The sequence below is a fragment of the Semicossyphus pulcher genome, unplaced genomic scaffold (assembly GCF_022749685.1).
Source record: "Semicossyphus pulcher isolate SPU_LCO1_2020_fin unplaced genomic scaffold, fSemPul1.0.p SCAF_22, whole genome shotgun sequence".
Taxonomy (NCBI): Eukaryota; Metazoa; Chordata; class Actinopteri; order Labriformes; family Labridae; genus Semicossyphus; species Semicossyphus pulcher.
Window position 1 is genome coordinate 12,837,625 of NW_027211696.1, and position 71,672 is coordinate 12,909,296.

General features: G+C 41.6%; 3 protein-coding genes across 5 annotated transcripts; 1 reads left to right on the plus strand and 2 right to left on the minus strand.

Annotated features, from left to right (window-relative positions):
• The first annotated feature begins 8,391 nt into the window (after positions 1-8,391).
• Positions 8,392-11,935, plus strand: klf4 (Kruppel like factor 4). Of its 2 annotated transcripts, XM_069673687.1 has the most exons (5): positions 8,392-8,622; positions 8,735-8,846; positions 9,523-10,393; positions 11,016-11,186; positions 11,582-11,935. In XM_069673687.1, the coding sequence occupies exons 1-5, from the start codon at positions 8,618-8,620 to the stop codon at positions 11,755-11,757; spliced, it is 1,335 nt and encodes a 444-aa protein (XP_069529788.1). In that variant the 5' UTR covers positions 8,392-8,617; the 3' UTR covers positions 11,758-11,935. The 2 variants fall into 2 exon arrangements, with proteins under 2 accessions (XP_069529788.1, XP_069529787.1); XM_069673686.1 differs by having other exon boundaries at positions 8,392-8,846.
• A 3,441-nt stretch (positions 11,936-15,376) lies between these two features.
• rad23b (RAD23 homolog B, nucleotide excision repair protein) lies at positions 15,377-24,585 on the minus strand. Its single transcript, XM_069673200.1, has 10 exons — positions 24,409-24,585; positions 23,067-23,148; positions 20,723-20,802; positions 18,623-18,804; positions 18,471-18,526; positions 18,115-18,242; positions 16,927-17,062; positions 16,705-16,832; positions 15,973-16,170; positions 15,377-15,788 (listed from the first exon to the last, which is right to left on the minus strand). Exons 1-10 carry the CDS (start codon positions 24,472-24,474, stop codon positions 15,675-15,677), a joined length of 1,170 nt encoding a protein of 389 aa, XP_069529301.1. The 5' UTR covers positions 24,475-24,585; the 3' UTR covers positions 15,377-15,674.
• A 3,078-nt stretch (positions 24,586-27,663) lies between these two features.
• Positions 27,664-55,476, minus strand: LOC138602226 (lysosome membrane protein 2-like). Of its 2 annotated transcripts, XM_069673661.1 has the most exons (13): positions 55,019-55,476; positions 47,445-47,602; positions 46,400-46,547; positions 46,080-46,271; positions 44,379-44,470; positions 43,628-43,747; positions 37,139-37,317; positions 32,664-32,782; positions 32,400-32,473; positions 32,246-32,297; positions 31,985-32,137; positions 31,787-31,828; positions 27,664-30,562 (listed from the first exon to the last, which is right to left on the minus strand). In XM_069673661.1, the coding sequence occupies exons 1-13, from the start codon at positions 55,139-55,141 to the stop codon at positions 30,452-30,454; spliced, it is 1,563 nt and encodes a 520-aa protein (XP_069529762.1). In that variant the 5' UTR covers positions 55,142-55,476; the 3' UTR covers positions 27,664-30,451. The 2 variants fall into 2 exon arrangements, with proteins under 2 accessions (XP_069529762.1, XP_069529763.1); XM_069673662.1 differs by lacking the exon at positions 31,787-31,828.
• Positions 55,477-71,672: the final 16,196 nt, after the last annotated feature.

Below are 71,672 nucleotides of genomic sequence, written 5' to 3' on the forward strand. Positions count from 1 at the left end.
AGTACATAACCCTAAATAAAACAGTGTACAAGTTGTTTCTTGTACAGATTGAGCAAAACAAGAGAAGCTATCTAAGCTAAGCGGCTGCTAGCTCCAGCTACATACCTAGCATAAAGAGTGGTATCAACCTTCTCATCAAAATCTTGACATGAAAGCATAGAAGCATATTTTTCAAGATGTCAAACAGTTCATTCGAAGGGATTTATAAGACTACATAAAAAAAGACTTGATATAAAATCCATTGAGTCCACATTCAAAGATAAGGCTCTCACCACTTCGGTACTTCTCCTGCCAGCTTCAATTGTCTTTACGATAAATGGCCTGGTATCAGATTCTTACAATCAATATAAATTTGACCAAATGGGTCAGTTTTATGTCTTTTTATTTCATATAACATCGAGCCTAAATAACTCTAAGTGTAAGAGAAAAAGAGAGAGAGAGAGTAAGAAAGAGAGAGAGAGAGGGGGGCGGTTAGTTCATGAGCTGGTGGCCCATCTGGTTTGAGTTACTTAAACCCCCCTCCTCAATTAGACTCAGCATGATGTCAATAAAACGTCAGACTGGAGAAGCTATCACTTAAATTGGGCCTGTCAAGTATTGTTCTTTCCTCAGCATTCCAGCAGGGACGATCAGTTTGAGATGATTTGTAGTTTGATTAAGGTTACCACAATGTGCCATTTCACATTTCATTTGGGCACTCGGTTAAAAGTTGCTTGAGAAAAGGCACTTAGAAAGGAAAACAAATGGTACTCCGTAAGAATAAGAGCAAGCATAAGTTTTACTTTGACTTTTAATTGCTTTTCTGACTTTAATTTTCCATGTCTGTCCTCTTAGTCTTTCAAAACATCCCTTTTTTCCCAGACTCTTCCAAAGTATTGCCATCTAGATCCAGATTTATGCTTGAATATTAAAGTTCATACCATAGGGAGGTTTTGAGAGACTAGTGACATTTATGTTTCTCCTCTCTTATTGCACAGAAAATTTATTAGGAGTTCCCTGCTTTTTAGCTGCGGGAATTTCCCAACGAGACTGTCTCCCCTTTCCTCCAAACCATGGATCATCCTGCAGCGCCTACGTGCTGATGTTCAGGATTATTATTGTCATCTCTGGATGTTTGCACCAATCGCAGGCTCGTTTCCCGAGAGTCAATCCAGGGCCTGAAAAACGGTGATCCGCGGTAAAGGTCACACATTCCCAACCGCTCCCAGTGGGAAAACAGGAGAGTCCACACCTTCTCTGGAACGCAGAGGCCTACTACCCTGAAATCTGACAACAATTACCACATGAATTTCGGCATATTATAATGCCAAACGCTGCAGTCCTCCACTCAGCCTGTCTGGAGATCATCAGCAGATGATGTGTCGGCTATTTTGTATTTTCAACATTGAAAGCTTTTCATTTAAAGTATTTAGGCTTCAACTAAATCTGTTGGAACGCTCAAAATTTCAAGAGCAGTTATCACATTGCATCTCATATTCCAATGTGCCTCACGAAACATAAAGATCTAATCAAGAGCTGTGAAAATGTGACAGCCATGGTTTAACAGCACAGCATCAAGAGCGGAGACGACCTCTGAATCGACGCCAGAGCGCTCTTGACGGTTAAAGAATGCTGGTGATTGCCGTAATTGCTGTAAAGCAGAGGTCTGGTACAGAGAAATAAAAACTTTTATACATATGTTTCTATAGGAACCTCTCTTAACGTTGTAAAGATGCGGTCTTGGTTTATTGACAGCCTTTACGCGTAGCATTTATGCTACAAGGGTGACTGAAACAGTTAAATGAGATCGTATTAAACTATACATACGAGGCTGGACAAAATAGTGGAAACATTTTAAGATAATAGCATTTGTGCTAACATGGCTACAGATGTGGATTGCCGATTAGCTTAAGCGGTACAATGTACCGTGCATTTCCCACATACTGCTTCCCTGTTTCTCAGCTTAAGCTTGTAAATGTTATACCCGTTTATCAGTGCTGACCACATTTTATCATAATGTCTGAGATTGTTCCTATTACCTTTTTTTCTCCGCACCTGCACTCGAGGTACAGATGACTTGGCCTCCGTGGAGCTCATTTAATTTTCTCCTATTGTGCTGAATATCTTATCAAAGAGTGTCTCTTTTATAGCTGACAGATGCTGCTGACTGGCATTTGACCTTAGATGACCCAACTCTGAAGCAGCGTCTGTAATGTGATTAAAGCAACAAAGGAATTTTAAAGAAATAATTTCGAAGATTTTCATAAATAAATGTCTGTTAATTCACTATCTATCGCCGAAAGCCTTTGCATTTGCAGTATTACAGACTGGGTGTTTGTGGCGACCCAGTTAGTGACGCGTTTTCCATCAGCCAGCAGTGGCTGGTCTGCCAGAGAGGGTAGGCGGAGCTAAGCGGCTGCTTTTCCGGTCTCTGCAAGTGTTGCGAGTAAACAGTAATCTACTATGGCTGAACAAACAAAGAAAAGATGGATGACTACAGATACAACTTCAAAAATAAGTGAAAATCCAAAGAAAAAGAAACAAACTCGACGCTCAGATGAAGCAAACAGTCTGAAAAGGAAAGCGACCGTCAGCGAGGAAAATCAAGAGTTACAACCAGAGCCAACCGTGGACGTCACACATGCAACACTGTCTGGATATCTGGGAAGTGTGCTCCTGTAACTACCGTTTATCGCCATAGGTGCCGCCAAAGAGAACGAAACTGAGAACTTTGAGATTACAACTTTAAACTCCACATTGTAGATAGTTAGTGCAGGTAGTATTGATCATGCAGGTGACTTTACCATTTGAAACCATTGACAGCGTGCCGATTCAAATATAACAATAAGTATATAAATCAGGAGTGCAGGTTCAGCTCAGTTGGTAGAGCTGGCCTCCGGTCCTTAGCTCACCCACCACCCTCACACACACACACACACACTCTCCTCCCAGTATTTCCTGTCTCTCTTCAACTGTCCAACCAATTTGACGTTCAGATTTACTGCACAAAAACTATCTGAGTTGTGACACAACACTTGAATGAATCACACAGTCCAAAGACATGCTCGTTAGGTCCATTGGTGACTCTAAAATTGCCTGTTGGACTGAAGCGTGAAAGGTTGTATGTCTCTGTGTGTCAGCCCTGTGATTGACTGGTGATCAGTCCAGGGTTTCACCCCGCCTCTTGCCCAATGACAGCTGGGATAGGCTCCAGCTCCCTGCGACCCTGAACATGATAAGCGGTATAGATGATGGATGGATGGACTAGATTAGAGAAGTTCACTAGCATGCAATACATACTTTGACCCAGTGTTTAGACCCAGTTAGTTTTGATATGTTCCACATGCTCATTTTACCGACAGGTGTCCACTGAGGACATAAGCAGCAGAAATCAGTCAAACATGTCTCTGCTGTGCGGCTGGTACTCATTCAGCTGGTTGTGAGGTTAGCACAGATTGAGACTTGAAGCAGTCCAAGTTCTCTGTGTGTCAACAAGGTGAGCTCATGGGAAGTCCCTGATTCTCCCATGTCAGACAGACAGAGAAACACATTCTCTCCGGCTCTGGCAGCCCAGTCCCAGTCCTTTTCTTTTTAGAGGCTTCTAATCCTGGCGGGTCCTTGTCCCTGACGTCACGCGCCCCCCAACCCCCCCCACCCCTCTGTCTGCTGATGTGCTGTACCCGCACTCTCATTTCCTCCGCAGCTCACAAACGCCAATCTCTGGGCTGTGACGTCCGAGCATCTGATTAAAACAGACTGCCTCATCTGGCCAGCTGCGGGGGTTAAACTTTGGGAGAAAGGAGGTGCTGAGTGAATCTGTGGGCTGGCGCGGGTACGAGGCAGCCAACCGAGCTCCCTCTCCTCCCCTCACTCGCTCTTCCCAACTTCCCCTCTTATTCGGCCGCATCATGTGACCAGGAAGTGTGGCTCCCCTCCATTTCCCCTCCTGACAGAAAGGAAATATTGTAACAGAGGGGGCCGGCGCTGGGCTCTGTTACGTCGCCGGTTAAAAATAACTGGCATATTTAAGGCTGCTGAGGAATCCCAGGGCAGGCAGAGGCTGGACAGCCTGCCGCCCGGCAGGAGCTCTCTCTCTCCCTCTCCTCCCTCTCAGTCTGTTTCTCGCTGACTTCTCCCTCTTTCTGCTTCCTCTCCAAAACCCATTTCACTGCCCTAAAACACAACCACAACCCGGACCACCACCCCATACCTCCACCACATTTCCCATCCCCTATGGAAGCCCACCACTAAATTATGACTTGATGAAAGCTCAGTTTTAGTCGGTTGCATCCCAGCGCGGCCGCAGCTCCGTCCAGCTATACAGGCTTGGCGGGGATTGTCCAAACAAACAGCCCCCACTGACTCAATCCATACGCATACCATCACACAGCACAACTGTCAACCAGCCCTGCCTGTTAGCAGAGAAGCTCTTTGGTAAACAAATACAGAACTATTTTGTCATAAAAATCCACCACAGCTAATTTCTGTCACCGGGATGATTCATGTACGCGGCTCCGCTTGGGCCTGCTCCGTATGTGTGGACCACAGTAACAGGTGTGGTGGACTAAAAACTGCTGAGATGAACACCAGGCCTAACCGTGATCCATCAGGTGTTTTCAGGTGTCACAGAGTGCTCCTGCTCTGAAAGGTCCGACTTTGACGACTGTAAATCGGCGCTTTGGATCAGAAGATGACCCGAGTCGATCACTGTGAAACTTTTATCACAACAATGAAACTAACAGTGGAACGTCTGGTGACAAGAATAACATGATGCAGATATGTTTGTAGTGCATTGTGAGTAATGTAACTCAAGTCTACAGCATTTGTCAATGATTACTTAGTGAGCGGTGACGGGATAATTGCACACACTTCGTATGAGCATAAGAAAACAGCAGCCGCCATTGGGAAGTATATTTTTCACAGCCAGCGGAGTTTGTTTTGTTTATTTCACATTTTTTAACCGTCTCAGAAACATCAACGACATGAGTGAACATAACATGAACGGCGAAAACGGTTTCGTATCCTTAATTGTTCAGATGACGTCCATGGTGACTGGTTAGTTGTTGTCGTAGCGGCTAAGCTAGCACGCCGCGAGACTGTGTACACACAACGGCGATTAGATGCGCTGACAGTGATGTTTCCTTAGCTGATTACGGTGATTTTAACGAGTTTCACTACAAATCTAGTTCACAAAGTTTCGTTCTGTGTGGGAAAGATGAGGTGTGTCCCTGGGATGCATTTTAAATTTGTAAGCGCCAGAGACGCAGGACGCGTACCTGGCAACATCACTGCTAAGTGATGGTTTGATTGACAGAAGCATAATTAGCAACTATTTCGATACAATTTAGTCATTTTTTCAAGTAAAAAGGCCGACAATTACTGCTTCCAAATTGGATAAATTACTATATTTTTTAACAGTTTTACACCTGTTTACACTTTGTACTGACCTTTTGGGGTTTTCTGATAAAAACAAGAAATAGAATTAAACTTTATCTTATAATATAACGATTTAAACACCTTGTCATCCGTGTCCTGTTCATTATTTCTCGTTATCTTTATGGACGTGTCCTGCATGAATACTTTATGATATTTACACAGATGCTGGTGTCAATTAAAAAGGGTTATTAGGTGAATATTGCTTATAGTTTTGTCCCTGAGATGAGAACTTTTAACTAAACGTTGCTCTTTAAAAAATGAAACAAGCCTTCAGCGCCAGAGAAACAGACGATTACATTGGGCCTGTAGTCGGTGCCTTGTTCTTTGGCGTTTTCCCCGCTGACAAAACAGACAGAAAGTTCCAACATGTATAATTGTATTAGAGCTAATGCGAGATGGAGCAGCAATAAGACTCAAAAGAAAAGCTTGACTCAGCTTTAAGAAATTAGAGAAAGAATGAAAGCTATTTTTTAATTACTGAACAGCATCTGGAAGAGAGCGCTGAAAACCTCAATATCTGGAGTTATGATCCGCTGGTGCTCATATTCGCTTGGGCGCTTTCCAGGAGGGGGAACCTCACCGAGGGCCGCCGGTGGAAACCGTGTCAGTCACATGCACGGCAAAACACTCGAGTCGAGTTATATGACTATTTACACATTATTAGGGTAATATCAATGTTTAGAAGGGGATTAGCACCTGAGTTTGATGTGGATTTGATTATTAGCATAACCTATGAATATGTCAACTGCGCTCTGGCAGTTTTGGAAATGCAAAATGTCAAAGCAGTTGAATCTCTCGGCACTGCCAAGATCAGCACCTGAGCTCACCTCTGAAGCAGTTTTGAGGGGGCTTTTTTTTATGCGTCATTCGATCCACGATGATAAGAAAGCAGCGAAACGTAGTTCACAGGACACTGAGAGGAAAATGTGACACCTCGAAAGCATCGACTTAGTTCTCAGATGTTATCTCGGATGATACAATAACATTACATCAATATCTCCTCATCCGACTCCGTGTTTATGTCACCAGCGCCTTCAACATAAAGTCTATATCTGGAGCAGCGTGATGAATGATTGAATGATTCATCGTGGGCAGGGTAAAGCAGCTCGCTCTTTCACATCCTCAACTCACTACATTCACTTAATACAGTAAGTGTTGCATTAACATATTCCATACAAGAGTTTTGGTGTGAGTTACTAAATCACCATGACTTCATTGTGTCAGGAAAAGCGCACAGTGGTGTCATCTTCTCCCCCTTTATGCGCTTCCTCTATTCCTCCTCTCTCTGTCATTATCGCCATGTGAAGCACCTCAGTTGTCAAAGTCAACTCTTTGTTTTCAGGATCATTTTCAAAACCATTATCTCCCGTCATAAAGAGTATGGCTATAATGACATGGCTGCCATTGTGTTCCTACCTGCTGTAGGAAGCAGGTCTTTAAGAGCGAGAGATGTAGAGCAAACAGTAGGTTTAAAAGCCCTCGATTCTCATCACGCAATTAGAGATATGACTGTTTGCATTCAAGTTAGATTAACAGTCTTACTGTTAATAATCAAGCAATAAATTATGGCTTTATCAACAGCATAAACTTCTATCTGCAAAGTCCACATGCCATTGAAGTCTCTATTTTTCCCACCAGTCTTTGTTTGTCATCTAAAGCGATGTGCTTTAACGCAATTCAAACACTCTGAATGAAGACACCAGCACACACTGGCAGTAAATGTGTCCTGTTGCAGTGACGGCATGTTTGTTGACATGCCTAACGGACAAGATCCTGATGCAGCAGGATCAGCGGCAAGCGCTTTGTTTGCTCTCGCACTGAACTCTTGAGTAAATGTGTCTAATTATGTTGGACCGAGAGGTTTGTGTTAGCTCGCTAGCTCTGAGCAAACACTGCCTGAACCCAATTCAAACTCAACACTGAGGAGCTGTCAGTGTTTCAGTGTTCCCAGGTGAGTTTTTTCCCATACAGAATGTTCATAACCAGACTGTATGTTTAGTTTAGTAAGGCAAGAATATGATGTGCAAGGAATGAATATTGTTTAGTAAAAATAGGCATAATTAAGACGCAGAGGGTGAGTATTTTTATTCATATTAGATGTGTTTGTATTTCCATATAAACCACTGTAGTCTTACATTTGCTGCATGATAAAAAAGACGGACTATCTTTGAGAATTTTTGCTATGTATAATTTATATGAATGCTGTGTGTGTGCTTATAAGTGTGTTTACAAAAGTATGACGTAGAAATATGGGTCAGTTCGGCCTGTTAAATTAAGCCACTCATTCACTGAAAAAATAATAATATTCAAAGTTATAATATATTAAAATAGCACATTAAAAATGTTAATGTTGCTTTTTAGTGCGTTCATGTTTTGTTTGCGTTCTGGCTCCTTCTGCAATTCAGTGACTTAATATGTTGTACCCACAATGCTTTGCATAATTATAAGCCCTTTTACACTGTATCTGTTATCACTTGCCATAAAGTCTGTATATATTCAGGAGCAGGTGTGGAAATTATAGTGTTCGGCTATTGTTAGACGAGTATGACAAAATACAGGTTCATAACCCACCTAGCTTGCAGCTAATGTTAGCAATTGGTCACCCAGGTGATGCCCAGTCCAGGTGAACCTACAGACACAACCAAATAATACTCACTCACTCACTCACTCACGTTATTCCCACGTCAACCGGTCTGAAAGAAATGCGCTTCTTCACCCACATTTCACAGGGATACAAGCAGTAACGAAAGGTACCGTTGCTATGATAACAAACAAACCTCTCTCGCTCTGCCTCTCTCTCTCTCTCTCTCTCCCTTCCACGCTCGCCCCAGCCTTTCCCCCACGTGCTCCCTCCCTAGCGCTAAACTGTTTTTCTTTTTTTGGTTGCGGGGGCAACGAGGGGAGTGGCTCTGGCTCCAGTGATTTAAGGATACCTCTCACGCGGTTTTCTCAGTACAGACTGCCGGTCGCTGCATGGCAACAGGCGCGAGGGATTCCCCCGTACGTCGCCTCTGTGTCTTCCCGTTTAAAACTGCTTTAGCGTTAAAATCCCAGACAACCCGGCGCGCCCATTAGCGGCGGCATGTACTGGAATATAGAATAACGCGCGAGGCGGAGCAGAAACTTTAAACGCGGGGATATTTAACCAAAAGCCAGTGCAGTGTCACCGAAGAGCAGCCGAGAGGACTCCACATTTCCATTGATGAGGTGTGGAGAAACTTTCACAACAACATTTGAGACTGATGAACACCCACTCATGGACTATAACTGCTCCAGCATATTTCCAGAAGGATTTACCCTATTTTCTGTTCAATTTCAGGCAGCCTCCAAATGACGTCGAGATGGCTTTAGGTGGGACTCTTCTGCCATCGATATCCACGTTTGCCAGCGGCCCCACTGTCAAGAGTAAATCCATAGGAAGTGCCAATTTAGTGAGTAGCCTGTGGTCACTTCTTTTTGCATGCGCATGCCAAGTAGCCACTGGCATCCTCAAAAAATGTGAGGGGGGATTATGTAGCCTATGCAGTTTATTTACAGTGCTTTCCAATATGTGGCTCCCATGTTATTATGGGCTTGACATCACGCTCTACTGGGGCGTGCACCAGTTTACATAGGCTACTCCTGTAGGTTTTCAGTGAGCATGGAAGATGGGAAAGCGCACGTGATACTGCAGGAAATCTATGCCCACTTTTAATAGATTATTTTTTTATACATGATTTGAATTTTAATGGGCTACAAATTGATAGAAACAATCATTCGATGACAGTCTGAGTCTGATAATATGATCCAGAGCTACCTGCGTACGCCAACACTAATGCAATACCTTTGCGAAGGAGAATAATCTGTATTCTAGGAAGTGCTCTGTGCCAAGGACACTTGCTTCACCACACTAAGCTGTCATAATAATCGCTTTCTATTACTGATCCGGACACTTGACCTGTTTTTAAAGGCCCGAACTAGTCAAAAAAAAGAACACATTTCTCAGTAGAACAGGGCAAAGTCATGCGTGATTTTTTTTCTTTATTTCTAACACTATCATGACACAAACCAGCAGCTCATACGAGTGCAGTCATTAATTCCTCTCTCTAACCCTCACCTTTCCTCTAGAGATGGAAGGAGGAGTTGTCCCATCTTAAGAGACTCAGTGTGCCAAGCGGAAGCAGCTGCCCCGACCCGGACCATCCCACTGCCACCAGCACAACAAGCCCCAGCATGTCCAAAAAACACACGGAGCCTGACCTGGACTTGGACTACGATTTTATCCTGTCTAACTCCATTCTGCAACAGCAGCAACAGCAGCAGCAACAACAACAGCAGCAGCAGCAGCAGGAGGAAGCCATGGCATGCAGCTCTGCCCAGGCCCTGTCTCCTTCCTCGGGCTCTTTCTCCTCATCTTACCCCCTCCCCTCCCCCCAGGGTGGCGCAAGCGAGCTGCTCTACACTATCCCAGATATCAGTGACGTCTCGCCCTCTGGAGGCTTTGTGGCAGAGCTCATGAGACCCGAGTTGGACCCGGCTTACCTCCACCCCACCAGCCTCCACGGCAAGTTCGTGGTCAAGACAACAATGGACATGGGAGAGTACAGCCAAGGCGTGAACGTAAGCAAGGCCTGCGTTAACTCTCCGTCAGACCCGAGTCCTTCGCGTGCCTCGCCCCCCTTTACGTGCCACAGGATAAAGCAGGAGAACCCCAGTCACTGCACCATCTCTCAGCCCATTGACCTACACCTGGCTGGGGTAAACTCCCAGGGCCGTGGGAGTCAGGCGCAGCGCCCCAGCCACTTAGATCTACATGCTTTCCCCGGTGGGAGATCCATGACAGGCGGCAGGTTATCCTCATCCTCCTCCCTCTCCCCGGACCATCCTCTGAGCCGGGAGCACCCGGGCCTTGGGCTCACTCTACCTCCCCAGGGATACCACCATAGCTCCCCGCAGGGCTACACTCCCTACCCTCAGCGATCCCCAATGCAGTACCAAGGTAAGAGAACATTTCTCTTTCTCTGCTTCAGAGCCGCTTCTTTTTGTGGCTACTTGATCCTTTTACCTAAAAAAGCTTTCAAAGAAAATGCATACAGACATGTAATAAACAGAACAGGAATACAAAGTCCTTAGAGTCTATTTAAATACATCTCATACAACATTAAGGGCTTTAATTATACCCTAAAACCCACAGTTCAAACAGATTAAAGCCTACATCCCTCTGCCTTCGACAAAACAAACTCTCTTTTCATCATAAAGTTCTTCATCCAGCCAAAATAGATACAAGACGTTACCACATGTTGAAGAACGTATACAGTCATTCTGTTGCTTACATAGGACCATTGTTCTTTTACACTGTAGAAGGGTTGAGCTTTAGGAAAGCGGCTGCTTTGCTGTCTTTTTTAAGGCCGATGGTTTCTATTGTATCTGAACTTAAACAAAAAAAAGAGCCTTTCTAATTAATAATCAACATTTTGCAGCTCTTCCTGTTTAACCCTCTACATGTCTCAAGTTTATGAAGCACTCTTTCACCATCGTTCATGCAAACCTTTCACCTTAATACACTCTTATATATTTATATGTGATATGATAGTAACCACGCTCTTTTGGCCCCCACACAGATCCCCTCATGATCTCCAGCGGGGACTGCTTGCCGGAGGAACCGAAGCCTAAACGTGGTCGGCGCTCCTGGCCGAGGAAGAGAGTCGCCACACACACGTGTGACTATGTCGGCTGTGGGAAAACGTACACAAAGAGCTCTCACCTCAAAGCACACCACCGCACGCACACAGGTATGCAACTGTATGTTGTTTGTGTTTCTTACGCCTTTGTTTGGTTAGTTATATCTGGTTTAAAGTTCATAGTTTTACTGTTTAAGGCGCCGCTAATTTAATCCAAATAAACCCATCTGTTCGACATTATGTTCCAACACATTGAAGTCTTGAATGGGGGTTAGGTGGGTGTGGGGGATGAGGTAGGGGAGTTGTTGAGCAGGTGCGGTGAAACAGGTTGATACTGATCCTTGCTCAAATACAAACCCCAGGCCGATTAGCTTGGCTTTTATAAGCTAGCTGCAGGACAGGATGGACCTCTTTTCTCCTCAAGGTGGAGGGGAAGGTTGGGCCAGTTTAACCTCAGGGCCAGCACTAACTGCTCCGTGTGTGTGTGTATTGTGTTTCCATCAAAGGGGAGAAGCCTTACCACTGCGACTGGGAGGGCTGCGGTTGGAAGTTTGCACGTTCGGACGAGCTCACACGGCACTACAGGAAACACACAGGCCACCGGCCGTTTCAGTGTCAGAAATGCGACCGGGCCTTCTCAAGGTCGGACCACCTCGCTCTGCATATGAAGAGACACTTATGAGACTTGGCGATGGCATGAAGGCTCCCGGGGGGGAAAAAGAAAAAAAAAGGTATATGTTAGCAGAAACCTTGAACAGACTTGTGAGCTACACTTTTTTTGAAAACCATAATTTGCCTTCAAGCCGTTGTCAAGCAACAAGACAAGCTGTGGTGTTCACGGCAAAAAAAAAAGAAAAGAAGAGCCTAGAATTTCTCTCGAGACTGATCCCGGGCTTCGCACGTCGTTCAGGCGGCTCGACGAGACCTCTCAGTCAGGGTTGTAAACTTATATGAAAGGGACCAAACTGGAATTTGTCTTATTTAACCGACAAAACTTGGAGGACCAGGTGCCAACAGCTTTTAACTGGAAGTGTATTTTTGTCAGGGAAACCAGGAGCAACAGACAAACATCTCCAGAGGCCTTTTACCAGCAGCACGCCAATAAAGGCTCTGTTAACAACCACACACTGTTCAAAATACTGTATTAATAAATACGTCTATATTTATACACACATTTCACCTGCGATGCCATTAATTTCAGGTACAATGTTAATTTATACAGAATGGTGCTCAGTGACTCTGAAGAAGGTTTTTGTTTTTTAAAGAAAGGTACCAAAGATTAAAGGAAATTCTACAACAAGGGTGAAAACTATGAAAAAGTGCCATACGGACGTTTGTGCGTCTCCTCGAAACCTCTCTTCCACAATCTGACGTAAATCAGGTGAACGCTTCACTCAAAGACGGTGAAGGCAATCTTCAATGCACTGCAGATGCAAAGTGCAATAATTTATATGAGACATTCATATTTTTGTATTGAATGAGTGAACTCTGAACAAAGATGTTTTTGTTTATAGCCAAAATATGTAATATAATCTTGAATTTTGTACATTTGTAAATAAAGAAAATGCTTTGTTATTGTTTTGTATTTTACAGTATAATAAAATAAAATGTATTTGAAATAAGAACCGTCGTCATCTTTCATCGTCCTTGAACATCAGCTACAGTGAGGTTAGATGTCCCTGCTAGGGTAATGGAGAAGCACCTTTTTAAATGGCAGCGATAGTTCACAGTCAGCTCGCACACAATATCCCCCCCCTGATAATAGTGAGATCGCCGCAGGCAGACTGAAACAATGTCGCAGTTAAAAAGATTTTTTGTCAAATTCACTCCTACAATTTCCTGTTTCCATGGGGTTCTGTTTCCACCTGTCAGCGGGAAGAAAGGGGAGGACAGCCGAGTTACCGGCTGACATTCAATGGTGACACCGAATCTGACCGCCCGCTCTGAGCTCAGGTGCAACAATATGAAGAACACCCATAAAGATGGGATAATGAACGAGCGTCTTGATATGTTTCTGCTACATAATTATGCATCATCTGTGTGATTTAGGTGTGTAGTGTATCCAGAAAGATGCTTTTTCATGATAACGTAAAAGTAGACTACCATCTATTTACTTGAACTACCCACATTCCCCCACTGGGATATATATGTTAAATAATATATAAATATATGTTAAACAACTTCTTTCTCACAGATTTCTGACAATGGATTCAATTTAGCAACAAGAACAAATACTCGGTTTAAACACATACGCCTGTTTTCTCATGTTTAAAGTAAAACACAATTTTTAAACTTCCTACATTTATGTCCTACAAAGTTAAAAATTAAAGGCATGCCTCTGATTTAAACTCATTTTACAAGTGTACATCCTCAGGATGGCTAATACAGCACGAGGAGCATGACGGAGGCACTTTTTTAGAATAATGCTGTGGTCTTTGTCGCCCCCTAGAGGTCAGTTCAGTTTTAACCACAGCTGCTTAAAACGCCTAAATGGAGCTTTGTGGGAAGTTTATTTCATTCCTTCACCCAGGGTTTCTCTTTCTCCGGAAGTGTGATTCAAAGTAAGTGTCAAAATAGTTATAACTCATTGGGTTGTCAACAAATTTTGGGACAGATCAGATCAGCTGTTGTCTTACGAATACAAAACCTCTTGGGGGGTGACGTTCAACTTCTTGAGGCTTCTGGTTTAGCTAGCAGGTCAGATACGTGATTGAAGATATCCGGGCCAAGACATCATTAATCTGCACATAGACATACATAAAATAAGTTGACAGTTGACTAATAAGCTTGATGTAACCTGAAAATACAGCGAGTGTTTCTGCACAGTGATTGCTGTTTTTGTTGCCCTGTTATTTGGGGTTGAAGTATCTTCTCTTTCCTATTTGCTGCGTTGTAACACCGAAAATGCCCCCGCTGTGGGATCAATAAAGTTTATCAGGCAATGTCAGATTTGAACAATGTTCTTGGTGATAGTTAGATTTATGAATTTCTCTGAAAAAAAGCAAAAGTTTAAGTTTGAGTTTGAGTTGAATTTTCTGCCTTCACACTCCATTCAAACACAGAGCAGGAACAACTGTTACTGTTTTTAAAATTAAATTTTTTTTATTGCTTTTTCATTGCAACTTAAAATGTATATAAAACAGGGCTTCTCAAATGTTTTGGGGCCAGGGACCCCCTCACAGGGGAGAACATTTACCGAGGAACACCGATTAAGCACATGCTTACTACCATTTTCACTCTGAGATGCCATTGGAACTTTTTGTATTATATTATACTATATTGTATCAATCTAGGGCTGCATGGTGGTGCAGTGGTAAGCGCTGGTGCCTCACAGCTAGAAGAACACCGGTTCAAACCTCTGTTGGCGCAAGGCGGGCCTTTCTGTGTGGAGTTTGCATGTTCTCCTCGTGCACGCGTGGGTTCCCTCCGGGGTCTCCGGCTTCCTCCCACAGTCCAAAGACATGCTTGTAAGGTGACTTGGATGACTCTTGGTGACTCTAAATTGCCCGTGGGTGTGAGTGCGAAAGGTTGTCTGTCTATATGTGTCAGCCCTGTCACTGACTGGCGACCACGTACCCCGCCCTTCGCCCAATGACAGCTGGGATAGGCTCCAGCCCCCCGCGACCGTGAACAGGATAAGCGGATATAGATGATAGATGGATGTTTCAATCTAAATACTTCAGACTTGTTTCATAGAGATCATTTCACTTTCATTTCACTTTGAATCATGTTAATACCACTCAGAATAAAATGAGCCTCTGTTTTAAAGTATCTAACTGCTTGTGGACTCAACTTGACAACATTCATACTTTTCAAGTAATTAATCTTAAAAGCTTTCAGAACATTTAGAGCAGCAGGACGGCTGCAGGAACGGTTCGACCTCATTGAGTTGAGTGATTCATGACAAATTGAGGTGATGTGTCACAATCAGTTTCTATTGGTCCAAAGCTGACATGGGCGGGAGGAATGCAGACAATATGCTTGTTTCATTGGTGCAAATGGTCGTCATCTGTACACAAGCAGTTTTTAATGATACAGCACAATTATTTCGCGGTCCCCCAGGGTATGGTTCAATCTACAGTCCTGTTGATTTACATGCAGATGAGGGATGTAGAGTAGAAAAAGAAGCAGTGCAATACATGTTCGTCTTTGTTTTGTAGAACTTTAATTTCCTTTAAGTCTCCATTACTTTTCAAAAACAGAACAATAAGAGTGAGTGAATACTGTCATGACCCTGAAGACAACCTGAACTAAATGTGACACATACCGTCATCGCAAACTGTGTTGATTTTCTTATTTAAAAAAAAAATCATTTGGTATAACTAAAGTATTAAAAAAAAATCAATAGCACACAGGTGATTTCTGATGCAAAGTTATTGTACTTTAATTGTTCCTCTGTTTCGAACTGATCACAAACAACAGCCTGTCCGTGAACGCCAGCTGATGATCCAGTATATGTAAGAAAGGTAAATGAGGAAGTATTGAATAAAACGTTTATTTTTGAAATTGTAAAAGGCTTGTTGTGGACATTTAATGAATGCCAGTGATCAAAAAGTAGAGGAAGAAATAAGACAAAAAGTCAAAATGAAGATGGCTCCTTTAATCGTCGTCGAAGTTCTGTTGTAAAAGGAAGTTGGCGGCCAGGTTCTCGTTCTTCTCACACGCAAAGTAGGCTTGTATAACAAGTCCCTCTGGAAATCCTAAGGCTTTTAGCTGCAATGAAAGAGTGAAAAGTGAAACTAAATTAGCCAAACAAGACTTTAATATGCAAATAAAAGTGTGAAAGAATTCTGGTAACATCAGCAGAGTTCTCCGTCATATTGCAGCTCTTATTGTAAAGCGGAGCTGAACTTTGCACTAAGCCAAACATTATTGACGCTGTTGTGCTGCTCCTCACCCTCTCTATGGCCTCTTTCTCCTGCGGCGTAACCTGGATGTAGCTCATGTGACTCCCGCCAGGTGTATCACCTGCAATCCCTCCGGCTCCGCCCCCTCCTACTCCTCCTCCCACTCCACCTCCGCCCCCTGACGGCACCGCCTCTGGATTGGGTTCATTCAGCATCTGGATGAACTGCTCTTGGTGGTTGCTGATCTCCTGCAGGGGTAAATGAGAAGTTCAGTGACTGAGGAGACAAAGAAAGTGTTTGCTGTTCTCTGTAGTAGACATTTTTTTTATTATAACAAATGAAATTAGATTTTTGTTTTGAATTTTTTTTGAATTTTTTAAAAATCTGACGGCCGATAAGAGTTCATTTCTTTGCAAATTTTATTTAACTTTCATTTATTTACTTTATAAAACTTCAGGAAGTTATTTATTTATTTATTTAAATTTTCAGTTAACTTTATAAGAGATGCTTAAAGGCATTTAAACAAAGTTAAGTGTTGGAGTTTGTATTATTCAAAATTTTGACGCCAATATTTTAACTTTTACTGCAAATGAATATCGGCTCCAAATATCGGTTATCGGCCTCCTTGACTACTAATAATCGGTATCGGCCCTGAAAAAACCATATCGGTCTATCTCTAGTCTCTAGTGTGGGTCAAACTCCAAACGATGGATCCTACAATTCCCATAATTCCCATAAAGTAAGAGTCATTTAAAACCTATAAACCTCCGTCTTCTCTTTACCTGCAGCAGCTCTGGGTTTTCTCTGCCGATCTCCTGCAGCAGCGCGGGGAGCAGGGCGGCATTCTGCTGGATCAGCTGTCGCATCACTTGGAACTGGGGCTGATTTCTAAGGAAACTCAAGGGGTTGCCTGAAATGATAAACAGACACAGAAGGTTAGTAACAGAAACACATATTTGCTCATTGAGGCTGCTCGAATATGCAGACGGGTGCGGGTCACTTACCTCCCCCAGCGCTTGATGAAGAGCCAGTGTTGGCGGGAACAGTGATACCGCCTGAGGGTGCAAGAGGAGCTCCACTCGCTGGAGGCGCAACAGCATCTGGTCCTGTTGCAGGGCCCTGATCTCTGCCTGGAATACCCTGAAGGAAAAGTCAGATGTGAAAACAATCTCAGGTTTCACACTTTGATTGTAAAGCCGTTTTCCCACTGGTCAAAAAACCCGGGTCAGCGGGTCTTTCAGGGTCGAAAAAACCTGCTTCAACGTGCTAAATTTAGATGGGAAAGGGAGACAAGACTTCAGTCCACTTCAGTTTTACAATATGTCATGTACAAATGTTCTGATTATATAAGGGGCAACTAGGGGGTTTGAGAAGTGGTTGTGAATTGGAGCCTTTTTTTAACCATGAATGTTAAACAACAATTTATGTAAACTGCAAATTCTCGATTATAAACACCTCCCATAGGGCATTGTAAATGATACATCCTGATCTAAAGCAGGAACGTGAAGCTAAGACCCATCTTATGTAATGTATCAATCAATCAAAGTAGGGATGCACGATATTATCGGCACGTTATCGGTATCGGCCGATATTGGCTTAAAAATGAACTATCGGATATCGGCCAACACGCCGATATCCGCCGATATAACTAACCGATAAAATAATGGGCTGCTGCATACTTGATTAAATGCCCGACCTCGGCGCAATATTCCCCGGCGCGAAGAAGACCTGCGCGGCGCAGCGTGATGACGTCATGTGTGTCTACCTGCAGCATGAGAGAGTTAGAAGCCAAAATGTCCGTGGTGTGGAAGTTTTTCAAAGTGTCCGAAATAGAAAGCAAAACTGCTGTTTGCAATGACTGCTCAGCTTCGGTGATGCGAGGAGGAGCCAAGGCAAAGTCTTTCAACACTACAAACTTGATTAACCATCTCAAGACCCGTCACCCCGACCGTTGTAACAAATGTGATAAGAGTATCACCATTATACTGTACGCTAATTCCAATACAGAAGAGAGTTGATGATCTCTGCAATTAGGTGTGCGGGAAAAAAATATCGGTATCGGTAATCGGCTAAATGAGTTGTAAAATATCGGCATATCAGATATCGGCAAAAAAATCCAATATCGTGCATCCCTAATCAAAACTCTTCAGACACATTCTCCCGGTCCACAGAGGAACACAGCGAGCTCTTACTGTGAGCAGGTACTCCACAGCTCTGTCTGGGTTGTTGAAGCTCGCTCTCAGGGCCGCTACCACCTGCTCCCTCTCGTAGCCCATGAGCATCATCTCGTTCACCATGGCGTCATACGACGCACCTGTCACTGAAAGAGCAGACGAATACCAAGACAGCAATCACAGCATCTGCTTCATAGACAATGTTTGCAATGCTCAGAGCATGTGGCCAATGTGGATTATGTCAAATGCTAAGAGTATACAAAATAAATTCAGTTGATTCACACTTGGGCTCAAAGATCTAAATCTAAGGCAGTGAATCTTTGCACAAATGCTGTACAATAATGAGCAACAAACGATCCCAAACGCAGCCTTACCTAGATTTGACACGGCCTCGTCAATTAGGTTTGTGTTGGTTGAAGCCTCCAAGCTTCTGCAACAGAAAATAGACCGCGAGTGAGGCATGACTGCTCATCACTTCTCAACAAAAAAGATGTTTTTAAAAGACAAACATAAACACATCTTTTACCCGGTAGGGGTGGAAGCTGGTTCAGCAGTCGACGACCGTCTCTCCTCTGGCTTGTTGTCTGTGGAGGAACGCTCCGTTGCGTTTTCTAAGCTGGACGACGAGGCAGGAGGCGCGGCGGGGGCTGCGGTGCTGGGAGTTGAAGTGGCGGATGAAGGCTGCGGGGTGGCTGAGGCCGATTTGGGCTGAAGACAAAATTTAAATGGAAAGGGATGTTACTCCTCTGAGTAACAGTATTTAAAGAGGGGGTATTATGCTGTTTTACACTTTAAGACATATATATGAAGTTACAATGTTTGATGTCCAGACTAAACGTGAGTGAAGTGTCAGATCTGTAGGTCAAAGTATGTTGGAGAAATCCCCAGGCTTCTCAGCTCAGGCTGCAGGCTGCTGTGAACAGCAGGTTTCACACAGTTTTTTTCTACACGTTGCACTTTGTGACGTCACAAAGTGCAGCCTCAGCAGGCCTCAGAGAGCTGGCCAATCGGAAGAAAGCGGGCTTGTAGGGGTGTGGTTTCTTAAAGGGACAGAGCTGACTAAGCCTGTATGAGGGCCTGCACAGAGCACCGGTGTGAGAAAAATTACAGCTACAAAAATTGCAGTTTACAAGTTTTTTTTTAAACTGTAAATTATGCTAAGCTACTCCACAGGTATCACAGAGTGAAATATGAAGCTTGAAATTAGCATGACACTCTCCCTTTAAATCCAACGATACCTTTGGGTGAAATTCTAACAATAACAGCAGACTTCTTGTTTATGTCAGCCACCTTAAAACTTTGGGGTGAGTTGCTTGAAGAGGTTATTGTAGTGTAGTCGCTATGTGTGACTCACTTGTCACATCTTGCTGAATTTTTTATCTTCCTCGCTACAAGTTTGATGCAGAAGTGGTGTGGGCGTGTTATATACAGCTTCTTTTATCAAAACCATCTCATCAGTCACATGAAACGGGGGCGCTAAATATCAGGGCTGTTTTGGCACGAGCGTGTACCAAAGTTCTGTAAACATCACACCCATTTTTTCACTAGTATTGTTTTATTCCAACACTTTTTCTAAAGGAATCAATTCAAAATGAGAAGCCTTTAATAATCTTAGTATCAATCCCACTGTAACCACCCCCCATCCATGTCTTTGTATTCCACTTTTTTGGCTAATCTTAATTATTCTAAGAAAAGGCCCCCCGGTCAACGTTACCCAAATCATGTCTTTTGCCACCATTTCAAAAATTGCTTTCAACCTATTCAGAATCTCATTCATTGTTACACATTTTTTCGAATGTTTTCTATAGTGTTGCTGTATTATAGCAAGTATGTGTTACAGCGAGAAACCCGCCTGAGACAAATACTAGTGAAATACAGATTTAAAGCAAAAGCTAACTTGTATTATAGAAGCAATTGTTGGCGCCATAGCTGTGGAGAAAGTTGTCCAAACAGCTCGTGGTTTCGCCCATTCTACATTCCTACAACACCCAGCGTGCATTGCGCCCCTCCCTCTGAAAGGAACGGCCCAGCGAGAGACGCTGGAGTGAAATACTACCGCTTTCACTTCAGGTCTGCAGTCTACATTTCAAACCTGACGATTTTGAACGAGACATCGGAGGCGGGCGTCCTAGACTGAAGAAGTGTAGTTTAGCAAGCTCCCTTGCCTCAGCCTTCCCGGAGGTTTTCCAGGGCCCATTGGAGAAGCGGATAGCGTCCTCCAAAGGCACAGAGCCACATTTTTTTCCAACCATGATGGCATTAGCCCCCCATAATAGCATGATAGGACTGAGGCCTTTAAATACAGCAATAGGTATGTTAGAAGTTTGAAAATAAAGGAACAATTTTGTACATTTTAAGGGAAAAGGGCACTATGTTGTAATGGTCGAGAAGCCATTACAGCAAACAGACACAAGACATGCTCGAAAGATAATTTAATCATAACAGCAATTTACTGGGATGTATTGAGTTAAACACACTGACCCTAGTCCAATCAACTTGTTCTAGTGCATCAAAAGAGCCCATTGAGCAGCTCCACTGCTATAACACTTGATGTTAAACAATCAAAAAAATCCGTTTCAACACACAAAACCTGGCTGCTCGGAAAACTTCTTCTAATTTTCCATACCTTTGACACCATGACGACCACAAAGTTCTTCTCACTGATTTTGTATTCTTTGAGTGCAGTGTCATCGCTGAGGATTTTACCTGGGGACGAGAAAAAAAAAGAGTCACATATGTTCTGCTTTACCTGCCATGAACTCTGAAGTAGCACGCAGGGATGTAACAATAGACGGTATCATATTGAATGAGTGAATAGAAGAAGGTTGTTGAGCAGATAAATCGACTGCTTTTGTCACCACATCTGGTTCTTTTTGTTTGTGTACTGTAAAGCACTGCCTTTGTTTTGTTGTCTTCGTGTGTCTGGGAAGCAACTTTAAGTAGGTCACACAAAACCTTGAAGTCTTGTGCGCTACAAAATACTTATATTACGTACACTGCCTATAAAATATCTTTAACCTACTTAGGAGTTTGGTCATGTTTACCATGTTTGTCATGGTTTAAATTGTAATTTTCTACCACTGACAAAAAGCCTGATAAAAAGGTTCCCCGGGCTTATCAATCTTTTCAAAGACAGATTCGTTTAAACAAATCAAAGTAGAAATGTCATGAAACACTTTTGTTTACTCAAGCTGCAACCTTTGCAACATTTTCCATGTGTCTGACAAAATAGAAGCATTTGTTTGGTTTCTTTTGTACAGTCAAACTGTTTGATAAAAGCAACCTTGCTGTGACTACTTTACCTGCGAAAGAGACATGACACAGTGGGCCTTCAGCAACTGCAAACAAGCTCTACACAACAGTTTTATATCTGCTAATAAAAACGAGGATATAAACTACATTTATTTAAGCCTCACTTTGCAAATAGTGTAACCAACTTTAGTCTAAAAGATGTTGAAACAGATCCTTATTAATGACAACGTAGCATGACTGAGAGGGCACCGAATTAGTTTGGAACTTTAAAAGGAGTTTAAAGGGATCTATGCCTGATCCAACTGTAAACAAAAGCCCCAAGAGGACTCACAAGTTAGTCAACAGACAACGAAAACTGATAAAGTTCGGTTTACACTAGCTACGTTTTTAAAATTAAAGTGATAATCTTGAAGATCTCAGTTACGTTCTCTTTAGCTGCACCTATGGTGATATACGATAACTGCGGGAGCGCACTTCCCAGATATCCAGACAGTGTCGCATGTGTGACGTCCACCGTTGGCTCCGGTTGTAACTCTTGATTTTCCTCGCTGACGGTCGCTTTCCTTTTTAGACTGTTTGCCTTCATCTGAGCGTCGAGTTTGTTTCTTTTTCTTTGGATTTTCACTTATTGTTGAAGTTGTATCTGTAGTCATCCATCTTTTCTTTGTTTGTTCAGCCATAGTAGATTACTGTTTACTCGCAACACTTGCAGAGACCGGAAGCTCCGCCTACCCTCTCTGGCAGACCAACCACTGCTGGCTAATGGAAAACGCGTCACTCACTGGGCGCCACAAACACCCAGTCCATAATACAGCAAATGCAAAGGCTTTCATTAGTGGGCCATAGGCTCAATCACCATTGTGTTACCTCATTCGGCGATAGATAGTGACTTAACAGACATTTATTTACATGAAAATCTTATATCTTTAAATTTTCTATATCAAGAAGTTGTAAATGGGGATGCTCCAAGCCGATCTGAATGATGGACACAGATGAGCATGTAGTTAAGATTTGATTAATTGATATTGACTAGAATAAAACTGTTTTTGCTCAATGTGGTTATTTGTTAGATTGCTCAGGGTGAGCGACATATACTACGCTACACTCAGATAAAAACACTTTAAGATGCAGCAGCAGTGTCGGCAAGGTGAACCCCAGAGGGACTGAACAGCAGCCGGCAGTTTCAATTATTTATAAGTATGAGGCAGCATGGGATGCAAGCTGCTCTTGGGTTTTGAAGAAAGAGTCACTTTGCCTTGGTTTCTGTAGTACAATGGAGGTGTACAGCACATTTAAAGTGCTGTTGTGGGATGAGAACTGCTTTTGAAAAACGATATTTATTTCATTCTAGATTATGAAAACAAGCGATCAAACAATGTCCAACATTTTTGCCACGATTGTGTAAGTGTCACTATCCCCTTTACTCAATTTGAATACAAGATGGATATATTGGATATGCTACGAAATGTTACAGACAGCTGTGACGCAAATGAGATCTTTGTAATGCTTAATTTATACATTGACAATGTTTTAAAAAATGCTGATGTAGGCCTCATTCGAAATTCAATCAAAAGCACTGTGAATCAAATCTACAAGCTTTATCAAACATCTATCTCAGCAATACTTTCTGTGTGTTGTGTCTCCGTGTTATAAATGCCTCGGGACTGTCAATCAAGGCAGTGTCATGGAAGGAGAAGAAAAGAAAGTTTATAACATACCAGCATATATCAGTTTCAATCCAGCAACTGAAAAATTGTCCTTTCCTTTCTCCTCTTCAATCTTCTCCTTCAATGTCTTCACCTGTGAAACAAAATATGATCATTATTTTAACCCTTAGTTAATCCTCATGAACCAGCATGAACCTAGAATGATCCAGCTCTCCTGTCCCCATTTTGCCCAGCCCTAACTTTAGCACGAAATAAAAAAAGTCCAAAGTGTACACTCGTGCTAACACCATCATAAACTGGTGATGAAGATGCAGTATGACACTGTTGGCGATAGGGCTGGGCAATATAACGATCGTTAAAACAATATGAACATGTCTGTCGTATGTGTTTTTCTATATCGTCTCTATTGTGACATGCAGAAAAGGACTCTCAGGAAATTCCGTACGTTTTATTTGTCAAGTATTTAATTCACACAGGATTATCAAAAATAGGCTTTACCATGTGGTTATTTCATATCTATTTGTTAAATTACCAGTAAACATGACATATCGTGATATAGGCTATATTGTTATCGACATATGAAAAATCCTATATGGTGATATAGGAATTTGACCATATTGCCCAGCCCTAGTTGGCGCCCTAAGAAAGCATGCTGAAAACTGAATTTAAATTACGAACTGACAGAAAAATGAAGTTTTCATCATAAACCCAAGTTTATAATAAAAAAATAAAAAAACTTTACTTAAAAAGTGTAAGTTGACGTGAATTGCAAAAATAAAATAAAATAAAAAAAACCTTCGCTAAGCCCCTCCCTTAAACGGCCACTGTCCAATCCTACATTAGCAACCGTAACTAGGATTTTTATTTTTTCGATTAGTCACCGTTCTCAACATTTGGGCCTTTTTTTTATCTGAATGGCTTCAGTTAACACTAACTCTACTTCAGTTCAGTGCTTTCATTTTACATTGAACAACGTTAATAATCTGCTACTGTCACCCATGTAGTGTAAAGATGTATTTAACAAAAAAGAAAGTGTTTGTATTCATCATAACTTCTTACATCAAACCAAAAAAGGTAATTAGCGTTAAAGCTAACTTGACATCTTCCTACCACCCCCCATGGAGAACCTTAAGTGGGCTACGGCTAAATGCTGATACATCAAACTACTTCCGGACCGGTTTTTAATAGATGACGCTCATTTGGCTTACTTTCCCTGTCAAATCCAAGCCATATAAACCGAAACAACTGCTCCATGTAAATAGTTTTCTCATGTTTCCACAGACCTATTTATCGACCATCTAGTTTAACATTTCTTAAAACTGAAGTAATCGGTTCCAGGACATACCCAACTCCCACTCCACCCCCTTCAGAAATACAAGGTTTCAACTCTCACCGTCTCCTCTTCATCGATGTCGATTTTGAACGTCTGCTGTTGTAAGGTTTTCAAAGTTATCTGCATTTTGGCGTCAGTGTTTTAACTCCCTGATTTGGTTTTGATGTTGAAAGTCCAACTTGCAAGAATCTTTTCTGTTTACGTTGGCTCATTACAAACTGTCAGCCGCCATGACTTTTCGCCTTTCTTCTTCTGTGTAAGATTGCGAGGCTACAGCGCCTCGACTGGTTAGCCTTGAAATTACAGTAAAAATGGTGGAAGACGCACATAAATCACGTCCTTCAAATGAAACTAAAAACCACAATAATTCAATTTTAAAGTACGACTTAACAAGGAAAAACTCGTGTTTTAGTAAAAGAAGACGTATTATTATCAAAATGAAATCTTTATGGCACTTTTCAGAGTGTTATAGGATACTTATAGTGAAGGCTGCAAGCTTATGTTCTTCCACATGTCCTTCTTATCAATCCACCAAGTCTGACCCCAAATGGTCAGATTAAATCTGAATGAATATATATCATAATATAATAATTGATACAGACCAGGGTATGCAGTAAGATTGTACCTTGTTTTTAGGCAATAATAAACTAGGAGGGAATTCCCCTCTGCCAAGACCAATTATTGCGATTTCCATAATCTTGCGGATAAAGGAAAAGATAACGTATCCACCTTTGTTGAGGGAATGAGTGGACAGTGTGCTAACAATGTTGAATTTTTTACTAGTTTATTAAAGATAAATGTGCAAAGTCAACATGTGCACACAATTATTGATTGAAATGTATTCCCCTCCCTTTCTTTATCTATGTCCATTGGAAATTGTAGTGTCAGAGCTCAGTTGTTTATTGAACAGTGAAAAGCTGTTCTCGACTACAACACTCTGAGCTCCCCATGAAACAAATAGTTAAATCGGTGTTCAGGGTAAAGGAAATTGGTCTCAGCATTTTATTGAAATGTGATTTCTGCAGAATTGCGCTTTTGTTCTGTAAATGAATAATAAAAGACCCTTTAGAGTACTGAGCTATAGAAGTTGTCATGAGTTTCTAGTTTAGTTCTGGTTTTGTCTTGTATTTTGGTGTTTAGTTATTATTTCTTGTTTTACCTTGTCACTTTGTCCCTTGTCATGAGTTGTCATCGTTTAGTTTTGTATGTAGTTTATTCTGTGTTCTTGTCAGTATTTAGTCTTGTTAAGTATTTCACTTGTGTCTCTTTGGTTGGATCATTTCCTGTTTTACTTTGTCACCGTCTCTCGTGTTGGTCCACTTCCTGCCTTTGTGTTTCCCACTTGTTTGGTTCTGTGCCCTGCCCTGATTGTTTTCACCTGCCCCTTGATTGTCTCACCTGTGTCTGATTAGCCTCACCTCCTAAGTTTATTTAGTCTTTGTGCTCCCCTGTCTCGTTGCCTGTTCATTGTCGTCCTTCTCTGGAGTTTTGTCGTCTGTCCATGTCCATGCATCCTGTTATTCTTGATCTTGATGTCAGTGTTCCCTGGATTTTTCACCTTCTGATTTATTTTGGATTACTTATCGCCTGTTTTGTTGGACTTTATTTACCATTGGATTTTGTTAGCCTGCCCCCCTTGGATTCCTCAAACCAGTAAGCCTTTTGTTTTTCCTTGTGCCTTTTTGTTTCAATCAATACTTATTTCAGTCTGCATCTGGGTCTTCAACCTTTTGTTTAAATTTGAATCCGTGACAGAAGTGTTTTGTATGGACTTAGTGAACTGCTAAAATACAGGTCAATTATTGGTACAAGTGACATCTAAAAATGAAGTTCTTATCTGTTTTATTTTGTGAGAAAGTTTAAGAGTTGATTTTGCTTCGTGTTAGATGTAGAACAAGGACATTTTGAACTGGGGATATAAGTTTTCTTTTTATACTGCCCCCTCGTGGTCATTTTTAAGCACTAGCTTTGAGGAGAGGATTTCACTCGGCACCAGTTCAGTGCGCTAGAGAACAGGCTGCTTCTGCTTCCCCTGCTGCATTTTGAGTTCTCCATTGTTGCCTTGGACACTATTTGTCTGAAAGTAGTATGGTTTGATTTCTTTGAAGTAAGATTCTTTGAGTTGGTTATTGTGAAAGTTGTCATTTAATAGCAGGCAGAGCTGTAAGCTAGCAGTGTGACTCAGCATTTTTAGTTCTGAAGATTTGTGGCGTTACATTGTGCCTGATTGTTTTTACTTTTATTAATAAAGTATTCAATTTGTGTTTTGTTGCGGTTTTACAAAGTGTGAATTCTTCATTAAAATATCAAGAAAAGCTGTTGGCTAACTGTCTCGCTTTGAATACCAGCAACTCAAACGCAAGGACTGTATAAGTGTAGTTCCTACAAAATACAAAAATAATGTCCTCTAAATCAGTAGTTCTCACCTGGTCTAGCCTCAAGACCCACCACCTCCGACTTAATGACAAATTGCAACCCAAATCTTTCAACCACTCAAATTTATTTAATGAAAAATGGCAGAGTTTGGAGTGTGGAGTGTGGCTAATCCAATGGTTTAGCATTGCATATTATGAGATGACAGTACCCAATTTGATACTAGAAAGAAGTATAGGAGTACTCCGATTACAAGTAATCTGATTACTTTTTGAGACACGGGTTTGATTCCGGCTGCTGGCAAAACAAAAGTAATGGAAAAAAGAGTAGTAAAGTAAGTACTGCAGAGTGGCAGGGTGGTGTAGTGGGTAGCATCGTTGACTTGCAGGTAGAAAGTTTTAGGTTCGAAGCCAGCTGGGGGCTTTCTGTGTAGAGCTTGGTTGTTCGCAATGATCACCTATGGATCTATGGATAAGTGGGTTTTTGGCTGACCGCTAGGGTCAGTCCTACACATGGGTCTGTGTGTGACTGAGTGTGCGAGTGAGTGAGTGACGGTACTTTCACAGCCGTAGAGAGAGAGAGTTATGACATCACAATGGCGGATCATGGAGCATAGTCTATACGGCTCTGGATACTTTTTTCAGGGGAGTAGGCGGGGCTACTCCTCCGCTGTCCTCACCTACGTCTGCAGCGCGCACCTGCTTTCAAAAACGTCGTCATCGGCCTCATAAGGACAGTCCTTGTAACACATTGCCCACATCATCTGATACAAGTTTGATGATGCAATGTTGATGTCTTCAAAGCTACATTTTCAGTTGAAGACTACATTACAGGCTGCAAGTATTAACAGGAAAAGCAATCGTATGGATTTCTGATTTCTGATTTCTGTTTCCCTGAAACAAGACCCGAACCAAACAAAAAACAGCGTGAAAGATAAAAGGACACATTTACTCTGAATTTTTATTTTCGTGTACACAGTAAAAACGGTATCAACAGCCAATATTTCAAAACAAGTTGACAGTGAGAAAATGTGGTTATACTGTAGAAGTAAGTATGATTTCAGAAAGTACAATCAGTAATCAGAGTCGAGCACAAAATGGCCCAGAGTTCAGTCCATAGTGTGCTTTGTGTTTTGGTTTCCCCAAAGTAACAAAATAATTCACCTGTTCAATCACAACACTCATTTTGTGTAATACTGTTGTGTTGTTGTGTGTTTCTTGCATAAAAAAAATGATGACATTAAATCACCCTGCCAAGTATGTATGATGACACTAAATATGCACCCTCTATGAATGTTTCTACTTTCATTAGAATGTGTGATACACAGCTGAATTACATCAAACACAAACAAATGAAAAGAGCAAATATCTCGACAGGAAACATGTTATAGCTTCTCCGCTATAATCTGTTTCGTTCATTACGGATCACAAGAGTGCAATGTTTCTGAAGCATCTCATTCATCCAACTAAGAATAAGAGCAGTAAGCAAAGCTGGGCTCATCACAGTTCAATGAAGTCATTCTGCAGCAATATCTAAATCACATTAAATGGAACCTGAAATCTAATTCAATCACCAGCCTCGAATGAAAAGTTGAACAGTCTATTTTTCAAGCAATAAAAAAACACTATAAAGCCAGTTTCAAGCTCGGTTCGTTTGGTATCTGAAAGAATAAAACAGGCACTAACAGTAGATTTGTTGGTACTACACGGCGTCCTTTTCACACCTAATGTGAAAATCCAGTAACATTGATTCTTTGAACGGCACAAGTACAGCATTTCTTCATATTTGACCCCTCATGAGTTCTGGGTTACAATGGTTGCACACCTGAAATGAATTTAAAGGTTTTTATAGACACAAACATTTCAAACAAACGTCTGTCACATGTGTGGGTGTCACATTCAGCACCAACAATGTCAGTAAGGCCTTCGACAACATCAAAACAAGCACAATTTTGAAATGAATATAAGATGATGAGGCCACGTTAGATAGTATAAGCAGTTAAACGGCAAAAAGTACTGCCAGCACATAAATTCAGTAGCGTGTGAATTATTGTTCCGACCACAAATTCCTGATAAATTCAGGGCGTTACATGTCAATTAAAGTGTCGCTCATTTTGGCACTAAGACACAATTTTGAAGCTCAAAAGTAAAAGTTCCTCATTCAAATATTTCTACATTAACATTTACAAAAAAAATGAAAAGAACTTTATTTTACAAATATTAAAGTATCCAAAATGTACATGGTTTTATCTGACACTCATTCCCATCATACCCTGAGAGGAATGTGAGCGGTTCAGCACACCTTACACTGTATTTACAAAAGTATACCTGAAGGTTTGTCAGGTACAGCGATAGCGATGTGCGCAGGCTTCCCTCTAAACACAGCGTGTGTATAACAAATAATAATGAGCCATGATAACGTGTTGTAACATTAAGTTTAGGATGAAATGCAAATGAAACATAGTAATACTGAATTGTTTTAAATGTCCTCACATGGAGAAGACCTGCTGTGTTTTCCTCCTCTCTCCCGCTTTGCTAATGTTTGATAGTATCGAAGCAGAGTTTCCCCTGAGAGTGAGAGACTTCTCCAAAAACTTTATGGACTTTACAACCCTGGTCCAAATCATCTTCCATGCCCTGTTACATAGTAGTCGACCACTAAACAGAAACTAAAATCTATTTCATCCCAGGCTTGAGGTTTAATTGGTGTGTTTTGTTTGTTTGGGACCACTAAAAAGTGTGCTCTCCATCTCTGCCACAAACTGTATAAAAAGATGGACGCCATGACAGTGCCCTAAAAGTGAAGCCAAAACATTTGGAGCGCCCCCTGCTGACCGGCTGCAGTATAGGTCATAAAGCCCGCCCCCTCCATGTTAACAGATGGGACATGAGTCAAACTATAAAATCAAAACAAACGCCAAATAAATGTTTCTCAAACATGGTTTCTGTCATTATAGTTAGTTCTTATCATGCTGATTTACGTCCAAGTGTTCATTTTTCTGACAGGTTTATTTTTAATTAGTTATTTGATGCTGTAAAAAGGATGATTGATAGCTCTGTTGACAAATACGGCTCCTGCAGCCGATCAGTTCCGGATTAGCAGAGTAGAGGAGGAACGGCGAGAGGAGCGTGTGAAAGTCTGCTTCAGACCAACACAAGAAGCTGTTCTGCTGTTAAACACGCCGGGATCATTGCTGTTTTTTTGGTCGGTAAAGAATGTGTTTTGGTTAGCGGAAGTGGCTATGGCGGCTCCACCCACCGCTCTCTACTGCGCAGCTCTGGCTCCAAATGACGTCACCATCGCAAGATGGCAGCGCCTGCCACGGGGGCTATTTTGGCTTCAATTTCGTACAATGAGAGCAGATGGAGACACGTCGTCCATCTATATATACAGCCATTGATCTCTACTCATTAGAGAGGCTTAGCCTGTCAATAATTTTACATTATCAGCAACTGATTTCACCAAACAGCAAAAAGCAGCACTTGACACTGTTTTTAAATCAACGTCTTTTTTTGCTAGACCTGGACTGAAGCGCAGTTCTCACTGGCTAGAATTAATTGCAAACAAGTCGAGTATGTTCGAGACTAAAAACGTGTTCGCCCTCTCTACCCTTCAACCCCCAAACCCCAAAGATTTCCAATTATAAAGGCAACAATGACAATATTCTATGACAATAGTTTCTATTTGTAATTTGAGTGTTGTCGCCCCCTTTCAGCAATTCTCTGACCCCTTAAGTTTGGGGCTCAAGTTTAGGCGTCAAACCGATGTAGGTTCCATTATGTGAATCGTCCTTTTCCTTGTCACTGACCGGAGAGTAGGAAGTGTCCTCTTCAGCTGAGGTCTAAAATGATAAAAACAAAAGCATTAAAAACTCCTCTCACTAAAGCTTTGTAAAGTTATGCATATGATCAAAATGGTTGAAATCCTTGAATATGTGATCTTACTTTGATAGTGACATTTTTACAGTCCTTAAAGTGATAATCTCGAAGATTTTCATGTACATAAATGTCTGTTAAGTCTATCTATCGCCACATAAGGTCACACAATGGTGATTGAGCCGATGGTTTTACGGACAGGGTGTCTGTGGCGACTTTCGTGGAAGAAATCAAAAGTGTTGCCCAGTAATACCCCCCCTTTCCCGACAAAATTAGCGCGTTGACGTTGTTACAGTGGTTAGGTCTTATTGTATCTATTACTCATTCAGTCTGTTTATCAAACTCGGCGCAGACAAATTTGGAACGATGTTTGAGCGCTGCTTGGACGGAGACGGGCGGAAAACAGCCAGAAAGGGGGCGGAGATTAGCATATATTGCGTATTTTGTGTTCCCATCAATGCCAATCGGAGCCAAGGCAATAATTACCCGGGTCTACTGCAGACTCATCTCGTCATAGCTTTTCCCACGAAGCAAAAAAGCCGGGTGTTAGCGGGTTTTTTGACCAGTGGGAAAGGGGCTTAAGGGACACGTTTTCCATCAGCCAGCAGTGGTTGGTCTGCCAGAGAGGGTAGGCGGAGCTAAGCGGCAGCTTTTCCGGTCTCTGCAAGTGTTGCGAGTAAACTGTAATCTACTATGGCTGAACAAACAAAGAAAAGATCGATGGCTACAGAGACAACTTAAAAAATAAGTGAAAATCCAAAGGAAAAAGAAACGAAAAGAATTCGACGCTCAGATGAAGGCAAACTAAAAAGGAAAGCGACCGTCAGCGAGGAAAATCAAGAGTTACAACCGGAGCCAACCTTGGACGTCACACATGCGACACTGTCTGGATATCTGGGAAGTGTGCTCCCGCAATTACCGTTTATCGCCATAGGTGCCGCCAAAGACAACGAATCTGAGATCTTTGAGATTACCACTTTAACATGACATTTAGTTTTATTATAAAATGTTAATCTGTTAAAACCAGGCAATTTGTTGTGCAGCACCAGAATTATTTCAGCCGGGGTTAAAACAATCTGACTGCATACTGAAGAATGAGATCAAAGTTGCATAATGCATAATAAGAACTTTAAAACAGAAGCTTGAACACAGCAAAGGCAAAATAGCAGAAAATAACCATAAAGACTTACAGCATAGAGCGGCTTGGTAAACACAATGCGCTTTACTTCATTCTGCACGGAGACACACAGTGATAAACACATGCACAGTGTGCGTTAGTGTGAGGTTAAGCAACTGAATGAATTGTCCAAAAGTAAACACAAATGACTCATGAGACAAAGCAAGCGAATGGTAAGCTGTTAGAATTAAATAACAGTAAGGCGTCTCACATTCTGCTGACGGGCCCGGTACAGAAGGATGAGGAAGACGGCGAGCATGATGGCACCCAGTCCCACAAAAATGAGCGGGAAGTTGGACACGAGGGTGACGATCAGCAGCAGCTTGTGTACTCTGGCTGCAGACGCTTCGTCGATTACCACGCTCTGTGTGTAAGGAAGAAGACGCAAAAGACACATTTGTTTTTCCTATGCTTTAAAAAATGTTTTAACTGTGTTACCTCATCATGATACACAAACTCTTTCCTTCCTTACCTCATTGAGGAACATAACAGGAAACACCGTCTCATTTAAGCCTCTTGTTTTCCTGTTGTGAATGAAAACAAAGGAGTGTAAACTCATCAGACACGCATGCATCTAAACGCACAGAGTTATAGTGTCGAAGTTGTGTTCGGGCGCAGATACTCACGGGAATCCTGCGACTCTGTTCATCAAGATGTTCACCTGGGCCCTCTTGTTCGCACGTACAATCACTCCAGTGGTCTGCAGGCGATAAAAGAAATAAAGTTCATTAAGTAAGTAAAGTAAAGCTTCTATCATCAGAATAAAAAAATGTACAACACTGTGTGTACTACTATATATGTGCCACTAGGTGGTGTAGTAGATCCTTCTAAGGCCGAGGTTACGGTGAGGAAAAGTGCCTCTAAATATAAACTGTGGCCTGGTGGCTTACCGGGTTGAGGTCAAGGAACGTTTGGTGATGTTCTCTTTGAGGGGACATTCCTCCAATGGCAGCCACATATTTAGAGTCTGCCAAGTGGAAATGAGGAAAGGAGGCGACCACCGGGGCACCTATGAGAGGAGAGGAGAGAGGAGGGGCGGAGACATAAAGCTGATCAAATCATGATGCTTATCTCTGCTGTAAAAAAGTGACACAACTTTGACTAACCATGTGCTTAATCCTCTCTAACACTGTCTCTTTTTGTCCCCTGCCTCCGTAACAAGGTAGTTATCAGTCATTTGGCTAATTCACACATAATGTGTCTACATAGATATCAACACATGTCATCACTGTAGTGATCCCTTTTAAAGTCTCTTTTAAGTCCCTTCTTAACACATAGTTTCCTGATCTATTTTTAGTGTTCTTTCAATTGTGTTTTGTTTTAAAATATGTATTATTTCCTCATCCTTTTTTTTGAAGATTATTTTTTTGGCCTTTTAGTGGCCAAAGTGTTGGAAACAGGGGAAGAGAGAGAGTGAGGGCGAGGGTGAGAGTCAAACCCAGGGCCGCCACGTTGAGGACTGTGACCTCTGTAAATGGGACGCGCGACCTTACTGCTGAGCTAAACCGACACCCCGTTATTTCCTGATCTTTGTCTCAACAAAATTGATCTATCTTTTCAACTATCTTTTACAACCTGATGATTTTATGACAGTTTAAAAAGGAAAGCTGCTTGGACGGAGACGGGCGGAAACCGCCAGACAGGGGGCGGAGATTAGCGTGTATTGCGTATTTTGTGTTCCTATCATTGCCGATCAGAGCCGAGGCAATAATTACCCCGGTCTACTGCAGACTCATTTGACCCGTGTCTGAATGCTGATTGTAACCTTTCCCACGAAGCAAAAAAGCCGGGTGTTAGCGGGTTTTTTGACCAGTGGGAAAGGGGCTTAAGGGACACGTTTTCCATCAGCCAGCTGTGGTTGGTCTGCCAGAGAGGGTAGGCGGAGCTGAGCGGCTGCTTTTCCGCTCTCTGCGAGTGTTGCGAGTAAACAGTAATCTACTATGGCTGAACAAACAAAGAAAAGATGGATGACTACAGATACAACTTCAACAATAAGTGAAAATCCAAAGAAAAAGAAACAAATTGGAGGCTCAGATGAAGGAAAACAGTCTGAAAGGAATTACAGTTTATCGGCATAGGTGTCGCCAAAGAGAACAACTGAGATCTTCGAGATTACCACTTTAAATAAGGGTTTTATATTCTTATTCTTATTCTTATTATTATTATTATTATTACACACACAGCTATATTTAGAGGACCTCAATAGTGTATCATCTAAAAGAAGTTCTCATATTGTAAGAACTATCAGTCTTCCCAAATTAAGATCCCATTTTGTGCAGCGAGGACCTCCAGATTTAAACCATCGCCTCTGTAAAGAAAACCTGTCAGTTTGCACACGCAGGGCGAGAGAGAGACAACGTAAAGATGGTGCGACATGAGAACCTCACTATTCCGAGCAGCTAATCAAAGTAGCTGCATGGAAAACAACATTTCCATCAAATGTCACACTTCCTGCTGTTTGATGCTCGATGTGATCAGGCCGCGGCAAACTGCAGAGCATTTGTGGAGAACTGACGAGATAACATCTGACCCCTTTCGCAGGACACGCAGCACATAACTCAGGGACAATCTACCAAAGAAAATAAACAATAGGTACACATTCAGCACAACCCCAGCGTGTAAAACTAATTAAGGGCTGTATCTGTTGTCCAGATAAAGACTCTTGTTACTCTAGCTGAGTTCCTTCCACATATTGTTTACAGGAGACATTTAGTTCCTACAATATGGCCTTGGTGGAGATAAGGAACAGTGCAGTCAGGTGAAAGACTCTTGGTGAGGTTATAACCTGTTCTATGATGGACCGAGTCATTCTGAATGTCTGGCAAAAACAACAGCAGCTTGTGTTTAGGTGTGTGTGTGTGTGTGTCAGCAGCAGCAGCAGCAGAGTCGGACTGTGGCAGAGTTAGAGAGGTGCTGATGAAGTGGGGCAGAGGTGACCGTTTTCCTGCTCTTGTGTTTGGCAACAGACGTTTGACAAAAACATTAGACACGCACAGTCACCTGAGAGGCTGTTCCCGTGACAACCCACAAGGTCACTGTAGCGCAAACACACACACACGCGCGCACACACACATATATTTGTACGGGGGGAAACTTTTGAGTGCCACTTCCTCGCTGTGTTCATTCCCAAACACCTGACCCTAAACACAACCTATATAGAAGCTGTACCTAGACTTGGATATTGGCCGATATTAAATACCTCTGCGATACAATTGTGCTACAAAATATACACAATATTAGTTGTGCTAATACTAGTTGTTGGTTATGGAGCTTAACATCTGTTCTGTTCTTTGTCCTGTGATAAGCTGCCTGCTCTTATTAAATCTACCTGCTTTACAGTGAGTCACCTCGCAGCAATAAAGAGAAGAAAGAAGACGTAATGTTCACCTGTGTATGATTACCTCTCTGAAAAAACAAGACACAAGCCTCTGCATATAGATAAGGAAATTAATAGAAACTAATCAATGCTGCAAAGGTATTAAAGATGAATTAGGGGGCGCTGCGCTAGAGGGGGCGCCAAAGCGATGAGGGAAGATTATTTCAAGTCGGCATTTGAAATGCACAAATGTTGTTTGTGCATGTGTAAATGATATGATCAATAACAGAGGCACGTCACTGATTAGGCGCCCCTCCCCTCCTCTCGACCCCCCCCCCCCCTCACACACTATAGGCGCCCCCTCCAGCACGCGCTGGAGCACGAGTGTTTTCATTTGAAGCTAAAGATGGAGAGGCAGAAAAGAAAGCTCTCGGGGGCACAAAACTGAAAAGGAGAGATTTCGTAGGGATGAAAAAAAACTTTTCAAAGTGGTTGAAAGACAGTAGGTAAGTTATGTCAGGGCGCCTCTAATGTGTCTGCATACCCCTCAGAAAGTAGGTAGTTGCGCCCCTGTATAGAGCAAGCAGCAACCTCCGGTGTTGAAAAATGAAGCCAATGCAAAAGTGCAAAAAAAAAACTGCAGTTCCTCGAGTGGCCACTTGAGGCTGGCTGAGGATGTTTTCAGCCTGGTACAAAAAACAGTTTTGTTATAGATAGTTCATTTTATTGTTCAAGATAACCGTACGGGGGGTGATTTTTTTTTTTTTATAACACACATGTTTTAATTATGTTAACCCTTAAATCACAGGGGCCGGGTCACGTGAGTTCACCGACACACAGTCACTGAACTTAACTTCACCTGTTTGTGTTGTTGGAGCCTCTCTGTGTGTTTATGGAACTTTCTGGCCGTGCAAGAAGTCTGAGCTCCAGCTTTTCGGGGAGTTAAATGTTATTGTATTGATATCTATTTTTAGCTTGAGCTTGTTAGCCTGTTTAATTTATTTAATGGTCGGCCAGTACATAGGAGTCAGGAGTTGTTACCTTCTTCCCTGGAAAGATTACAGCGAACCGTTGTGATGAGAAAACCGGTGACATGTTGTTCACCCGCGGCTCTCTCACCGGGCGAGCCGGCGGGGAGTCTGCTTCCTCTTTAGTGTGATAAATAAACACCTGCACAGACTGTTCAGCTCTGATAACTTGGCGTTTTTCAACCACTCGCTTTTCTGCAGCTCCACTCTCTCATCCAAATTTGGTTACGTAAGGCTCCAGTAAACCAACATGGCAACGGCCATATTTCAGCTTCATTCACGCAGCTGAGAAACCAAGTGGCTACGTCCATTATTTATACACTCTATGGTGTATAGAGGCATAGCCCTCGACACAGCGGCCCCAGGTTCGACTCCAACCCTCGACCCTTTGCTGTGGGTCATTCCCACTCTTTTCCCACATTTTCCAAAATCTGTCCTCTCCAATAAAAGCAGAAAGAAATATATAGAGAAATATTCTTTAAAAAAAAACGTAAATGCAGATTTGTCTTTTGCTTTTACTAATCTGTGAGAATTAATGTCAATTGGGCCGTAGACAGAGGCACTACGGTGGTGTATGGTCGTATTCAAGGACATAATCAGGTGACAGGGCTTACTGCCCTCTGAGCTACTGTGGCAGTCATGGTCAGATGGCGCCTGAGGTGCGGAGAGGCCTTGAGAGCTGTGTCACATGGGGCATATTAGAGCTGGTGATGGGAGAAGGAAAATAAAAGGAGGGCTTGACTGATTTAAGAATAACTGCTTTGTTTTTATATGGTTAAAATTGTTTAAAATAAAAGTACAGAAATACATTTCTATGTATACTAAGGTGTTTAAGAGAAAGGCCCAGGTCAAGGTGTTAACACAGAGGCTTTGTGTAGGACTTGCAGCTTATTAAAGAAAAGAGGAGCGGAGAATAAAACGATGTTGAACTCAAGGCAGGCACTGGGGGTACTTTGAGAGAGGCGTGTGAAAGAGCAAAGAGAGCGGGCGAGCAAGGTACGCTGCACAAGCTGACATTTACCTTTCCGACAAGGGCTGACTTTAAGAAGGCCGGTTCCCAGGCACTCTTTCGGGCTGACGCAGAAACCCTCATTGGCTGGGTTCTCCTCTTTGCTGGCCAAGACAGAGCGCGGTGGGGTGAAGCGATACGCCGGGATTCCTTTCACCTCCACGTCTTTCTCAAACTCCATGTAGATCGATCTGGAGAGTGAAGCAAAAACATTACAGGTTTAGTATATCTGCTCTTTACTGCTTTAGTTTTGTTGCCCAACAGTTTATAGCTGCACCACTTGTACACAATTCGTTTCAACAAGCCTAAACATTAGTATTCTGGCTTCTACTTGCCGGCTGTTTTGGTTGATTTAAGACAGAAAATGTTATTAATGTCTTTGCAAAGTGCAAATCCATAAATCCTGGTGGTATAACTTCTACAAATGTGTGTGGTCCGTCATTAGCTCAATGCTGCACGGCTGAAAGAATGAGACTTTGTCCATTAAAAAGCTGCAGCATTTCACAAACTGGCTTGCTGCACAGAAGTGTAATTCAAGGGTAATTACAGGTTTGAGCCCTGATTTAGAGTGAGAAAACTAAGGCAGAGAACTTTTAATACCTTTGAGTGTGCTGCGTCCTATATACCGGTGAGACCAATATACCAGTATCAAATGCAGAGAGGTATGTTATTGTGTTCCCGTATTTTACCCAGACGATGGCGTTTTAATCTAGCTAAAGTTGTTGGTTGTTGAGTGGTGACGTCACACCTCCGCATTAAACTGTTTCCGGGTCCAAGCCGCTACAACGTCTCCTATGTACAATATGCCACAGTGCTGTTTTGTGTTTTCCTCATTGTTTTAAGCTGTAACTGTTGCTAACGCTTCGTCACGGACATGCACCGTCATGATCGCCATTGCAACCGCCGCCCTCACAACAATCAGTTACTGTAGGCTGCCAGCTACCGCTAGCTACAGCACGTAGCTAGCAGGATTGCGAACTCGACATGGCGGAAACAGATGGTCGGCTGTAATTTGTGTTTGTTTTAAATGTTTTTTTAATTTAAATAATTGAAATAGTGTTGAAATAACTTATATTTCATGTTTTTATTAATAAATAGCTAGAGTAAACCTTTTTCCCCCTGGGATACCCCCGAAAACAAGCTGTGTCCCAATCCAGGGGCTGCAGCCTTCGAAGGCCGTATTTGCAGGCCGATTGCGTCACAGCGATGCGTCGAAGGCTGTCCCAACAAATGCGTCCTCCGTTTCCCCGGCTGCGAAGGATCCATCAAGTGCATCCTTCGCGCCCCCCCGTATCCCAAGATGCATTGCGTGCCAATTCAAACGAAATGGCAGACTTTTAAACGGCCGAGGAATACACTTTAAAATGTTTTGGGTTTCAACTGAATCAAATAACGAGCGTTACACGTTTAACACAAATTATCTTTAAAATAATAGGTCAACTTACTCGACGTTAGCTATGCTAGCTAGTTAGCCCGCTAGCTACCTGTTGCTAGGCGACAGGAGCGTTATTTGGTGATGCGAGGGTAGACCAGACCGTCTCATTTCAGTTCGGTTTTGCGTCTTATATTCTGGTGTGATTTATATTCCAGATTTTACGGTATGTGTAATCCTGTGTGGCGTACTTCTTTCACTCTAATCATGCAGAGGACATAATGGGGTAGTGTGGTGTTGACCTTCCTTTTGTGCTGGGAGCGGAGAAATAATAAATCTTTCATTATATTTTAATCTTTGTTGTGTTTTTACAGCTTTCAAGAGACTTGCATTCTTGGGAGAACTTCATCTTTGTTCTGTGTTTCTGCAGTTCTGCTGTGTTCAGGGAATCCTGACGATTCTCAGCAGGAACAAAGGAGCCTATACAGTGTCTGCCAACTGGCCGGGAGGATGCGGCCCTTCGCTACGCGGCCCACCAATCGTGCAACAATACTGTACAGACCTTTCCCTTGACCTTTGTGAGAGAAGACAAGTAGAAAGCCTTATGTGTTTCTACGCTGGAGCAGGACTGTGAAAGCTACGGCCTTGTCCTGCTGGGACACTGTTACAGTTTGAATTAATTTCTAATAAGCTAAGATGTGTTTCTTTTGGATCTCAATTCTTTCATTGTTTCCGGGCCAACATGTGGAAAACCTGATGAGATGATGTAAGATCCTTTTGTTCCAGATGTATAAACTTTTAAAGGGAATGAAAGAGAAGAGATCAGGGAATCAGCTTCGTATTTCAGTGAAAAAATTAAAATTTGTATAATAAGTACTGTAAAAATCGGTGTATAAGACGCACTTTTAATAAATCTTTTGTACTGCTGTCCAGCTAAAGCTTTGTCACTGACAGATTCTACATAGAAATGTAGATGTGGATTTCAGGGACGGCAAGTGTTCTGGTTTCCGTTTGTAGTACGCTTGTAGTCCAAATAATATTGACCAATCACGTATGAGCAGGCTGCGGCATAAAAACAGTCCATCTGCATGCTAACAGCTAACAATCTGTTTTAGATCTAAAATTCAACTTCAGATAAATTCCCCTGACGCTGTGTCAAGAAAGCCGTTCAGCGTTTCCCGACTTCCTCGAATGCATCAGAAATAATCAAACGACCTCCTCTCAACAAACGAGCATTTTAAAAGTAGTGTTCTCCTCTTCTTGAGGACAGCCCTGACAAAGCTTCAGTTTTACCTTTTTTCCCTCTGTGATACCACCAAAAACAGACAGATATTCCAGTGCGACTTATATTCCGTCTTTTACGGTAATATCTACAATTGTTAAATCTGCATGTTTGTAATAGAGAAGTGGCACGGCATTCTTTGTTATCATATTTTGTCTCCAGGACTGTTTTGAATGACTTAAAGCTCCTGTGAGGAACTTTCTGTTTAAGTTGATTTTGGCGCCCCCTGTGGACGAAGCTGTTCCTCTCATCTCTTTGCTGATTTTGTCCTGTACATGCTTAAAATCTCATCCTGCTTTCTTTAACAGTCATATGTATCACTCACTTTAAATTTCTGCCCTTGAAAATGTAAACAAAGGCAGTGGGCAGTTAATCGCTTCTTCTGACACCTACCCCCCACCAGCGGTTTCAGGCATTAGAAATAACTATATAGAAATAATCAATCTTGTCGCTGATGGTCTGGTTTCCATTTGTAGGTCATGTAGAGTCATCAGAATTAATTTCAGTCTGTTTCATAACCAGCGAAAAACTCCTCACAGGAGCTTTAAGTGGTTTAATCATATGTAATGTTTCAATTTTATTTATTAAACCTTAATTGTATAACATGCAATTTGTAGATTGTTTTGGATGTTTTTGAATCTATTCTAATCTATATTTCTAATGAAGGATCGTGGCGAAATGGAAAGAAGAATGTATGGGAAAAAAATTCAAGTCGCTATTTGAAAAATTACACCTGCCTGCAATCCGTCAAATTGTTGAGGTTTCTGTGGCTCAGCTGTCGGTGACCTGAGAGAAGGTTAGCTGTCAGGTCACAGATGGGAATTCTAGCAGCGTTTTCATCCTACCGATGAGTCCCAGATGTCAGTTATTTAAACACAAAGCGTGGGCTGAGCTACTCATTCTGTGTGAAAGGTTAACACGTATGACAAAAGGGGACATTTCCTCTACAAATTATGGCAAAAGGTACGGGAAACAGGGAGGGAGCCTTCCCTTTAGCCACAATAACACAGACGGCCGCAATGAGGCCAACAGGCAATGAGCATGTAGGTGAAAGTGTAAGCGTTTGGGAGTGGGGTTCTTGACACACGTCCAACCAGAGTCAAAGGTACAACCATTACACTCCAGCAGATTCTTTCCACCCACATCACAAAAAGGGGAAGATGTCCGAGGCAGTTTTTAAAGGTCAAGGTTATTTTCTAAAACAGAAGCTGTCATACGACAAATGCAAGGAGTCTGTTTTATAATTAAGGCTTAACAAACTAAAATCCCACAGAACTATTCATAAGTTAGTCACTGTGATGCAGAGCAACTCCCTTTAACATTGCTCAAGCTTTTAATGAACACATCCTGATTGCAAAACCCCCTAAAGACTTCTAAAATGTCTGAATGTCCCCACGAGCATAAGAATGAAAAAGTCTGGAAGGCATTTTAAAACCTCTAAAACTTTTCTTTCCCAGAGAATTTGCGCTTCTCACAAACATATTTCTTTTTCCGCAGATTTTCCTAACCCTTCCTCAATCGCCCACCTTTCATCTCCGTTACGCTCCGGACCAACATTCCTCTTTAAGTAAGCCGTTCCATAAAGTGTTTCCTGGAAACTGGCATGTTAGTCTTTCAAAAAATCCAACACAGCACAGGCAGTAAAGCTTTTGGTGAGAAAACAGACGTCACCTGTGGTGCTGTTTGTAAGCGATCAGGATGTTATGTTAACAATCTGTGCGATCTAAAGCCTGCGAACACATTTTCAGATATGAAAGCCTGCGTCCTGCTGCGCGGTGATTCGAGTCCAACATGCTCAGGCCAGGTCATGTACCAGAAATAAACAGCAATTTATAACCCCTGATAACTACACCACCCTATTGTGACATATTATATATAGGTCAGTGGGTAATAATGAGGCAAATGTGGGGATGCAAAGCACTCTTTCAGGAGATTACTGCTCTGTGATGACACAACTCTTTATACTTCAGGTGAATAGTGCCCTCGCATTTAACTTTTATAGCCTTTCTGTCAGGTCCTGAGTTTTTGTCTGTACTTCCTGTTTTATTTTGTTAATCTCCCCACTTCCTGTTTGCATTAATTTGAGGTTTCTTTACTCCCTGTTTCCCGCGTTTATTCCTTGTGTTTGTTTCCCAGTGTATGATCAGTTTTCCTCGTGTTCTCCTTGTGTCCAGTGCTTTTGTACTTCTGCCTCGGTTTTGACTTTTGCCTGTTTTTGGACTACGACTTTGCCTTCCGATTTTTGTTCTGCTGCCATTGACTGATCTCCCGTGTACCGAACTCTGCCAATAAACGGTTAAACGAATCTGCTCTGTCTCAGGTCTGCTCAGTTGGGTCCTGTTGTCTGTCTGAACGTGACACTTTCTAGCAGTATTGTGAGGCTTTATTTAAGGGATTTTTATCCGGTTCCATTGTGTCTTCATTGTCTTTTTTCTGTTTGGTGTCCTTCCCAGTCTGTACTTTATATTCTGTATGTCTACAAACTATCTTTAATATTCTAATCCTGATTAGATAAGGTGATTTTTCTATTTGTGTTTAATCTATTGAATATCTGTCCACCGCGGGAGAGGGAGCGCTCCTCTTTGGTTCTTCCTGGGGGCAAGTTTTCAAATTTATTTAGGCTATAAATAAAAAAAAATGACTCCCAACACGCATATATTTATGCCATTCTATACATTAGATATTAAAATATTTCAGTCTGAATCAAAGTGGCAGACTAAGTGACCGACATTCCATAGCCCCGTGCCGTGAGTGTGGTATAGTAGTCTGTTAAGGTCATTATCCATCGCCGAATGAGGTAACACAATGATTGAGCCTATGGCCCACTCATGAAAGCCTTTGCATTTGCAGTATTACGGACCGTCAGTGGCAGTGGTGTACTCAGGCTGCTTGAGGGGCAGTGGCAAAAAAAAAAAGGGCACCAGTTGTATGCCATGGGGCACTAATGCGCAGAAAGTTGTGATGCAAAACAACAACAGGGGCAACTAGGGTCAACTATAGGCATCCCATGAGGGCACATTGTCTCACATATAGCAGGCGCGGAGGCACATGTATCAGTTATCCACTGAAAGGGAACTCAATTCAATTTTATCCATTGGAAGGGCACCTGAGAAGGCACTCCATCATTTTTTATTTACTACAGGGGCATCCATGAGGGCACTTTCGCGGCATATTTTCAAACACGGGTTCACCAAGATTGCCCCCCTGACCCCCTCCTGAGCACACCACTGGTCAGTGGTGACTTACGCAGAAAAAATCACATGCAACGCCCAGTTAGTGGCGTGCTTTCCATCACCCAGCAGTGGTTGGTCTGCCAGAGAGGGTAGGCGGAGCTAAGCGGCTGCTTTTCCGGTCTCTGCAAGTGTTGCGAGTAAACAGTAATCTACTATGGCTGAACAAACAAAGAAAAGATCGATGACTACAGATACAATTTCAAAAATAAGAGAAAATCCAAAGAAAAAGAAACAAACTCGACGCTCAGATGAAGGCAAACATCCGGAGCCAACCGTGGACGTCACACATGCAACACCGTCTGGAAAGTTTGCTTGCGCAATTACCGTTTAAGATAAGATAAGATAATCCTTTATTGATCCCCAGGGGGGAAATTCGGATGTTACAGCAGTACCATGATAAAGTATGTCAAAGTAAAAATATGAGGGATACATATAAAAATACAGGGTATATACAACTGTTATACAAGTGGGAGTAAGTGACAAGTTAAGTTATTGCCATAGGTGCCGCTGAAGGATGAAACTGAGATCTTGGAGATTACAACTTTAACATATCTGAAAGTGCTGCCACATGAGAGCAGCAGGCCGCAGGACGGCACTGCGGTGCTAAACTGTACCTGCAGAGGTCTGGAGTGAAGATGTAAATGCGTTCACTCTTGCTCAGCAGAGGATGGAAGGCGCTTCCATCGGATCCATTGATGCTGTTGCTTTGGTCAGACGTCCAGAAACTCACCGTCCTGAAAAAGAAAATATTGTCACATATATGAGCATTTAATTGCTTTGAAAAGTTGAATGGGGGGATAAATTATGCAAAAATTTTCTCTCCTTGGACACACTATTTAAGTATGGTGCCTCTAAGTGACCAAAAAAGGTTTTTAGACGGAGGCAGCCTGCTTACAAAAACATCATTTTGTTGATTCTTGGCTGGATATGCTGTTTTTAAGTACCATTCTTTGAACATTATCTGTTATCATGTCAATCTTAATAGCAGTAAATTACAATGAAGTGTTTTGATGATCAAACATGTTTTTATCTGAAAGTCACAGTTGAAGTTTCCCCGGAGTGAGAAGGGTAATTAGAGACTGGAGGGGAACAGAGGCTATAAAGTGGGATGAGAGAGTTCAGTAAAAAGCCGTTATTAAGGCATTCCAAGTATCAGGATGTCCTGCCCTGCGCTCTGAACTGTGGGAATCAGCCGCGACCAAAAGGCAAGCAGACAGACAGACACTGACAGCACATATTCCCTTAGCTGCTATTTGCAGAAAGCAGCAGATTTCAGCAGCGTTTAAACACAAAGGTTACGCAGTGAAGAGTCACTACAGTGCATGGGGACAGAGAGTGGGAGTGTGTGAGTCTGAAAAGTGCTACCTTTCGCCCTTCCACGTTTCGACGCGGCCATAGTCCATGTAGTTCTGCTGCCCAGTGTGGTAGACAAACTCCCCGTCGTTACTTTCATTTTTCTAAATGAGTCCAAAGATTTAAGTGGTTAATATGTGGTCATGTTTTCAAAACACTCACATTTCTTGTCTTCACCTACAGCAGTATCTTCAATCAAAATCCAGCTGAGGTTCATAACAGGGCTTGGCAATTAATGGACATCCTGTATCCAAAGAAACGGGTCCGATAAACAATAACTTTGAATCCAAAACTGTTTTTAGTACCTGTTTTTGAGGGGAGGAGACCTCCGTGGATACGTTGGCTCCCGTTAAAAATATATTTGAATTGTGGATGTGAAAGTAAGTAAGACGAACTTAGCTCCTAGAAAAAAGCTGAGCTTATGTAACAGTGCTGTGTCAACCGGAGAGCGTCGGAGAAACACTGATTTTAACTTGTTTTATTAAAGGTTTTATCCTGTTTTAATTATCATTACTGAAAGGAGTAATTCGCCCCGGGAAAAAAGCCCCTGTCAGTCAAAGCTGGTGTTCTCTGTAATCGATAGAAGAAATAATATTTGAAATTGGCGCCGTAGCTGTGGAGAAAGTTGTACAAACAGCTCGTGGTTTCGCCCATTCTACATTCCTACAACACCCAGCGTGCATTGCGCCCCTCCCTCTGAAAGAAACGGCCCAGCGAGAGACGCTGGAGTGAAATACTGCCGTTTTTGCTGCAGGAAACGGCTCAGAGTGGTCTCTATTTCAAACCTGATGATTTTGAACGAGACATGACATCGGAGGCGGGCGTCCTAGATTGAGGAAATGTAGTTTAGCGAGCTCCCTGGCCTCCGCCAGGTGACGTGTTTTACATCGTCTGGCGGAGGTTTTCCAGGGCCCATTGGAGAAGCGGATAGCGTCCTCCAAAGGCACAGAGAGAAATTGCGTTTTCTTTCTACCATAATGGCATTAGCGAAAATTGGCGAACTGGCCCTTTAAAAACTGTGCAATATACAACATTAGAGGAGGTTAATTGACTGTTATTTAAAGTTTAACTGTTCATCTTCTTTCAGGACACTCCGTAAACTGGCAGCATTATTAAAGTATGCATAAATGTGTACCTATTAGGGATCGACTGATTATCGGCCAGACCAATTATCGGCGCTGATATTTGGCATTTTGACGCATATCGGCATCGGCCATTTTTTAAAAAAAAAAATTTCGGCCGATAAGAGTGCAGAATGGAGAGGAGAAAAAGTTAATTTCTTTGCAAATTTTATTTAACTTTTATTTACTTTATAAAACTTCAGGAAGTTATTTATTTATATATTTAAATTTTCAGTTAACTTTATAAGAGATGCTGCTGACCCTGGGAACTCCCTGCGCTTTTTGTTTGTTTGTTTAATAAACATATGCTTAAAGGCATTTAAACAAAGTTAAGTGTTGGAGTTTGTATTATTCAATATTTTGACGCCAATATTTTCACTTTTACTGCAAATGAATATCGGCTCGAAATATCGGTTATCGGCCTCCTTGACTACTAATAATCGGTATCGGTATAGGCCCTGAAAAAACCATATCGGTCTATCTCTAGTACCTATACACAAATTGATAAACATAAATAATTGTAATAATGATTTTTTGAAACATCGGCCAGCACAAGTTCATCAGCTTTAAATCTTCGCTCTCTCGCACATGCCTTGTACATGAGGCCAAAGACTTTCTCCACGTCAGGATTGGTGGGAGCGATGCGTGCCAGCAGAGGATCTTCGTAGCCCCACAGCAATTCATCCACGGTGCGAGTCGTGAAGAGGCCGCTCCCAATGGAGTTCATCCACATGGACGCCAAGGAGGCCTTCCAGAAATTATCTTTCAACTTGTTCATCACAGCCTGGAGACGGGAAGTGGAGCAGAGGGGGAAAGAAATGGGACAGAATACAGGATATGCATAGTGGACGCTCCACTTTCCCCTATTTGGCATGATACTTGCTTAGATAAGACCTTTAGTTCATGACTCACCCAAGCAGGGATGTTGACAGTGTTGATGTTATCAACCACTGGGTCCCCCACAGACTTCTCTCTCAGGAACACAAAGCTTTTGGTGTTGTAGGCAGACACCTTGGTGCCATTCTCCACCATGGTCACGTTGTCCTTATACCTGTACTCCCTGGGCAAACACAATCAGACAGAGGATTATGCTTTTTTTCTCATTACGCTATCTAGAATCATTCCTTAATAAACATGAGACCAGTTTAAACCTCAAAAAGCATTGCACATCATCTTCCTCTTAACATCTATTTGAGCCCAAAGAGTAAAATACAGGGTTAGACGGCGGCAGCAGATTATCTAACGTGCGCTGTGGCTGTTGAAACATCTTTGGTGCTACAGCAGTGAACCTTGATGTTGATTTAAGGGTTTCATTGGGTCCATCTGCAGCAGACGTGATTTCAAAAGTCGACACAAAGTTTCCCGTCAGGTCTCTCATTACTGACTAGGCAGAATATGAAACTGATTTTTAGGATAAGCAAACGAACTTAAAGTAAGAGTTCCTGGAAAAACCAAAAGATAGCGAGCAGATAAACAGAATCTGATGACCCTTTTTTCATTAACGTGCGAGCTGAGCAAATGAGTGGCACATTTCAACACTCTGCAGGAAGATGATGAACTTAGCTCAATATAAATAGCAACACAGTCAGGTAGATAAGAGTTTTGCGGTCTCCGTATCACACTTTAAATTTAGTCTCTGATGTAGGAAGATGTGGTCGTAGAACATATCTGATGCTTCTCTTCAACAGAAACGAAGTTCTTGAAATCAAAACTGTTTGCCTCATATGGAGGCCGATACAGTGAATTATTGACCCATATCGGCCAAGCAATATATCTGTCAGGCTCTAGTTTTAAATAATATAGGCAGAGGCATTTATACAGTTATTACAGAGTTAATGAATGCAGTACACTTATAGTTCATCATTTACACATATGAAATGTTTGACAACACTTCAGATGTTATAAGTTTGTTTTTTCATTGTAGCACTGTGTGCATCGATCTGCTCTTGCGTCCTACCTGTATGTGTAGGGTCCGACCTGCTTGAGGTCTGGCTTGGCCCCCAGTAGGAACTCATCCACATTGGTCACATTGAAGAAGAAGAACTCCATGTAGACAGGAGGGGGGGGTCTTTTCCATGACTCGAACACGCGGCTGCCCTCGACCAGCACAATCTCCTGTTGAGACATAAAGGACACATCTCATTAAATCCAACTCATTATTCAAGGCAACACCTCACACGACGCTCTTCATAAGCTAAAATAAAACAAACTTCTTTCTTATTTATGATTTTTCCTTTGAGGTCGCTTTCATCTCGTGATGCCTTTGCTGCATAAAGTTGTGAGAAAGTGCACATGTTTCAAATCTGGTGTTTCCACAATCTCCTCCTAGTAAAAACAACCCCAAGAACAAAAACATCCTTTAACAGGGAGGGGGGGGGGGCTGCTGTCTGAGCGTCGGACAAGAGCATTGGCTGCACACATGAATGGCATTAGGGGGGAGACCCTTGCACAGTTTCATTGTCTGGGGTTGCCAATGACAACCGGCACTTGGGGGAGAGCCGCTGACAAATCATGTGATGCAGAGAGCTGGATGCCCACTGGTTTCCACAGGGCTGCGACCTTAATGATCTGAGCTGCATTCCTCTGGCCTGAGCCTTGAGAGCCCCTGGAAGTAGAGCACACAGCTAAAACCTGTATTGCACTGTTTTATCATAAAGTATGCAAAAAAAAAAAAAAAACTGTCACTGCACATGTGTTTGCCTCGGGACAGGGGTAACCTTTACACAGCGGGAATCTTCGGAAGAATTGGAAAACACAGGGAGTGGGAGAAGAAGAAAGAGGATTAGAAATACTTTAGACAATCAAAGGGGAAATCTCACTTTGGCCTAATTGTGTCAGATCCGTGTTAAAGCTAAAAGCAGAACCCCAGTATGAAAATAAGCCCCCAAAAGAGCCGAACACACCAACAAGTCCCATTATTTCAGCGGAGCACTGACCCCCTCCACTGTTGGGGTCCCTTCTTCTTGCGCAGAGACAAAAGTTTAGTTGAGTAGCCAAGGACAATAAAGCTGTCGCCTTAGATTGAGGAAGGGAGCGCATGGGTCTTTCTATGTCCTCCTTTCATGCTTCAAACAATCAATAATCCCAGCGTGCTACAGAACAGAGACCCTCTTATCTCAGCACTTACCACCACTACTCTCACACCACTCCCCGTTTCTAAACACATGTAGCAGGTGGATACACAAATACACATTGCTGCAAGGGCTTTGATGTTGAGACAGGCAAATACATAGACGTGAATAACACTGGGCACAGTCAGGGGCTTTGCACTACATCATTCAGCCGTGGTGCAAAAGCTTTGCATACTCTACATGGGTTTGCCTCTATAGAGGTCAAGCCTAACAAAGCTCTACAAGCTAAACTGTAGTCCAGCCCTATCAAAGTTAAATTAAGGTCACTTCAGTTCAACATTGACCTTGATGTACTGCTAACTCCCTGGTTTGCGCAATGAAGGCTATTGGACGACTCTAAAGATCTTAAAGATCATCAATTAACTGAATCTAAATGTACTTATATGTATATATTAGCAAATGGTAAATGGACGGCACTTTTATACGACCTGATGCTTTTACACTAGGGATTTTTTTGCCGATATCCGATATGCAGATATTTTACAACTCATTTAGCCGATTACCGATACCGATATTTTTTCCCCACACACCTAATTGCAGAGATCATCAACTCTCTTCTGTATTGGAATTAGCGTACAGTATAATGGTGATACTCTTATCACATTTGTTACAACGGTCGGGGTGACGGGTCTTGAGATGGTTAATCAAGTTTGTAGTGTTGAAAGACTTTGCCTTGGCTCCTCCTCACGTCACCGAAGCTGAGCAGTCATTGCAAATCCTCCACAACCTCCACACCACGGACATTTTGGCTTCTAACTCTCTCGTGCTGCAGGTAGACACACGTGACGTCATCACGCTGCGCAGAGCAGGTCTTCTTCGCGCCGGGGACATTGCGCCAAGGTCGGGCATTTAATCAAGTATGCAGCAGCCCATTATTTTAATCGGTTAATTATATCGGCGGATATCGGCGTGTTGGCCGTCCCTATTTTACACTACATGTCACATTCACCCTTGGACACACAAATTAGGGGTTTAGTGTCCAGGCTTAAACCGTGCTATGTAACTTACTCACTCACACAATATTGGCAGCTAACAGACCCAGGCATTCAATTCATTATCTGGCAGTGGTACTGCAGTGATTAGCTGACGTTAGCTTCAGCTTTCTAGACTTCTAGCTAACGTTTGCTAGCCATTTGAAGGCTAGAATGACTAGCTCAAATTCTCGCTGTTCATCATTCGGTGCGTTGGCGGATTCATTACTTGTTGTGGTTGGTCTACGGCTACAGTGCTTTTGCCCTTTCATATGGCTTACAATCTCCATGTTGGAGATGTCGAACAAGTTCAGACAAAGCTAGCTTTCTTTTCTAATTGGGAATCTTAAGTCAACCAGGCTTTATATTTGGGATTTTCAAGCCACCACTCAGAAAACTTGCACTTCCCCATTGTGGCTCTTCAGTCCACAGTCCAGTTTCCTGCTATCACATCAGTGTGTATCAAGGTTTTGATGTTTCCAGAGGAACCCCTGTGATTAACTTCCTTCTATACATTTGTTTAGCCATCAGGCTGTGAGTTCTTCACCCCTAAGTCCACTGTATGAGCCTCGAGAAGCTAGCTTGAACCCTCTTGTTAGTTTGGTCCCCCAGACATCCCCCTCTGAGAATGACACCGTAGCTTCTTTAATCTTGGTTGTGTATTGCCCTTTTGGTTAGCCCTTTGTTTACTGTGACCCAAGATATATATTCTGACCAGCCACTGAATGGGACCTGAAGATTAATCATTTCTTCTACACTAGCTCTGGCCTGCGACCTCCCACACAGTACACATTTTGATTGCACTTGCTGTCTGCTCCAAACACAATGCGTGTATAATCAACTATCAGACTTAATAGCCTGGAAACACGAATATTTTTCCATACTCATCCAGACCGGGAAATTGCTAAAAATCAAATACCACACTGCGTAGGAACCCTGAGTGTCATGGAGTGAACCCCCGACCTTCAGATTGAGAGCCGACCGACTCTACAACTGAGCCACAGCCGCCCCTGACAAGCCAAACCAACCTGCGAATGGGAAAATAGTCTGGAACCTCTCAGGTTATTTTTGATATCAAAGGAGCCGTGTCAGCAAGTGCAGACCAAAATGTCCACGTCTGGACCGAATTGGATAGGCTCAGTCAAAGCAACAAAACCTGGGGTGGAGCGCCGCCAGGCCTTATCATTTTTTAGCAAATACCATGTTTAGTGAAAAATACCCGTCAGTCCATTTAATACTGATGCAATAATATATTTATCAGAACGTTCCATCGCATCTTGGGTGTGGTTTGGGACCACGCCCATCATGAACCAGGCATTATCAGTCTGATTAAATGAAACATGAGTTTGCAGTCTTGTCTGGTGTGTGACTATTTGACCATAAGGCACATTTTTTAAATAGGTTTCATGGATGGCAATGATGGACTGTTGGTCCGCCACTTTTAAGATCTCCAAGATCTCCTGAACCATGAACCTTTGACCTTTTGCCTTGCAAGACATTTCAAAACGCAGAAGTCCCAGAAATGTTGTGGATATTCTTCTTTATTTGGCAACTGGTTAAGCTCCAGGAATAAAGCCAAAACTCTCTTAGATAAAAGTGCTTTCTTCAAAGATAAAACTATCAAGGAAACCCACATGACTACCGGCAAGGGGCCCCCAGCTCTCTCTGTCTAGTCTGGTCTTTGTAAAATTACCAAATTCCTCACGAGGGACCAGTCATTTTTCAACATCACCTCATCAGCAGGTCATTGCATGCTGACCCTGTTTGACTCCCATAGAAGCTGAGGGACTACCAGCCCTGTCAGTTTCCCAATAAACCTAACAGTGTGAAAGAGGCTTAGCACACAAAGAGAGTCGACTGCTGGGAGGTTATCCACGCCATGAGATCCTTCGCAGTGGTGCAGCTGGGGTGAGGGCGTAACTTGATACGGGCGACATAAATCATACTGCAAGGCTAGTTGTTATCAGTGTATGCCAGCATGTGAGAGCCACGACTTTATTTTGAAATTCAAAACTTTGACAATAAGTTATGAGTTTCTTATGACTGATTAGGCCATTAACATGTTCTAAAGGTAGACGCCAGATCAGTGTTTGGATTATGTATCCTGTTTCTGGACGTAAAATGTAAACATTGTAAACATTTGCAACTCATTAGATAATTCCAAATCCGACCTAACGTGGTTTCTTTCAAAAACTAATCCTGTTTGTCGACAAACTTCCTCAGTGCGGCAACTGTGGCAACGACCATAAACCGATGCCTTGGGTGAATAGAGCTCCGTATATTTGGTGAGTGTCAGCTCTTGCCTGTGTGCGGCCAGTAACTTTTACTACTTGATTGACTCTTCCCAATAAACTTCCTCTGAACAAGCCTTCGCACCAAACCAAAGGTGAGAAAAAAATCCTCCAAATTCTTGAGCTGCAACCGTTGCTTTTATCTTTTTAAAGAGTATAAACAGCAACAGCATGACTCATCTGAACCCTGTAATTTAGGACACAAAGGTCATGCCCTCGGGTATTCTCTCAAATTTACTCCTAATTTGAGTCAGAATTTTCACCTGTTGAAAAGCTTGGTTACTCAACCTTCCCCCAATTCTCTTGCAATTTCATGCCCTAGTTACACAACAGGGTATGCCCCAGTACACTGTCTTAAGGCTGTCTAAGAATAAACAGTGTAATTAATCAGCATAACTGACAAAGGTAAGTAAATGTTGACACGTAAATATGGTTGTTTAACAAGACTAAACTGTCACTGATGCAGGTTTTACTTTGTCAGTTACTCTAACAAATGTTTAGTCAATTTAAATTGCAATCCAGCTGGAGGAAATTATCTGAGTGTTAAAAAGCAAGATGAATTCATCAAAATATTCGACATATGTTATCTTATCTGTCAGCATTCAGCCTCTCTGATAAAAAGCCATCCGACACCTGTAATGAAAAAGCGGGTCTGAGATGAAAATAAGGATGAAGGTGTGCCATGTGATGTGGGCCAACTGTACTTTCACGCCTGCATTGTTATCAAAGTAAAGTGAACCTTCTGGGAAAGCTTTGAACTTCACTCACTGACGCCGTCTTAAGTGTTGGAAATCCAGGAGCTCACAGGACTTTAACTTATAAGGATTAAAGGCAAATTTTAAACATTAATTTAAGGGTCTTTGGCATGTTGACTGATACTGAGCGAATGTCTTCACTAATACAACCAAACCAATATCAACAGATGTTCAGTACAGACGTTTGTACTTATGGTCCACTGACTTCTCTATCTCTGGGATTGAAGTTCAAACATCTAAGAGCTCTGAGGAGCTGCAGAAGAAAACAAGTAGAGCTGAATGTGAGCACTATGTGATAATATTTATGTTTATGTACATCTAAATATCTATTTCCGTCAACTTTGTACTGTGATAAAACCACGTCTCCCGCCCCTTCCTCCAGCCGATATACAGTGACGCCTCTGCAAAGTTCAAAACCACATCTGAGAATACTTCAGCGTCTCCACACTCTTCTTTTCGATAAAACATCAAAGTATGTTGACAATCTGCACGTTTCATCATCAGTCAGTGCTGTCCCTCAGATTTCAATGCAACAGACAACGAATCAAGAAAACCTTCTCATCATTCTTTGACGACAGATTAACAGAATTTAAAACTAAATATCAAGGGAGTTAAGAAATACATTCGATGTTCAACAAAGTTGCTGCATGTCTTACATAACCTAGCATGGTGACACCCACAAGCTAACTTTAGCAACCCTCCTGTAGTGTCTTTCGTGGTTTTTAACGTCTTCCGGAAACCTCTGTTGTGTTGTGAGTCTCTTCCTTGAGCATTTGTATTTGCAGCATGTGTCTGCACCAATTGTTTGCGTTGTCACATTGGTTTCTCAATCTGCTCGCATTTTAACCATTTGCATGTGTTTTGTTAAGGTTGCAGTCCATTCAGCTTTCTCTCACAGTATGCGATTATGCACAAAGCTGCATGTCATTGCTTTTGTAAAGCCAGCTTCGTAATGTTAATATCTTAGCGCTCCAAAGACAACCACGACATCAATATTAAAGCTAAATTGTGTTTTTCAGACTGGTGGTTGTATAAAACGCGCCATTTGTTGAGGCTAATTTGGGGCTTAAATTCCCAAAACCAGCTTCTTAAAAGTGAGTTTATCCTGTTTTTCTCTACTTCACGTAGTCATTTACTGAACATCTTGTGTTTGAATCTGTTGGTCGGACTTTTACAGACCTCATTTACACTCTGAATCTAGAATGAAATAATCAGTTGCAGCTGTATTTTCCATACTTGTTTTTAACTCCCATTAGATGCGTTAAAGCCACTAACAACAACAGCTTCTTTATCTCACATTTATTGAGCATTTATTCTTTGAGGTCAGCTCATGCCGTCATTTCTAATTGCCGTATTAGTCCATGAATGTTAAGAATCTCTCTGAATGAGGCTTTGTAAACCAAGCCATGCCACTGTGTAATGTGTGACCAGCTGGACTGACCTCAAACTGCGTCTCTGCTAATTGACGTTGTGATGATTGTGGAACAAAACCTCCCACTGATTTTCCTCCATTTTTTTTTCTCTGGGTGAGTGCTGATTTTCTCCCTGAAGCAGCTTTTTTCTCGTGTTAAAAATACTGACCAATACCAAGAATAACCAAAAAGTGACCCAGCCCTTACTTATGCTTAGCTGTGGAATTCGCCTTAACCACCTCCTGTCATAATGGCGAGTATTGAAGCCATAAAAACACCATTGGGCAATTAGGCATTCCTTTGGCTCTACCTTCTGATAAAGTCCTAAAGACATTGAGGCTTCTGGAAAATGAACTGTGGCTCAAATTGAAAGTGGCTGTGTAATCTCTTTGTGAGGGAGGGGGAAGTACTGATTGCACAGTACAGGCTACTGAACCCTTAATAACACTATCTCCTCCGTTTCAGGGAGTTACAGCTGCTTATTACAGACACTCCTTCTGGGAGGCAACACAGCCCAGTCATCACTGTCCATCTCAACAAATCACAAGCCCTTTAGTCTCTGAACTCTGATGATGAATGACATCTCTTAAAGCAGCCAGTAACACAACAAAGTTCGGCCTGTTCCTTGTTGCTTATTCTTTCTGGATCATGGTGCAAATTTAAATCACTAGAAGTGTGTTACAAAGACCTAGATGTGATGTCATTCATATGTAATCTAATCTTAATGACCTGTTCTAAATATAGGGACAAAGCGATTAACTTGCAATTTAATAGCTGGACTTTGAAAACGCAAGGGTGTGTATGCAATTTAAAAAGATATATACATACAGCATAATCCCAACACACTGCAGTGTTTTCTATCATTTTCAACAGACCCTGCTTTCAAACAGCATTGCATTCAAAGGAAGAAAGACAGGATACACCATTCATACTTCCTGATATAAACATGTGCTTTGTAAAGAGATTTTTACCTTCTTGAGCCGGTTGTGCATCAAAGTGCGGAAAACTTGACCCACAAATAAGCCAATTCCAACCACCAGCAGGGAGGCGCAGATGATGCCAACTGCATAAATCGCCCAGGACCTTCGCGTCATGTTTGCAGGTGGCAGCGACACAAGAAAGCTGCGCGTGAGGCTCTCGAGGATGAATGGAGACGTTACTTTTCCGGACTTTTAGCAAGTTATCACCAACTCCAACAGAGAATTTTCTATAAATGCACAGTCTGGAACTCCAACTTTGCCTTTCACGCTGCTTTCCCTTTGTTTTGTTGAAGTTTCGATCAACTAAGTAACGGTGGAAGTTGCTTAGTATGTCCTCACGAGTTTCCAAGTTACAAAGAGTTGATAGGGAGTATGTTAACTCGTGGTTAATGATAACACAGTCAACTTTGACAGCCACGAGGTCCTCTTAATCAGCCTGAAGTGGCGACCTGAAGGCGCACACATGAAGAGAAAGCTGCCACGGAGTATATTTGTAGCGGGCTGCAACGTCTCCCCCTCCCTCCTCGCAAAGAGAACGCTGATTGGTCGTTGTAGTTTGTGCCCCCTCGAGGGATGAGTCTGCGCGTGAGTGTATTCGCCGTAAACGCGCCAGTGCCTGCAGTCCTACAGCTTCAAGGACGACCAGTTGAATCATTTCGTGTGGGATCGAAACTTTATAGCTCTGCAAGTCCAGCCTCTGACGCTCACCCCATACAGTCAGATGACTCTACTGAAACTAGCTGAGACCACAACAGTTGAATGAATAGATACATGACAGTTATAGGCTACAGGCGTAGTTATAGTGTAATAAGTAATAGACCGTTTCCAAAGCAGATTTTTTTTGTCATTGTAGGAGAAGCACAGGTGCTAACAATAAAAGTCATTAGTTTAAGCGGTAACACTTCTTTTCAAGGGGTGTGCATAAGACTGACATGACACCTTCATAACCATTCATGCATGTCAGGCTTAAGTTTCAGAGTCTTGTAATGCTTGTTGGCTCATTATGGCTTACAGGGATATTTGAATAGTACAAAGCCTTCATTAAGGTTACTTAGTAAGCTATGGAAGCCCATTTCTGCAAATAGAATAAAAAGTTGAATGAATACTTAGCCTTCATAATAATAATAATAATATCATTGGTAAATCATTATTATGAGATAAAAAGTCTAACTTACAAATAAAAAGTCATTATTATTAGAAAGTCTTATAAGTTTAACTATAATATAATATAATAATAATATATACTATATATTATACGTTTAAAAGCCACAGTTATGAGATATTAAGTTGAAATAATGAGATAAAAAAGTCATAACTGGTATAGAAAGTCAAAATCAAAAGATAAAAAGTCATAATTACGAGACAAAGTCGTAACTTTGGGAGGAGAAAGTCCTAATTATGATGTTAAAAGTCATTATAATGAGATAAAAAGTTAAAATCATGGGATGAAAAGTCGAAGTAATGAGGGGGAAACGCCAAAAATATGAGATTAAAAGTCGTAATTATTCGATACTTCGAATTTTTTGGTCTCATAATTGACTTTTTATGTTATAATTCATAACTTTTTAAGCCATGAGTATTCTATCTCCTTATTATGATGTACCATGTGGATATTTTTATTATCAAAACTAAGCCTTCATCATATTTATTTCTGTTTCTGGCAGAAATGGGCCTCCATAGGTTGTCCTTCTATGACAAGTCAAAATGTCTGCTTTGAAAAAGGCCTATTGTATTCAAATTTTCCATCTAATGATCATGTAAAGGCACCTGAGGACAAGTAATCCTGTTGAAGGTAATGCTACTGTGACTGCCACAGTGAACCTAATGTCTGGTAATAAGTTGTTTCCCCTATAAACACAGAGCCAACTAATCTACATCAACAGTTAGGCGAGACACCAAGCAACAGGCTCTATCGTGCTCCTTGTAAAGAGCTACGGATATCCATTGCTGTAAAGTCATTCAATAAAAACTCATTTCCGGTTATTTATTCAAACTACTGTAGGACATTTGGCAGTTGACACTCATATTGTTGTAAGAAGGTATTTAGGGAAGTAGTTGCCACAGTTCAATGGAAGGAAGAAGAAGGGAACGCAACAGTTCTGCACTCAAACCTCAAACTATACCCACAAAAGCAATGCTGCACCTACGGACAAGTTAGTTGCACTTTGGTTGAATATAATATGTATAAATCACACTAACCAACCAAACTTTATAAGGTTGTGTAAAACAGCTCTAATTCTACCAGTTTCAGCATTAAAACTTCGTTAACGCATACATCATTCGTAATAGTACCATAACAAAGACTGTTGCTATAGATAGCCACAGTTAAGTTGTTGTATTGGTACTTTTATTGAATTTAAGGATCTGCGTAGCCCCATAAAGAGGATGTGAACGCGACATTTCTCAAGCCTTTGACATTCCTTTCTTTCAAAAAGCTTGGCACTAACCACACACTTAAACACCACATCATCGGTTATTTTCACTTCATGTAATGAGGCCTGTGCTTGTTATCTGTAAAAGAGTTGACCTGAAATAGAGAGAGCAGTCATTGTGTCCTTAAATAACTGTCTGAATGTGACTTACTCTAAAGAGGCAGTTGTAACATCACTGGACAAAACTGTCAATCACGAGCGTGTGACCACTAATTCTCCCCTATAACACACTCACAGTGTCATCTGGACAGTTTGTAACTTCTGCTTTATTTAGCAGAGTGTATAAAGGCCACAGCTCTGTTGGGATCCAGTTGAGGAGCACAGCATGTATGTCATGGTGCCTGACATGAACCCTGACACACTGGAATGTGTGTACAGTCAACAACCACTAAAGGACAGCTTTGCATTTTTTTTGTCACATACTCATGTGGCTACTGAAATCACGCCAAAGTTACTCTAAATTCTTCCCCTCGGTGTTACTAGCCATGAACCACAGCTAAGACATTAGCGCTACAAAACTCCTAATTAGTTTCATACCACAAAACACTAACCATGGAAAATGTCCTCTTGAGTGGTTTCATAAAGCCGTTTTTTGGGGGGGCCTGTTGGTGTCAGCAGAAACAACATTTTCAGTTGATTAGAGCACTTGTTAGCAAACAGTTGCTAACTTACGCATACAGCATTTACAAAGAACCTCATCATATATCTGGAGCTGTTTTTGTATCCAATAATCACACTCTTTCATCTCTGTTTTTCGTGTCTACATCTCCTGAGGGATATATGTCTCTCTTTAGTTTCTAAATGCTATATTATGTTCATAAGCTAGCTGCTAACAGTAGCCCCTAATACAATGCCAGTTCAAGGCGGGATTATTACGCCTCGAAGCGGCGTCTGTGTTAACAGCAGAGCCGGCAGGGCAGAAAAGCGTTGGTGTGTATTTGAAGCACGCGCTGTTTGTTTACACCTTGCGCATGTTTTGCTTCCGCAACGCCAGAAGGCTATGTAAAAACACACACTGAGGCGACTTAATGCCTCCGTTGCTTGGTCCAATGTAGAATGGTAAAGGCTGTATGACGGCGGAGCTTCGTTACGCTGCTGAGGTGGAACTACTGTGTAATGTGCTAGTGTCTGTGAGCTGTTTGGCTCTTGGCAAGTATGGCAATGAGTTTTTATTAAGCCCTTTTGTCTTAAAAGCTCTTGCCCTCGGTGGCCAAAAACGATGCTATAAGAGCTGCTAGCGTGAACCAAGAACATTTAACCCTTGTGCCTGCCTCGACTTTACTACCCTCTGGACACCTTCGTGGCAAAAATGTACACGTACAAAAACCTGCTATTAAATCATCATACATCAATATTTTTTTCTTCTTTTTTTTTTATAAATCACTTAAACAATTTCAAAGCTGCTCAAAACTACCAAACATTCAATCATTTTCAGGATTTTTACCCTTTAAATGCCAGTTTAATTATTTGAATTATTATTTATTTATTAAAAACCCCACAAAAAGTGAATTATTTTCCATATAATAAATAGTAGGGAGATGGGGCTTTGGTTGTTATTAGAGTCTTGGATATGTCAAAGATTAGCAACAAAATTGATTTAGTTGCATTAGTGTTTTTTTATGTAGTGTCAGATACTCCCTCTGGACACCTTCATGGTCAAAAATGCCTCATTGACTTCCATTAAAACCCACATTTTTTAATCTCACCACTACAGCATAAAAGCATGAAATGTTTGTGTGTGTGTGTGTGTGTGTGTGTGTGTGAAATGATTTTTAAATCAACATCTGATTCATCAATGTGAACATTTATTGTGCAAACAGCAACAACTTTGAAAACTTCAACAACAAAAGAGAACACAACAGAACAAATGAAATGTGAACAAATCTGAAACAGAAATATCCAGGCTTTGACCATGTGATGTATGTGTGTGTGTTTGAGAGAAGCACATAAATGAATTGAGAGCGGGGGAGTAGTTCGTTTCCAGCAGCAGACCATGTGACCTAGTGCTCTACAAATGCACCTGTTACACTTGGTTTCAGGTGGTAGAAGAACTCTTTTTTAGGCCTGTGCACAACCACCACACACCTCTCATCCTGTAGTGGTGCAGTGGTGATGGCGGTGTCGGTGAGGGCCACGAACAGCAGCTACATATAAAAATATGGATCTTTTTTCATTCCTGAGGCATTTATCCTTTTTTAGGCTAAATCACTCTAGGAAGGGTTAGCTTCAAGGACAGTACTGTCAAGATGAATGACTACAGTGACTAATGTTCCGATGCACACATTTTTCAAACTTGAAAGTATTTTCTATATAACACAGACTGTACATCTATCTTTTTATATCAACCACAAATACCAGGAACAATTCAGAGGTCACAACCTTATTACACAATTGAATGAAAGCATTGTTATGGTCATAGCCTCTTTGCCTTCCTTGGCATGTAAAACAAGAAGGAAACGGGAAGAAAAGATACCTAAACAGAGGAAATGTTTGATGTGGCCTCTGTTGATCTTTGCTGCCTTGTCCTACATTCAAACAGTAACACACCTGAGAGCTCCCAGTCCTGGATTGTTTTGTCACTGAGCAGTTTGAAAGGACTTCCTACACTTCCTACACTTCCTACAACCTTAAAGGTAACATGCACCATTAAAATTTTTTTTTTTTTTTTTACAGACCTTTATTTTTATTTAATTCATCGTGTAAGCCCAGAGGGTGTTATTGTTTTACAGCCATAGTAGCTTTGAGATGCAAATAATGCAGCTGGCAAACAGATGCAAATGCAAACACAGACAAAATATACTGTAACTTCAAAGAACAACCAGATTGAAGAAAAAAATCGGGATACTTTTTCATCTGCTGGCCTAATTTTATAAATAGGCTATAGGAAGTATAGCCATTGTCTCAGGCTGTCCCCCTGTAGTGTGCATTGTATTGGTCTCTGGAGCCCAGAGGTCCTAGAAACAGCTATCTATAAACATCAAGCTTATGTTAAACATAACAGGAAAATGCAATCAGCAGTGCGCTCAGTTGAAAAAGGATGTTGCCCCTTTGTATTACCATGTGAGGAAACAATGACAGTGTAATAGGATATATATACAGCACATACACAGTTTAACCCCACATGACAGTGTTAAGTTATTGGACAGCAGTCGTTAGATTTAGGATGACCCTTAAAATAATCTGGCAACTTAAATAATGCAAAATAACTCAAATTCTCCGACTCACACGGCAGCCATTTTTCTTTCCCTGTTTGCAAAACACAATGGAGGGTCAATGTTTCTCAATTGACAAGCAAGTGAAAAGACAATGGATACTTAAAATCGTGTGTGACATCATCCATATTTAAAGGTCAAGCATTAATAAAATATTGGGTTTTGACCGCAAAGTCACTCCAGCTACTGTTAGCATTCAACCAATCCTAGCTAACATTCTTGCTAAAAATACTGTTACCTAGCCAACAATACCGTTAGCCAGGAATTTAAGACATTCCTATTGTACCTTGTAACACTACCAAACAGTTATGCTAGCTAGGAAGTGGTTCAATGTTATTTTTGTGGGACATCAGCCATATTTCAAGGTCAAACAAGAAAAACTATTAGGTTTCGACAGCAAAGTCACTTCAGCTAATGTTAGCATTAGCAACTATTTTTAGCTAACATTCTTGTTACGTGCTAAAATTACCGTTAGCTAGCCAACATTACCGTTAGGTAGCAATTAATGACATTCCTATTGTGTCTTAACTCTACCAAACTGTAATGCTAGCTAGGAAGTGGTTAAATGCTATTCTTGTGGGACATTAGCCATATTTCAAGGTCAAACAAAATTTAGGTTTCAACAGCATAGTCAATACAGCTAATGTTAGCATTTGACTATCCTTAGCTAGCATTCTGGTTAGCTTGCTAAAATCACTCATAGCTAGCCAACATTACCGTTAGCTAGGAATTAACAACATTCCTGTTGTACCTTGTAACTGTACCACACAGTTATGCTAACAAGGAAGTGATTGAATGTCAACCATTGTCCTACAGTTGCTAAAAGGGTTAATAATTTGCTTCTTTATCTGAGCTGCTGTAGCAATTCTCCCTTTGGGGGGATCAATAAAGCCATTAAGTCTTATCTGAAATAGTTTGAGCTTAAAATATGGACGGATATCCATCTGGGTTTTCACTGTCACAGTGTGTTTTCAGGAGCTGATCAATCAGAAGATGATGAAATGAAAAAGATTTGTTAGATTTCCTACGTTTATACAATTAGCAATCCCTGACAGAAGTACAACAGCATATAAGCTAACCATCCTAAGCTACTGGATGAATATGGTGAATAACTCTCAAGTATAACAGAGTGTGTGAAAATCATAGCAGTGGTTCGCAGGGTTAAAAGAGAATATCATGCCAAACAGGACAACCTGCTACATGTTTCACTATGTAGTCCACATGTGTTCAGCGTTTGTGCTGCAGCTTAGAAGTGGAAATGTGACAAGTCAACATTCAAACAAAAAGAGGTGGATGTTTCACCATCAAATTAAATAAGTTGTTAACATGTTCTGCCAGAGTTTAATACCTTTTTGATAATTGTGGAGCTCATTCTACAGTTTAATAATGTTTTCCTCATTAATGCTGCTATGGGCCTGAGACTACACACTAAGATTAAGGACACTGAATGGATGGGTATCTTAATATCCCTGAAATGCTCACCCCTCCTGGGTCACTTGAGTCCTCTGACCAGATGGTTTTAGTTGTTGCACGTGTTCAGTAGGCCTTGCTGCTGCTTACACAGAAGTGTGACATAGTTGACCCCCTGCACAGTAGCTTTAGCCCTTCATCAAAGTATGTTGTTTTTCAGAAAGAAGAAGAAAAATGTGCATCACTTTTGCTTAAAATGCTGTATATGCATCAGACTTCTTCTTGTTGGTTAAATAGTATTCCCAAAGCATCTGTGTTGCTTTATTCTCTTTATTAAATGCAGAATGTGTTTCTAGGAGGAATTTTAGAAGCATGACCTGATTTACAAAGAAAATTTGAATATTTAAGAAACGACTTGGGGGGCAATGACTCACCACTCCAAAAGGATTCAAAGGGAACATTTCTCAGGAATCTGCTAACCTAAAGCCTGAGGACGTCAAAAAAGAGTGATTGCTCACTCACAGTCTCACACATGCCCACACAAGTGTTTCTTTTTAAAATCTTCAAACATGTGACATTCCCCCCAAAATAACCATGAAGTATGAGTTTTCCATATGAGAGAAGCTCCCTCCTCTCTCTGGCAGCATAGGTCAGTTTTTGACATTAACATGCTCGGAAAACAAAGTCCCGATGGCATCATCCGACCCCAGAGAGCAACACCACAGGAGAGCTGATAGAGTAGAGTTTAATTTTATAATAATTAAAGTGATCTGTCATTTTGCTTAAGCTTTACAGAACTCAAACCACACTTTTGCGGGTGTTATCTTTTTTGTGCTGTCTGACTTTATTGCCCCTTATTGTATCTCACTTCAGGTTGTACGCACAGAGACTTTGGCCTGTTCCTCAAAGGAGCCTGAACCTCTTAATTTAAGCCCACAGGACCGCTGAGCATCAGTGAGCATTGCCACGGTAAGAACAGTTCATTCACAGGGGAGAGTTAAGGGCGAAGATGTTTATGACATGAGCATTGCTTATACAGACATTAGCTGCTGCTAGTCACAACTCTACTGATAACACATTCCAAAAACAAGTTCTCTCTGCAACCTGTCTCCAGCTGTTACAGCTCAACTTTCTGATGCATCTGTTTTTTATTTGATGGTTTAGGACTCAGGAATTTTACTTTTGGTGAAGCTATCAGCCATTGTTAGTGTTTTTGTAATAGTTTCTACTAAATTTAAGTTGAGGCCTAGTTTTCAGTAAAGTATATTTATGATACTAAGACACAAGATTTAGAGTCTTTCTTAAAGAAATTGGTTTAATTTTTCTTTTCAAAGCCGTCATATACCCAAATTTCTGATATTATATGCTATACGTTTCCATATTTGGTCATGTCATCTTCTCTTTTTCCTGCCTGATAATACAGAAGAAGAGCAGATACAGTAAGAGTCCATTGCTAATGCCTTTATCGATACTGTCTGTAGAACTGTTTAGCCCCCTTCTACAGATTCAAGTTGAATATTGATTAAAGAATTGTAATATTGGTTCTGTGAGGATGGAGTTAACCACAGTAGCACATAAAACCGACTAGCTCAAAATGACAATGCTAACATGCTTCTCTGATCACCATCATTACCAGCTTTGGGGTAGTTTGCCAAAATCTGCTATCGTGCGCTCAATACACAGTCCAGCAAAGGCCAAAGGGAATGCCACCAACACATGGGATTCCCTAAAAAAACGTTATTTCACCCAGATGGGCGTGGCTTTGCAGGACGTGTTGGCGAGCCCCATGACCGTCAGTCGTTTCAGTGCTAACTGTTAGCAAGCTAACTTTACATTAACAGGTTTCCTGTGAAACAAGCCTCACACGCTTGGTAACGTTTGCCACATGGGGACATAAAGAATGAGGTTAGCCATGTCTAATGTTAATGTGGGTAAAATGCTCTAACTCCAATATCAGCAGTGTGTCAAATTCAAAGTGAATCGCACCCTATCGTTAGCATTTCAGTTTACAATCGACGAGAGTGTATGAAAGTTGAGTTGTGTGTGTGTCTGTGTGAGAGAGAGTTAGAGTGACAGAGAGTGAGAATGAGTCAAGTAGCATCAGTGTGACAGTAATGTTAATCTTTTCTCTTTGTCACAGCTGTAGCCGTGCTAGCAGTACAGTGAGCTAGAATCTAAGTGTATCTTTGTAAATCATGATTACAAAAGAAAAATAAAATCATCTGTGTTTGAAGTTACAATTAGGCATGAGTTAAGATAAAGATTAGGTTAATAACTTTTTAGGTTATAGTTTTGCTAGCCTATCCTAAATGCCGAATGCGAGCCTACGACAACGGCCGTCAGGCACACAACACTCTGTGTGACGCAAGACGTAAGGCACCGCCCCCGGGTGAAATACCGTGCTTTTAGGGAGTCCCACCAACCAACAGAGCAACAAAGTAGCGATGCTACTAGCTAGGCTAAAAACAAAGCTTTCTTTTGTCCCATGTAATGCTGCCACGCGTGGTTAAAGGTATGAATCATGCCATTGTGTGCATAGATTATTACAGGCTACTACTGTTACCCATAATGCTTCTGTGACTACAATACTAGCCCTACTGCTACAACTGCAAAAACAAAATGGCAGGCTTTTCAGAATAGAAGGGGCTTATGTAGTCATGTCGTTACAAGATCTTAATTGCGTGACAGCGTGCACAACTTTGATGTAATTACAAGAAATATTAAGGTCAGTACATGTTCTTCTTTGTTCTATTGAAGGCATTTGCTTCCTCGTCTTATGAGAACCAAGGAAGAACATTTCAACAAAACATCCTAAATCAGTCCTAATCGGCCTTCAAACAGGACTCGACTGTCTCACGCTTCAGCACTTTAAGGATGAATCCGCCCTAGTCCTTATTATCAGCCCAGAACAGTACAGGCGAGCGCATTTCCCAAGGAAGATGTGAAATGTGGAGGATTCCGGTTTTTGAGTGAGGTTGTCTTAGCAGAGTGACCTCTCAAAAGTTTATTTCCATGTTGTTTATCTTTGTTACATGAAATGCTTGAGTGCTTCGGTGGGTTTTCCAATCAAGTGTCCAAGAAACTGCCAATCAGATTAATGTTCGCAAAACACTCCACAGTGTGTATGTGGTATGAGCTGTTGTTGTGTTAAGTTTCAGTCTTATCTACTACCAAACAAATCAAAATTATATATCTTCAATGTATTGCAGAAGTTTCCTGTTCGTCACCTCTGTTCAACTTTGAGACCCCGATCGTCCCCTGCACAGGATGTGTCATGTCCCGAGCCGTGGTCTGTAGGATTATCTCACTTCCCAATGTTGTTGCACACAGTTTGAGGATGCAGGATAAGAAACATTAGTGGGGGGGTTTCTGAACACCACACCCACCCCAAACAAAGGAGATAGTTGTTTTACATGTCCATAATGACACTAGTTCCTTCTCTCGTGCGACCATTTGATGGGGATTCGGTTTGTATTTACAAAAATGGGGAAACTACAAATAATGGTGTTTATTGATGTGTTACTCTTGGATTTATATTGGCTATTTATTTCTATTTGAATGAATGTTTGGTTATTTATTCCGTTACATTCAGTCTCTGGATAATATTTTCTGCAGATGACCTTTGTCTCCACTTGGCAGAGACGATACTGGAACCCCCCCCCAAACAGCTGGCACCTTTGTTGCACGCTAACCTAATGTTCCAGTAGCTATTCTTTATCTAAGTGTGACCAATTGTTTTCTGTGAGCTCTAAACAATAACTCGACTTCATCAAAGTTGTTATCTGCTGATGTGATAGTATTACTAATAATAGCAGCAACAACAATATAAATGATGGTAGTCTGCACGGCAAGTCAATATTATTTTGATACCACAGATTGGGTGCGGTGCTTTGACTTTGGGCGACCTTGTCTCAGTGGTAGAGTCAGTTGCCCACCTATCAGAAGGTAGGTGGTTCTATCCCCAGCTCCTCCAGTCTTCATGTCAAAATGTTTTTGGGCAAGACACTGAACCCCTACTGTAATTGCTTCCAGAGGCATAGCCTGCAGTGTGTGAATGTGCATGAATGATTTACTGATTAGTGACCTTGCATAGCACTAAAATTAGTCTTAATGTAATTAATGTAAAAGCACCTTGAGGCGTCTGAAGACTAGAAATATGGCGCAGGGTAATGGGTAGCCAGTAGCCGATCCAGTGGGTTGCTACCTTCGGCGTGCTAGTCGCTAGCCTCAGAAGCTAATGAGCAGCCTAGCCAGTAGCCGATCCAGTGGGCTGCTAGCTTTAACGTGTTAGTCACTAGCCTCGGAGCCAATGACCAACCTCGCCAGTAGCCAATCCAGTGGGTTGCTAGCTTTGGCGTGCTAGTCGCTAGCCTCAGAAGCTAATGACCAGCCTAGCCAGTAGCCGATCCAGTGGGTTGCTAGCTTTGGCGTGCTAGTCGCTAGCCTTGGAAGCTAATGACCAGCCTAGCCAGAAGCCAGTCCAGTGGGTTGCTAGCTTTAACGTGCTAGTCGCTAGCCTCAGAAGCTAATGACCAGCCTAGCCAGTAGCCGATCCAGTGGGTTGCTAGCTTTAACATGTTAGTCACTAGCCTCAGAGCCAATGACCAACCTCGCCAGTAGCCAATCCAGTGGGTTGCTAGCTTTGGCGTGCTAGTCGCTAGCCTCAGAAGCTAATGACCAGCCTAGCCAGTAGCCGATCCAGTGGGTTGCTAGCTTTGGCGTGCTAGTCGCTAGCCTTGGAAGCTAATGACCAGCCTAGCCAGAAGCCGATCCAGCGGGTTGCTAGTTTCGGTGTGCTAGTCACTAGCCTTGGAAGCTAATGACCAGCCTAACCAGTAGCCGATCCAGTGGGTCTTAATTTTGTCCTTTATCCTGCGCCATATAGAAAAGCCAATAAAAGTACAGTCAATTTACCATTTACTTGGTAATAATGTTACCTTACCACATTATTTGTAAAAGACTGATACAAAATATACATCTTTGTGTAATGCAGCTATAAAGTCTTGATGTTGCCATACAAGTGTAACACAAAGTCTTGATGTTGCCATACAAGTGTAACACAAAAAAGCACAAAATTTAATTTAATTTCATTAGAAGAATTTGATGATGTTTGACACGATATTTGGGGGGGGGAAGTCCCATATTAGAACAGGACAGCTACTTTTTTGAGTGTTGTTTTTCTCACCAGAAAAGGGACAGATTTATGTGCTTCACCATAAGACAATAGACTTTCAGGAGCACATCCTGAGCTCCCTGCCAAAAACTCCAATGTGAGTTTTCTTTGAGACAACAAAACACACAAAAACAGAGGACACGCTTATCATCTATCTTTAAAGAGCAGCTCCACTCATGTTTTAAGACATAAAATGCTCTGCTTGAAGTAATAAATTGTGTCTGATGTGTGTTTTTTATTTACAAAACAATTAATTATCTTCTAAAAATTACCCCAAGGCATCTCTCCTTTCGTAAATTTACAGCCGAAAACAAAACACGTCTCTGCCATCGTTCAGTGGCAACTTCTTGAAACTTAGCTTGAAATGTAGTGACTAGTATTAGTAACGTTAACGTTAGTAGTCAGTTGTGAGCAAAAATTACGATGATGGTTACAGCTGGCTTGCACATCGACAAAGTGGTTGCCATAGGTTACACATGATGATATGTGAAGCGTCACCCCGTTCCTTAACAGGATTGGCTCCTTAGGTTTGTGACGTCACAAACTTGCCAATCTGAAAACAGCCTGTCCTTGGTACACTGCAGTTTAAAGGCAGACAGGCCCAGCCATGGAGATGACTGCTTATGTTGTCCCTGATATGTCTTGTAGCACACAAGAAACACCACATGGACATGTTTACACAGTAATACTTTAGTGTATTTCTGCACCTTATAAAGTTTAAAGAGGAATAGGAAAAGTCTTGCACTGTTTTCCCATCTCAAAATATTTGTTCCAGAACTAATTCTTCCATTTTGCCAGGCTTCAGCAACAGCTAATAAGATTTCTGTTTGAACAGTGGAATGCAGTATTTGGTAAGCACGTGACTCAGTGTTGACCCTAGTAAACAAACAGGTCAGAGCTGTAGCCTGCAGTGTTTGGGTGCAGGTGCCTTGCTGGGACAGCGGAAAACGCCTGCAGATTATTAAAATAAAGATGCACATTATATATAGACTTATGGTAACACTGTAAACATAAACAATACTAAACAAATATTGGCAGCATTATTTACATGACTGTCCCTGATGAGGACAGGAAAGAAGTTGCTAAAATTGTTTTACATTTTTAATTTTTTTTTTTCGTGCATTAACCCGTACACTTCATATTTTATATTTTCCTCTTATATTTGAGTTGTCTTTTGCATTTCTTAATTTGTACTGTATTTTTTTAGCTTTATATATTAATGGTAATTATTATTATTATCGTATGCATTTTTATTTATTTATTATTATCATTTCCTTTCTGTTTGTATTAATTTTGGAAATTAATATGATTTGTTTTCATTAATTTATTCTATTTATTTTATTATTATTACACAGTCAATAGCATTATTTTGAGTTATGATACATCCCATGATGCGTTCTTCTGTCATGGGCCCGTTGTTTTAATGAAAGTATGCCAACACCATCTTTCTTTCACCATCTTATATTTCATAGTCACGGCATGTCTTCATTATGTATGTTTTGATATACTGTTTATATTTCAAAACAACTATGGCTTCTGTTGTTGGAGATTAAGAGATTAAAATAAACTACATTTTATTGCAGCTTATTTAGCCGATTTAAATCAATCAGTCAACATTTTGTCCAACACAGAAAAAGGTGGAGTATGAATGCTCCATAATGTTCTCGGAAAACTACAAATCAGATTGGTATCTCTTAGTCTGGTAGTTTTTGGCCGTGCGGTGCAGTGACAGTAAATAAAATGTCACCAAATACTTCCCATGTCGCTGAAACACTACACGGAAATCTGCTGTACTTTGTAGGATGCATTGCTGTGGACTGAAATGTTGAACAAAGGGAGCAGCAGAGAAAAGGTCACAAGGGGTCACCTAAGTTACTGTTATTCTTCCTTCGGGGCCTTTACAAAGACTTCCTGGGATTGTCTGAGCACGGCAATAAAGTGTTCATTCTGTTCATTTCAGAAAAAAGGTGCCATTTTTTCTACCTGAACACATGCTCACTTATTGGTTCATCTGGTCGAGCATCAGTTAGTTTGCATATATTTGTACAAGAAGTGACATTTCTGAGTTCAGAGGTGCCTCTTCAGGTTTTGTGTCCTTGTATGTTAAGCCATGTTGTACAGGCATGTTCAGGACATTTAAAAACAATTACTTTTTATGTTCGGAGGATGGAAACAAACAGGTGGGGTCTTTCCCGGTAGCCCTATGTATGGACAGTATGTCTGCACGCGGGGAGAGGAAACCTGTCTCCTTCGACAAAAGGTATTGTGAAGAGGAGGGAAGACGTGACCTCATTTTACAGGGGAAGAGGTGTGTGGGATGCAGGAACTATAAAACTATATGTTAATGATTGAAAACAAATAAAAACATTTGAATATTTAAACTAGCCTCAGTGAAATAAAACATTAAAACAGGTATTTTTTGAAACACAATAAAGATACAAGTCAGTGTGCATCCAAATTATATATCAAGATATTAAGCTATTTCTTTCTTTCGCTTACGTAACAGGAGCAAGACATGTAGGCTGAACGTGTGCGCCTGATTTCCTCCTCTCTCTGTTCCAAAGTCTAAGTGGTGAGGTGCAATTATACAGCAATAATTGCATTTCTATGTTTGCACAGTCATTTAATATCCGTACCTGACGCTGCTATTGTCCTCTGTCACGATCACGCATACAGATCCCTGAACTTTATACAAGACGATTTGACGATTTGATTTAGTGTCTTACAAGCTGAAACTATAAGTGGATGTAAGTGCTGGGACATTAAAGCCCGAAAGGTTCAAGGCCTGACATGTTTTAATAGTTCGAACATGTGTGCCAGGCAGGAAACAGCTTCATACATGTCAAACAATGGAATGCTCGGCAGCTCCATGCAAATTTAGCAAACCCCTCAGGAAGGGTCAGCGACCCACTTGACCTCTTGACACTGTTTGAAAACAGCAGTAAGTTGGCTGGAAAACACAGAATGCTGCTCTCTTTAACCAAAACGTAATTAGTACATGTTTGATTAAGCTTTATTTAAGACCACAATCCAATTTTTTTTTTTTACATTTGTTTGCCATATAAAGATCTTTAAGTCATAAAAGTAACAGCATGACATTTTTTCTGAAACTCTTCTACATAAAAATGCTACGGAAGAGGATTAGGGCCACTGAAAAAAAAAAATTGAAGTCCAATAAAAAACTATTATTTTTTTCTCCGAATGTTGACTAAAATCTCAGAATTTTCTCCGGAAAAAAAATAAAAATTTTTTATTGGACTTTAAAAATTTATTTTCCAGTGGCCCTAATCCTCTTCTGTAAAATGCAGAGGATCAGAAGAGTTCTGGTTTCTGTTTGCTGTGCATTTGTAGTCTAACTGGGAATCTGCACCGACACTGCAGCGTCACGCGAACGTGCACGCGTGTAGGCGTCACGGCGGCATCTATTTCGCGATCTACACCGGCTGTGACTACGGCAAAGATGAGTCGCAACGTTAGCCAAAGGTAGTTGCGATTCCCGCAGCCCACTTCTTTCTTAATTGTGCATACATTCTGTGTTTATGTAGGATGTAGAAGTCAAATGAGACTGAATTAATAGGATCGGTATACCCAGATGAATCTCGCCTGCTCATCTAGCCTGTCAATAACTTCAATAGGAAGCTGAATTTGAAGTTAGCCAAAATGAAGAGATCACATGGTTTAACATGGATTCCCTGGTTGTGGGAGTGTGTTTACATAGCAGTCAATGGCTTTCTAAAAGGAACAGAGCAGCAGAAAATTATTTCTGTAGGCCCGCCCCCCGCGCAGAGTGGTTCTGTCCCAGAACACGCGTGTCAAAAACACGCTTCAAATACATTGCCTGTGTAGATTCCCCAGAAGAAGTATTGACCAATCATATCATTGGGCTTATATACAGGTGAACAGTCCGCATGGAGAGCAAAAGGGCCGCCGTAGTGCCGCCCCGCCTCCTATTAGCGGTCATCTAATGACAAGTTAGCTTCTCTACGAGCAGATTTCTGCATGTCAGTGCTGCTTACAATCCGTTTTTATGTGACGTGTCTCAACTCCAACTCAAGTTGTCAGCCTGTAAACAATGCAGCTCACGGAGGAAAAAGTAAATCCTTTATCGCTAACTGCTGGCTACATTGGAAGCCCTGAAAAGTAGGCCCTCCCAGGAGCCAATATTATAACTTACCGTAACTTGCTAAACTTTTAACTTCTCATTTATCTCTATAATAAAGTCATTTGTTCATTATGACCTATAAAAGTGAACAAGACAGTCAGCTGGAAGACTGAAAATATCTACAGTATGTCATTATTTTAACTGCCTGTCATTGCTGCTACCAGGTGAGACTCTGATGGAGCAATTTACAGCATGCAGCTCTTCAGAATACGCTCAGGCACGTAGAGGACAGGGAGATAAGACCTACAGCTTTGTC

Coding starts and splice junctions, on each gene's coding strand:
- klf4 (XM_069673686.1), top strand. CDS start 8,658: ATGAACACCCACTCATGGACTATAACTGCTCCAGCATATTTCCAGAAG. Junction 10,394..11,015: donor ATCCCCAATGCAGTACCAAG/GTAAGAGAACAT, acceptor GCCCCCACACAG/ATCCCCTCATGATCTCCAGC. Junction 11,187..11,581: donor ACACCACCGCACGCACACAG/GTATGCAACTGT, acceptor TTTCCATCAAAG/GGGAGAAGCCTTACCACTGC.
- rad23b (XM_069673200.1), bottom strand. CDS start 24,474: ATGCAGATAACTTTGAAAACCTTACAACAGCAGACGTTCAAAATCGAC. Junction 23,149..24,408: donor ACATCGATGAAGAGGAGACG/GTGAGAGTTGAA, acceptor TTTGTTTCACAG/GTGAAGACATTGAAGGAGAA. Junction 20,803..23,066: donor ATTGAAACTGATATATGCTG/GTATGTTATAAA, acceptor TCTCGTCCCCAG/GTAAAATCCTCAGCGATGAC.
- LOC138602226 (XM_069673661.1), bottom strand. CDS start 55,141: ATGACGCGAAGGTCCTGGGCGATTTATGCAGTTGGCATCATCTGCGCC. Junction 46,548..47,444: donor GTCGGACCCTACACATACAG/GTAGGACGCAAG, acceptor GTGTTTGCCCAG/GGAGTACAGGTATAAGGACA. Junction 37,318..43,627: donor TTCACTCCAGACCTCTGCAG/GTACAGTTTAGC, acceptor TTCACTCTCCAG/ATCGATCTACATGGAGTTTG.